This window comes from Nannobrachium achirus (assembly GCF_963921795.1).
Source record: "Nannobrachium achirus genome assembly, chromosome: 7".
Taxonomy (NCBI): Eukaryota; Metazoa; Chordata; class Actinopteri; order Myctophiformes; family Myctophidae; genus Nannobrachium; species Nannobrachium achirus.
The window spans coordinates 4,865,183-4,937,271 of NC_137816.1; the positions used below are offsets into that span (position 1 = coordinate 4,865,183).

A 72,089-nucleotide genomic window follows, 5' to 3' on the forward strand; every position below is an offset into this window, starting at 1 on the left:
ATGAGGCCGATTCTTGCAAAACACATTTTTGGACACTGCTCCCACAGATTTTGGCCTTTAGAAGGCAATCGTAGCCAGGAGGGAATATGGGAAATGGGACAGATCCATGTTGATGACCTGACTGTAGCGATACTGTGTACCACTTTGTGAGATTTTGGGCCAAAATCTGTAGGAGCAGTGTCAAATAATGTGTTTTGCAAAGATCGGCCTCATGGTGGCGCTAAAAGAGGGCCATGTGAGAAGTGGAGGTTGTGATTTGCCATAAAAGGAGTATGGGTTTAAAGTTTGGCATGGATAGGGCCAACGGGCCAACGGTGGCAGAGATATGACTAGGGCAAAAGTGTGACGTGACGTGACGTGACGTGACGTGACGTGACGTGACGTGACGTGACGTGACGTTACATTACGTTACGTTACGTTACGTGACAGACTGACAGCCGGTGGAGCTTTTCATAGTAACTGCGACCTGACGGTCACAATCACGCAATGATTGGCAAATCACAACCTCTGCCCCTGATTTCTCACATGACCCTCTTCTAGCGCCACCATCAGGCAGATTTTTGCAAAAAACATTTTTGGACACTGCTCCTACAGATTGTGCCCTAAAATCACGCAAAGCGGTACACAGTATCTCTAAAGTCATGTCATCAACATGGATCTGTCCCATTTCCCATATTCCCTCCTGATTGGCTATGATTGCCTTCTAAAGTTTGTGTATGCGACCTGATGGTCGCTTATCTCCCAATTAGGGAGTCTTACTGGTTATTATTATTACTAGAGGTTTGCGCCCGCTTCGCCCGTTTTATATCACAAGTGAAACCTGACCAATCAAGGAAATTGGCCCACTTATAGTCTGGTCAAAGTGTCATGTGAAGCTCATCAATCCACCAATCCTCAAGCTTATCGGACATGTGCCCGTTTATGCCCATCTATGCCCATCTGGCATATGCTCTGCTACGGGCATAGACGGCCCTCTCAATTCCACATATTGTGTCAGTCTAACCAGTGTGGTTGCGCAACATGAGTCACACTTGCAAATGAATTCTGTCCTTGGAACCTTCCCCCCAGAATAGGGATGCAGGGGTTCAAGTGGTTAAATGTCAAATATTACGTTATTTTCAGTCCGTTCTGACGGAAACCGGTATTTCTCTGTGACATTGCCTACTGTAAGATTCAAAAAATGAACAGTGTAATTCAGGGATGCCGTGGATGAAAACCTTTCTTTACAGCTGTGCACTGAGTCAAAATAACGTTTAGAAAGCCCTGGTGTAGACTTTGAGAAATGTTAGAGCATATGCCAGGGGTCTTCAACAGGGGGTCCGGGACCCCTAGGGGGTCCTCAGAGTTACTACAGGGGGTCCTCCAAATCTTTGTGTGATTTGGATAATCTTTTTTTCCTCCTTTTTAATATTAACCACTTGAACCCTAGTGTCCATATTGGGAGAACTTTAGCCAAAAATAGCAGATCTACAAGCTGCGAGGCATTGTGAGCTTGTAGATCGCCTATTTTCGGCTTTGAGCTTTGGTGTAGAGGGGGAAAAGATCAGACTAAGTACAGAGTGAAAGGTCAAGTTTTAGAAGTATTGACAGTGGTTAAATATCTGAAAACACAAATTGACATGAATCCAAAATACACTGATGATTGTGCTGTCAAACAATGAAACTATATGGCATCTATTAACAGGTTGTGGGCGTCCCTGCTTCATCTCTCTCTGAACTAACTGTGCATACTGTTTTACAGTTCTGTAGTCAGCATATAATTAACAACTCACCTACAGTGTTGGGGTCAAAAGAGAGCACACTTTGCACACAAGTTTGTATATTGTGTCGGTCACAAGAGCATGGTTTTCATATTGTATATTAGGTTTTGCCTAAATCTTGCGTTTAATCCTTGTCTGTTGTTTTGTTTACTTTCGACCAGTGTCAAGATGGCTTCAATAGAAATCGGATATCCTCTAAAAACTGGCCAGTTTTCAAAGTAAGAGACACTTTTTTATTTACCTCATAGTCTCATAGTGCTGCTCAACACTACTGGACGATTTCCTGTGTGTGTGTGTGTGTGTGTGTGTGTGTGTGTGTGTGTGTGTGTGTGTGTGTGTGTGTGTGTGTGTGTGTGTGTGTGTGTGTGTGTGTGTGTGTGTGTGTGTGTGTGTGTGTGTGTGTGTGTGTGTGTGTGTGTGTGTGTGTGTGCGTGCGTGCGTGCGTGCGTGCGTGCGTGCGTGCGTTCGTGCGTGCGTGCCCAAGCATTTGGGCTTGTCGTTGAGCCTGTTATCGAGCATAGCAGCCCTTTATTTCATGTTTAAATCATCAGGACGAGGCGGTGAAGAACTAATCACCCACGCTGGCACGAACATGTCGGCCTAAAATACCTGCCAACCAGGTCTGTTAGAAAAGTATTGTATTTAGAAGGCCCTAAAATGTGATACAATTGATATTATTTGGTTAAATAAATATGCATTTTCTATTTATAAAGAGCTGAAAATACATGGAGATTCTCTAGTAATTATTACAGTACTATTCATCACTGCCTTAGGGTACCTTGGTCAATGAAGTGACTCTCTCTCTCTCTCTCTCTCTCTCTCTCTCTCTCTCTCTCTCTCTCTCTCTCTCTCTCTCTCTCTCTCTCTCACACACACACACCCATTTCATCAAAATGCGATGACAGATTGACAGCTACTGCTAAATGTGTTTTCTTTAGTAGTGTGATTGTGAGTTTACTTCCTCGTGTCTTCACCGTTCACATGCGACCAAAAGATATCATTTGCCAGGTGGCTGTTAATTAGAGACAGACTTCCTGAATGTAAGAAGTGTGTGTGTGTGTGTGTGTGTGTGTGTGTGTGTGTGTGTGTGTGTCCAAGACAACAGGGTTAGCAGGGATACAACAAAAACATTAATTCATCAACCCACGATGACAGCTTGACGTCATAAGTATCTGTGGTTTCTTCCTCTGTTTTCAAAGTTCACATGCCACCAAAGAACACATGGTGTGACTTATTTATCTGTGCCAGCTTCCTGCTATACTATCCCACCAGTTAACAGCATTTATAATCTATTATTTTAAACAGGTATTGTATTTTTTTTATACAGTTAACAGTTATAATGTATTATTTTATACAGGTAAAGGACAACAGCTACAGCTAAACTGGTCTGTCATTGAGAAACCTTGAAAATCTCTCTCTCTCTCTCTCTCTCTCTCTCTCGCTCTCTCTCTCTCTCTCTCTCTCTCTCTCTCTCTCTCTCTCACACACACACACACACATGCACGCACGCACACTCACACACACGCACGCACACGCACACACGCACACGCACGCGCACACGCACATGCACACACAAACAGTGATTGCTATTGGTCAGTTGGTTTTGACCAGTGCTCCTTACCATGGTTCAACGGGAGACACATTATTTTTGGCGTACTTCCAAGTCGGCCATCCGGTTACATGCTGCCATTCAGACATCCCCCATTCAGACACTAACCCTAACCTCTATGGAAGTGTTGCCACTCAGACACTTAGAAGTCAATGTCTGAATGGAGAGGGCCCCCACCGGCCATCCTACCTTGACCCAGAAAAAGCTTGTTGTCTGATGTGTTTCTATTATCTGTGAAGCAAATTTTTGTTGTTGATTGTGTTGTTATTAAGTACTGTAATGGGCTGGGTATGTATGAAGGTGTATGAAGGGATTCTGGGAATGTACAGTATGTATGTAGGTGACTTCATTAACGTGTGAAGACATTAGGGACATGAGGCCAGCAGCACACAGCACCTCGTGGCGCGCTCTGCTTGTGCACAAGTACTGTAGGCCATGTGTGGCCTGCTTGAGTGTGAGGCCCTAGTTGGCACCTCGACAGAGTACAGTTCTAGTTGTGACCGTCAGGTCGCAGTTACTATCAAAACCTCCACCGGCTGTCTGTCTGTCACTCTGTCACGTCACGTCACACTTTTGCCCTACTCATATATCCGCCACCGTTGCCCCGATCCATGCCAAATTTTGCTCTCTCACTCCTTGGCTGCCAAACCACAACCTCCACCCACCTAATTTCTCATAGCCAATCAGGAGGGAATATGGGAAATGGGACAGATCCATGTTGATGACATGACTGTACTGTGTACCGCTTTGTGAGATTTTGGGCTAAAATCTGTAGGAGCAGTGTCCAAAAATGTGTTTTGCAAAGATCGGCCTCATGGTGGCGCTTAAAGAGGGCTGTGTGAGAAATGAGGGGTGGAGGTTGTGATTTGCCATCCAAGGAGTGTGGGTTTAAAGTTTTGCATGGATAGGGCCAACAGTGGCAGAGATATGAATAGGGCAAAAGTGTGACGTGATGTGATGTGACGTGTCACAACCTCCGCCCCTGATTTCTCACATGACCCTCTTCTAGCGCCACCATCAGGCTGATTTTTTTTAAAACACATTTTTGAACACTGCTCCTACAGATTTTGCCCTAAAATCACGCAAAGCGGTACACAGTATCTCTAAAGTCATGTCATCAACATGGATCAGTCCCATTTCCCATATTCCCTCCTGATTGGCTACGATTGCCTTCTAAAGTTTGTGTATGCGACCTGATGGTCGCTTATCTCCCGATTAGGGAGTCTTACTGGTCGTTATTATTACTGGAGGTTTGCGCCTGCTTCGCCCGTTTTATATTAAGTGAAACCTGACCAATCATTGGAAATTGGCCCACTTATAGTCTGGTCAACGTGTCATGTGAAGGCTATGTATTCCCAATTTCCCAAGTTCTTTTGCTAATATTGTTTTTTGTTACAACAGAGAAAGGAAGTGTGGAGATAAGAGAACATTTCTTGGAATTCACAGAGGTAAATACCTGTACATGTACATTGGGTCCCTTTCTGTGAAAGATTACAATACTGTTGCTTAACCCTTAAGTTCTGTTCAGATTCACTACACCTTCGTTCTGTTCGGGTCATTTTGACCCGGTGGATATTTGGTTTAAAAAAAACAACACTAATATAAATTTTAACTTAACAAATCATCATGATACATTGACTTTGACTCAATACCAAACAATTCATATGATATATTTGGTAAATGTTTGCATTTCTGCTTTGCTATATCACATTAAACACTGAAAGAGCTAGGCGTTTTTACTGATTTAGCTGAAATCCATGTAAAAAAAACTACTTCATTTAATACTGGGCAATATTGCTCATGCTTATAGGAAGGGGGGGAGGGTTCGGAATGGGGCTTCGGAAGGGGGGTGTTATAAGTGGGGGTGCCTGTGTGTCTGTGTTTTGGCATAATACTGTGTATTTCTGTGCTTCCGGGTCAAAATGACCCGAACAGCACTTAAGGTTCAAAAAATATGAGGGGGGTGTAGCATGGGTGTAGTGCAAAAATATTTTTTTTACATGTTCATCTCAGAAGAATCTTTAAGGCCAGTGAGTTTCAGGTGCAAACATTTTTAACTTCTACCTTTTTTTTCCAAATGAAAATGTAAAACGGGTCAAAATGACCCGAACAGCACTTAAGGGTTAAGCAACCTGTGGGTTCAGCACCATGGACAGCACTGTTGCTGTGTGTGTGTGTGTGTGTGTGTGTGTGTGTGTGTGTGTGTGTGTGTGCGCGCGCGCGCGTGCGTGCGTGCGTGCGTGCGTGCGTGCGTGGATAACAGACAGACAGTTTGGGTTCTTAGCCTGCTTGTTTTAGTGGTTATATTACAGTATAGTTCAGCTTGCAATGATAGTAGGAATTACAATCTTCTGCGAGTCTTTTTTAATAAATGCCTAACAGTATGCCCTATGTTGTTATTTAACATTTCTGATGCGTCTCCCCCCCAACGATGCCCTGGGGGGATGTTTCCACATACCAAAATATCTGGCAACTAATAACTTTTGATCATTATTCCTGAAACTAGAGTCACTGATAGAGATGAGGAAGGAGGAAGTCAAATGACCCAGATAGTTTGTCAGGCCTGCCGTAGCCATGCAGCTGCAGGAAGAAGCACAACATTACATTTAAGTACCCTAAGTACAAGCTGGTTGGGTACATAACCAAAGGTCAAGTTCACCAAGCATTGAGCTTTTAATCTATAGATCTGTAAACACACAGACATGAATTAAACATAATATCAAACATAATAATTATGTAACGATATTAAATAATCATGGATCCAGTCACACACAATTTGAGAGGACCTGTGTTTTCATGCTATACTTTTTGGGTCATTAAAGGAGAATTTCAGACTAGATCTTTCATCTTTCTTTCTTTCTTTCTTTCTTTCTTTCTTTCTTTCTTTCTTTCTTTCTTTCTTTCTGTCTTTCTTTCTTTCTTTCTTTCTTTCTTTCTTTTCTTTTTCTTTTTATTACCTTTAGTTGGTGTTCTTCTAGGCTTTTCCCAAAAAGTCGTACGTACGTTCATTCATAGAACACACATAGCAAACAACAGCTGAATAAGTGAAACAAAGTACCATGCCTGAAAGGGATGGGGTTATATAAAATGCCATGCTTACGTGTAATCTTTGATCTACACAGGCAGGCACAGTTTTGACAGACATATTGATTACACATCGAGAAAGAGATCTTTGTCTTCCTCATACCAGGTAAACATTTGATCTTATCTCCCTTGAGCACCGGTTGTTCTCTGCTTTCCAAGTAAATGTCTTGTTCCACTGCCAAATTCAAATATTCAAGATGTTTGCTGTGCGCGTGTGTGAGTGTATAAAACACCATAGTGGATCGTATTCTCTCTCAGTAAACCATGAGTCTCTCTTCAGTAGCAGTGGTGTTGCTGTTGCTCTGCGGAGCCCAGCATGCAGGAGCCTCGCAGTTTCAAGGAACTGTCATCACCTATGACCCAAAGGACACGCACGCAGATGGAACTATGACGGTAGGTACAGGTCAAGATTATTATAGTTAATTCTAACTAAATAATGAAAACGAAAAAAAGGTAACAATGTGACTTACAAAGTACAAAGAATGTAACTATATTGATAAAACAAACTAAAATCATTGAGAACACGTCCTTACTTAAGACTAATTATTTCAAACATAATTTCTTTACCAATGTTAGGTTTTAGTTTTAGTAACTTTACCAAACAGAGACATGATGAAAGTCATGTAATGTATAACCTTTATATCCTTATCTTCTAATTCCAGGTGGTTTTGCGCTATAAGACAGCCTTCGCATCATGCTCAAGTTCAGACATATGGGAGTGTTATCATGGGTCCTGTGGCAGTGATACCCTGCGGGGACCCTACACGGTGCAGGCAACCGCAGACTGGTGTCAACGAGAAGGAATCATGACTCGACGGGTTCCCATCAATGCTACCTTCCAGTTGGTGTGAGTGAAGAGAGATTCACTATTACACAACAAACAAAAACAATGAGACTTTAAATAGTATTTTCATGTTTCCCCCCCTTTTTTCCCCTATATATTCTTTTTATAATCACATGTCCAAAATAGGGATAGTAAATTGATGACTTTAATAAAATAACATTATATACTGTATGTATATATATATATATGTATATGTATATATATATATATATATATATATATATATATATATATATATATATATATATATAATATATATAAATATATATATTTAGATATATATATTCATAATCAATATAGTTTGATTAACTGTTGCACCCTATGTGTTTTTCCTTTACAATGTATTTATTTATTTTTGTTTCTCAATTGCTTCATCTGACATAATGTGCAAACAATTATGACAGAAATACCAAACCACTTAATAATAATAATAATAATCTCATCTCACACAGGTTACGAGGTAGTGCCTGGGAGAGTAACAGAAATAACATTGGGAACTGGCTTGCTTATGTGTGGGTGAACCTCGGGACCAGATCAGACACTGGGAAAGCCAACAGGTCTCCTCAGACCACCATCATACCTTCACTACGGTAACATAACACACTTCTCTTTTGTTCTTATACTCATTACTAACATCATCATCAACATCATAATTCTATAAGTCAGCAAATCTGTCTGTTCTTGGTCAGACTACTGTAGGCTTGACTCAGGCATGCAGAGTAGGGGTGTGTGCACGCACACGCAACACACACGCATTGCACACATGCCAATTTAAATATTTTGTTTATACATAAGGTATAGTTATGTATTTATAATACATTGTACTAGATACTTCTACGAAAAACAAGTGAAAAATAAACTAATTATATAATCTCACTCTGTCTCTTATTTTCGTTCTGTTTCTGTCTCTCAGAGTTCCTTCTAACTGTGGGAGAAGCTTCAACCTGTTAGCATTTGACCCAGATGGAGACCGGGTTAAATGTTATCCTAGTGCTACTCTTCCTTCTGTTCTCAGCATATCATATACCGTGAGTTGATAAATAAGAACATAGATCACATCATACTGATGCAAACATGTATTTTCTACTATAATCATGATTACTGTCATAATTAGTCTGTACTGTTTTTCTCTACACCTCTTAAACATGTGACCCATTATTTCTCCTGGTTTGTTTTTGTACTCTTCCTGTCCTGTGTTCTTTCTCCCTTCTTTCAGAATTGCATTTTGTCATTTGCTGCCACCAGCAGCAGTAATGCGGGTACCTACGTTGTCCAGTTGCGTATGTTTGACTATCCCAACCAGTCCATCACCGTCACAAACACTGGAGGATCTCAGTCCACTCGCACTACCGGCCACTATCTCTCCCATATAACTCTACAGTTTGCTGTCGACGGTACACAGTTAAACCCTTAGTTCATCTAAAAACTGACCCCTAGTGGTCTATTTTCTTAGGGGTTCCTGGCAACTCAACCAGTTAATATGCTAATAAAGTGAATGGATAATCAAAGTAAATCAATAATCTAACATATTAAAACGTAAAGCTGTTAAATTGTTTATATTTCCCCTTTGTGTTCAGTGTATGGATCAGTACCCAGCTGTACAGAGGGACGGTATCTACCCAGGTTCCTGCCTCCCACCCCGGCTAACAGAGCACGGCTCTACACCCATGTTGGACACAGACTGGAAATCACCATCAACACACAGGCAACACAGGCCACGTGAGTAAAAGACAACAAGACTGAGGCCCTCCACTCCAGTACAGTAAAAAGTAGCATTCAGCCTAGAACTACACAGCACAGTGTTTTCCGTAACATAACATTCCTTTAAAGTGATTTTTTTTGCCCTGTGGTGTTAATGTATCAGATGTGTGTTTTGTCCTTGTCCATGTGTAAAGGGGTTCTGCACATCTGCCTTACAGAATGAAGTCATTTAGTTGGTGTTTTGTTGTCCTGTGGTGTCCCTTCTAAAGGTCTGAAAAAGTAAATTAAAACGTTTGAACCATGTTCTCTTCTCTGGTGGTGTTGTAGGGTCTCACAGCTGTTGTTCAGTGGACCCCACAACATGATCCTGACTGTACCAGCACAGGGACAGTTCATCCTGAGATGGACAGCATCACAGTCAGAGGTTGGAGAACATCACCCTGTCTGCTTTGTTGCTCAGACCAACAGGTCAGCTTTATTTAAATGATCTTCCTTTCTGTCTGTCTGTCTGTCTGTCTGTCTGTCTGTCTGTCTGTCTGTCTGTCTGTCCATTTTACTTTTCCTATTGTCTTAGACTTATAGAGTATTATTTTCTGTGTCATTAGATCAGTTACAATATTACAGAGCATGATGATAAAAGCAACGTGTTATTTGTAGTAACACGTAGTAAGCAGAGATCTTACCATATCATTGGCTGGATAAAGAAAAAAAATCACCACTGAGAAAATGTATTGATTGAAGACTTTATTAGAAGTTTGCATAGAAAAAAGTACGGTTACGGTACAGTTTCATGACGGTACAGTTCACTGGTACAAAGTCAACTAAAAGGAGATCCTAGCAAAGCACTTGACTTATTTACACTGGAAACCATTGAAGTATCTCATATAATATTGAATGACAGACGGATAGAACACAGTACTATGCAGTACATATGCTCAGGAGAAAAATAAATGAATACATGAATAAATAAATAGAAAATGTTAACTGAAATGTTTTGTAAACTCTAATCTTCATAGTGTTGTACCAGTAAACAAAGTATTATGTTTACTATAGTTCATGTTTGTTCTGTTTGCTGTTTGGGGGGGGGGGGGGTCAAGCTATTACGTCACTTCTTTTTAATAACTAAAATTTGTTTGTTTTCACAGTGCGGACAAATATCAGTCGGAGCTTCGCTGTGTCATCGTCTCTGTCTCAAATGGTGGGTGAAACGTAACACCTGTTTACTACTGCATCATATTTCAAATTCAGAAATCTGAGGAAGTGGTTTGATGAGTTGTGTCATTTTTGTTATCTCCACCTGCAACACCTACAACCATGGCCCCCACTACCACAGAACGACTGTCTCGTAAGTCTAACAAAATGATGATACTAAATCTAAAACAAATGAACAACCTATGTGGGTTATACTATTATCATCATGATCTTCTGGAAACCTTTCATTTCAGTGAAAGCCAATGTAATTTGCGATGAGACTGCCATGACAGTAGAGGTGAACAAATCCTCATTCCGGGGACTTGAAGGACATCTGCGACTCAATGATCCAAGCAACGTAGCCTGCAGCCTGGAAAGCCAACAAAACAGCACTCACATCATAGCAGTGATCCCCCTCAGTGGCTGTGGGACTGAGATTGAGGTAACAAAGTCATACCTGGATGCTAGTTGGTCACATCTGTTCTACTTTACACCTTTGTGCATTTACTAAAGGTTAGTTTTACACATAGTTATGTAATGGGGCTGTGGTACTAGAGAGTTGTGTTATATGTATTGTTCTGTTGCACTGCCTCTTTAAGGAATGTGATCTGTCTGTCTGTCTGTCTGTCTGTCTGTCTGTCTGTCTGTCTGTCTGTCTTCCTGCATGCCAGCATGCCAACCTGTCAGACATGCACACGCGTGCGCGCGCACACACACACACACACACACACACACACACACACACACACACACACACACACACACACACACACACACACACACACACACACACACACACACACACACACACACACACACACACACACACAGACAAAGAGAGAGAGAGAGAGAGAGAGAGAGAGAGAGAGAGAGAGAGTGAGAGAAAACTAGAGAAACTACAATGCTTATGCAATCAGGCTGCAAACAGACTCCAGTGTTCAACGTTGGTATCACTTTAATCCAAGTTGTTAGTTCATAACTACTGGATCAGACTAAACTCTTATAACTACTGGGTTAGACTGAAGTCTTATCTTCATAACTACTGGGTCAGACTAAACTCTTATAATTACTGGGTTAGACTAAACTCTTATCTTCAGAACTACTGGGTCAGACTAAACTCTTATCTTCACTGGGTCAGAATAAACTCTTACCGTCAGAACTACTGGGTTAGACTAAACTCTTACCTTCAGAACGACTGGGTCAGACTAAACTCCTATCTTCATAACCACTGGGTTAGACTAAACTAAAATCTCCTGCGTACAGGAGGATGACGAGAACCTCATCTTCAAAAATGCCATCACCACCGTTGACAACACCAGTGACGTCATCACCCGCACGCACCTGTTGGAGGTGGAGGTCTACTGCCAGTACCCCAAGACTGGCAACGTGACCCTGAGTTACAGCGTCCACAGAAACAACGTCACGGTCCAGGAGAAGGGCTTCGGTACGTTCACCTACCAGTTTGAGTTCTTTCACAGCCGGAGTTTCACCTCCATGATGGACCCCCGCTCCTATCCACTGGAGTACGACGTAGGGGACAAGATCTACATGGAGATAGAGGCCTCGTCTTCACTCATTAACACCGAACTGTTTGTGGTGTCCTGCAGAGCTGCGCCGTACGACAACCCCAGCTACCAACCAGCCTACTCCATCATAGAACATGGGTGAGTGCAGTTTACAACACAGCACACACGCATGCACACGCTTTAGTCTTTTTTTAAGCCATATTTAAGCTGTTTCAATAGGGGGGAGTGGAGATCATAGCCTGGTTATTTCTGGGTCTGAACAGCCTAGGAACCTCTGATTTAGGTTATTGTTATTATAGTATTAATGATATTTGAGCTTCCAGTTGAGTAAGTTACAAGCCAGGGGGAATACCACGTAACAGAATACAGCAACATTGTCACACAATGAATTCATTACTGCTTTAAATAATTTCTCTCACATAAATGCCTGCTTTTGTGTGTTCTAAACTGCACAAAAAATGTTATGTTTATGTAATTATACAATTATACTATTTGTTTTTTGTGAGAATATACACCACACTCTCTTAGCATCAATAGGTGTTTTGTTCTTGTTTCCAACCAGGTGTACCGTGGACCACACTGTTGAAGTTCTTTCACCACGCCATGAGAGACATTTCCAGTTTTCAATGGAGGCCTTCAAATTCATAGGATCACATGATCAGGTAAACAGGGTTTTTTGTATTTTTTTTTTTTTTAATGTTTCGGGGCTTTTGCCTTTAGTAGACTGACAGGAAATGGGGAGAGATGGGGAGTGACGCGCAGCGACATCTGGTCGGGCTCGGGAATCGAACCAGCGACCCGCTGCAGGCTACACAGAGCCTATGTGGTATGCGGCTGGAATAGTGGACAGGGAACTGTTTAGCTCCAGTGATGGTTCAATTATTTCCACAAAGAAACAAGGTTTTAAACTGTGTTTGTCTCAGGTGTACATCAGCTGTTCTGTTATGCTGTGTGAAGCCGGGAACCCCAACGCCAGATGTTCCAAGGGATGCATCAACTCCACTCAGTCTGGAGCCAACCATCGACGGAAGAGAGAGGCTGTCATTCAAACTGCAAGGCACTACATTTCCCAGGGTCCCCTGCGCTTGAGAAGGTCGTCTGAGATCACAGGTGACTCTGAAACCTTTCTCAAGTCTGTGAAAAAAAGTCAAAACGATGTCTCCCCGGGACTCAAACTAGTGAAGATCTACAAGCTCACAACACGTCGCCATGTAACATGTTGTGAGCTTGTAGATCGGCTATTTTCACTACTTCTTAAAAGTATTTTAAATGGGATTATTTATAAAATAAAAATACAAAACATAATATGACGAATTTTGATTTTTGGGGGGGACTTTTTTGAAAATCTTTTGAAATAAACAAAATGTAGGAACGAAAGGGGTATTTACTCACAACCAATACATATTGGTCTGCGACCCACATGGGTCCTGACCCACTGTTGTTCTATTATGCATGATCTCACAGTGTTGTTGTTGTTGTTGTTGTGGTTTTCCCTCAGCTACCAGCCTGAACCTGAACCTGAACCTGGTCTTCGTGGCTGGATGTCTTCTCACAGTGGTCGCCATGATCTGTGCAGTGGCCATCTACAAGGTCCAGAAGACGACAAGGGTGAAATATGAGCTGCTGCCATCTACTGAAGGTTAAGGCAGCAATGTGTGTGGTGTCTGACAAGCATAACGACTTCAGCTACACCGCCCCCTTCTGGTGGACCTCTAGTGTTGCCTCCGCACTATAGGGCCGCTGGGCAATTAACCCAACATAATATGTTTGGTTAATGTTCAATATATTATGTTGAAACAGATATATTGAACCAATTTATAACCACTTATAACCCATTAATCAAGGTGATGGGAAGATTGCAGATGCAAAAGTTTCTTTTTTTCCCTTTTTTTTTTTTGGTTAGACTGTGTGTTCTTCTGTATACTATAGACCAGTCGTTCCCAAACTGTTTTTATGATGTGGGTGGAACCATGAGATAAAGTGGTACTAAAATTGGCTTGAATGGATTGACTCTACATGGTTCTCATCGTGGTACCATGCTAATCTTCTCTGTATCGTTAACATTTTAGCCCAAAGACAGTGCCCCGTCGCCAACAAAGAGCATTTTGGTATTGCATCTGAAATGGCTTGGAATTAGAGACAGACAGATCATGAAATTTAAATATCCGAGTGGTTGTTTAGACTAAAACCTTATAAAACCGTATTATGGACCAATATTTATACAAAATATATATTTTTGAAAAGCATGGTGGGGGTGGGGGGGGGGATCATCTGAAACATAATTTTATACAATGTGTAGTGGGAGTCCCTGCTTCATCTCTATAGGCTCTATAGGAGATGATGCAAGAAGAAGGAAAAAGAAACCAAAAAAAAAAACAAGAAGGCCCCTGATATAGAGGGTCTTACTCAAGATGTGAACCCTATTTGACTGGGCAATGAACCTGAGTGACATTTGACATAACGCATACATTATATTTGAGCAATGATCTGTAATAATGTAGAAACCTATAACTACTAATATATACTGTCTCTTTTTTCTAACTCTGATGATTTAATAAAAAAAAAGTGCTGAGCCCTCGTGGCAGGGCTCAGGTGAATGTTCAAATAAATTACCAAAGCATGCTTCTCTGTTTGTGACACTTTATTGGTACATTTTGTGTGACTGGGAATTCATGTTATAAGCATAACCATACATTTCAATATGCATGTATACTGCTGAACATAGAGAAAATGCATCCGTAGGAGACATTGCAACGCACTGCGAACTTGTAGATTGGCTATTTTTAAATGGCTGGCATATAGGGTTGAAGTGGTTAATGTATGTGTTGTAATAATTATCAACATCTACAGTAAAGTAGCTTAACTCAAGTTTTAAAATAATTGTAGTGGAGTAAAAGTACAATATTAGCCTCTAAGATGCAATGGAGTTGAAGTAAACATATTGAAAATTGGAAATAGTAAAGTAAATAATAATAATACTAATATTCAAAGAGCTTTATTGGCATGAGAAAACATAATTTAACTCATCCTTGCCATGAGTGTGCAAACACAATCATAATAAATCATAATATGTAAAATTCACAAACAATCAGGCTTCTAATTCAAGTAAGAAAGATCATTCTATCTAGACAGAGCATCCTGAATCACTTTTTGACAACATATAGTGTTGCATGGCTTCTTTTACTCGACAGGTCCTTGCTGGTAGCATGACTTTGTGATGACATGGGAAACCAGCCCTGTCCACTTCTTTAGTACATTGAATGAATGAATGAATGAATGAATAGTTTTATTTCGATAATCAGTGAGACATTACAAGTCATTTTTGTTTTCGTTTCTCTTTTTTTTAACCTTAACATTAAATGCACACTGTGGGGCAGCAGTGTTTTAAAAAACAGTTTGGTATGTTTGGTACCATGTTTGATGTTTACCTGGAATTTGTAGCCCACAGAAGCACCAAATAGTTTCTGATTAGACGTTGCTAAGCCAGGAAAGGCAAGAAGCGCACCACCTTGTAGTGTACATGCACTGCGGCGCAGTAGCTCAGCTAACAACACTGTAGTGTAGAGCTCAAGACCCTGGTGTTAGGTAGGAGAGTGGGGAGGGTTCCAGGAGTCCCGAGCTGGTGTTGGCTAGAGTCTGGACCACACTCTCGCATCGCATCGCAGACGTTGATACCAGGCCTGGAATTTGGACATTTTAGAGGCAAGGCCACTTGGCCTCCTTTGTGCCTCTGGCACAAAGACCAAATACCAGGGCAGGAAGGCCATCAAATAGAACAAGATTTTAGTCCATTGAAAGAATTTGTTGAATTTAAGGTTTAGGGATGATAATCTGCGGTGAAATAGATAAATGATGGTATTTTCAATCTGATCCATGCTCACCATCAAAGATACTGGATTGGTTTAAGATGGGGACTCGGGGGTGTTAAGACTTCAGAATCTCAACAAAAGACACTGGTGTCTACATGACAAGAAAGAGACAGAGGATTAAATGATACAGTCAGCTTTAGGGCATTAAGGCCACTGTGGCCTCAGGTCATTGGTTTGGGGGGCACAAGGCCAAACTAAGGGGCAACGGCGGCCATGGCCTTCATGGCCTCCATGAAATTCCTGCCCTGGTTGATACATTACTGATCGTGCACTTTTTAGTTGCTCTTGGTGGATGAGGGTCAGAGAACTGTAACCTATACTCTTAACATTATAGGTTATAGGCTCTCTCTCTCTCTCTCTCTCTCTCTCTCTCTATCTCTCTCTCTCTCTCTCTCTCCAAATCTAAAGTGACAAAAACAAGGAAACAGCTAGGCCGATTATCCATGTTTTACTTTTAACCTCTTGAACCCCAGGAGTCCGCCTAAAATGTATGCCCAAATTGGAACCGTTGTGGACACAAAACTACAATGATTGTGGCTACTCTTGACCCACCAAATGTCAGCTAACCCCTGAGAATTCACAAATGCAGTGTAAAACATCACATTTCTCTTACCAAATTGTCCTGCTGTGATCACTTACCTGGGAAAAGAATCAAAAGATGATTGAAAAAGACCTCCGCCTATGGAAAATTTGCATTCTGAATAGTGAATGAGCCTCAAGACCTTATTGAAAACATATATAGTGAATTGAGAAATTGTCCACCAAGGTGTCATCAATTGATAGGCAAAAGTGTTATGAATATATTCCAAACTATGTAAACTCTACAGATGTTTTAGTGAGAGTAGTGCTGTAATATTAGTAGTGTAGACGTTGAGTGAGTAATGATAAAAACAAGTAACAATATAGCTGCAAGCAGCGATAAAGTGTCCAAGGCATAAAAAGCAGGAAAGCAAAAAGGCATCAAGGGAAAGCAAAGAAGAATATCAAAGAAAAACTAGAAGCAGTGTTCTTCCGAACAGGACTCCGGCAGGTCAGGTAGGTTTCTTTTGGCCTAGTGGTGACTCTATAATAGGCCAAAGTGAAAAGGGTGAGGGAAAACGTCTACGCAGTCTCAAAGCTACCAGCAACAGACTGCAAAAGAGCTTCTTTCCACGAACAGTCAGGCACATGAACGAACTGTCAAAAACGAGAAAGATCCAGGGAAAAAGAAATCGCTAGCACCCACCCCCCCACCCAGCCCCCAACCCCTTACGTTCCCTCCTTGTGAAGTTGAATTGCACCTACTGTACATACCCCTTACGTTCCCTCCTTGTGAAGTTGAATTGCACCTACTGTACATAAATGCATACTGTGAAGTTGAATATATTAATCTGTTGCACATAGAACACTCTGTGAAGATGTCTACAAAAGTTAAGTAAGTACAGTAAGCAACTACTGGAAAAATATGCTGTTGGCGTATAGAATATGCCAAACTTTTTGCACATGTACATCTGAGGATGCTCTTTTCTTTTCCTGTTGCTCTTTTTGCCTTTAGCACTCCTTTTTAGATTATTATTATTATTATTTTTAGATGTGGTTTGCTGTTATTATATTGTTTTTTTGATATACGACTGCATTGACTGAAGGATGCCAAACAAAAACAAATTTTACACTTATGTACCTGTACAAAAGACGTAACAATGAAGTACAACCTTGAACCTTGAACCTTGTTTGGTTACCTGCTATGAGAGGGATTCTGGTGCCTGTAGTTTCCAGGACCACCTCCAGGGGGCAGTGTTTTGCCGTGGGTTCCCTCAGGATGACACCTCGTCTCCGTCGTAGACAGTCCATCTTGTTGCCACGGTAACTGACGCACAGCTCAGACAGCTCGCTGGGGAGGATGGGAGAGAAGGCCAGGCAATGCTGCTGGAGTCTGGACCCTGTCTGGGGGCAAACGTTACAAGGTACATACCGTACATTTACTACAGTAAATGTATTTCTTTCTTTCTATTGTATGACAAATTTCAATTTGAAATCAAATTATTTCAAGTTTGATAACAAGTTTTACATCCAGACCCAAGGCATGGCCATGGGTTCAACCTTTGCACCCAATTATGCAAACTTATTCATGGGTCACTGGGAATCCAAGTTCATTCAGAACAGGACTGCCTCCTCCCTCCTAAATAAGGTGATTTTTTTGAAAGGATACATTGACGACATATGGTATTTGTTGGTTCAGAAGGCGAACTGGTTGAGTTCAGGCAGTATATTAACAACACACATCCCCCCCCCCCCCAAAAAAAGGTACAATAGTCTTGATCCCAAGCTATTAAAAATATCATTACCAAACATTGGAATATTTTGAAATGTGATCCTCATTTGAAAAATATAGCTATGTCACCACCAAGGTTTTGCTTTACGAGAGGAAGGAACATTAGAGACTCTGTGGTTACATCACTTTATAGATCACCAGGTACCAGCTCCAACTGGCTGAGGGAAGAGTTGTGTGGCATCCACCCATGTGGTAGATGCACTCACTCACTGCTCAAACACCTCAACCACTAAATATATATATATTTTTTTTTTATCACCCACACACAGGACAGGAATACAAAATTAAAAGCTTTATCAACTGTAATAACACCCATGTGTTATAAACCATGATATGTATCGCGGCATGTTCCAAATCAGACAACGAGAGACACCTTCCACTGCTAATCCTATAATTTTGTGGATCCTGCCGCTTCGTGTCTCATCTCTGCCCCCTTGTGGACAGATACATTTATTGCTGATCCTTCTGTCTCTGTCTCACATCAAATACCTGTCATTATCAAATAGAATTCCTTCACATCACTTACATAATGATCGCACTGCTGTTGTCACTAATCACATTATATCTCCTCAGTCTTCTAGCAGTTTTCCTATCCCAAACTCTGACTCTCCACTCACTAAAGTCGGTTTTAAGACTAGAAAAGTTCTTGGAATAATTCATTTTAATATCAGAAGTCTCAAGTTGAACTATATTAAACCTTTGGTGCAACAGAGTCTGTTGGGTCTGTTGAACAAACACATTCTCACCCCTAACTAGTCATTATCTGCAGGTCTGTCAGTAGCCCTAAACGTCTGACTTTGCAGACCATAGACTGTAGTTGCAGACCCAAAACGCCAGATATTGCCTTTTCTGGTCCTTTCCTCCTCCAAACAGGACGCATGCGCAAAGGAACATAATAAGAAACATAATATATAAAAAGTGTTTTGTCTCAGATCCAATTTAAAAATGTAACTTCTGTTAAATGTTGGTCACAGTTAAGACAAATGTGAAAGGATGACTTGGCAAAAAGCATTTATTTATCCACAGCAATGGATTACCCAGCATGCACCGCGCATATGCTGGCCAATAGAGTGGCTGGCTTGATGTTGATATTTTATCAAATGTCCTACAGTTGTGTTTTATGAAACCCTCATCTCTTGACTCTGTGTAAAAATAAGGCGATTTTATGCTTTCCAAGGATGTGCAATGCAAGGACCAACGTTATATTTTGAGTGAATAAAGTAAGCAAAACGATAATATGTTATTTATTATTTTGAAGACTGACGTCACAGGGCCAGCATCACGCAGTGGGAGAGTATTTTTTGCAGGTCTTTCAGTCCGAGTGTATAAAAAAAGCAACTGGGTTAAGGTGGAGAGAGCCAATCACAATCTTCCACGGCCTTAACCCAGTTGCATTTGTCCTACAGTTGACTGAATGACCTGCTGTTTCGTCTTCCGCTCTGTGTGTGGACTGTGGAGGATTGTTTACATCAGGAACAAGAAGCGTGGTGGATTTATGAACGATTCCTGGGTATAAGTCCATTCAGGTAAGATACAATTACGGGGGTTTATGTTGTTACATGTCAGGATGTGTAGTCTGTAATCTGTATGCTTATCTTTGCGACTCACTTAAAGGGACATTCCACCATGATAGATTCATTAAAAACACCCATTATTATTTTTCTGTTGACTCATATTACCCTCCTATGTGAGCAGGCCGTTTTTTTCCTCATTTATTTTTAATAATTATTTGGGAAAAAAGAAAAAAAAAAGAAACAATAATTATTAAACATCTCCCCCAGCCAGGGAGCTGAGAGAGATGAAGCAGGGACCCCTTAACTGAGAGAGATGAAGCAGGGACCCCTTAACTGAGAGAGATGAAGCAGGGACCCCTTAACTGAGAGAGAGATGAAGCAGGGACCCCTTAGCTGAGAGAGATGAAGCAGGGACCCCTTAACTGAGAGAGAGATGAAGCAGGGACCCCTTAGCTGAGAGAGAGATGAAGCAGGGACCCCTTAACTGAGAGAGATGAAGCAGGGACCCCTTAACTGAGAGAGAGATGAAGCAGGGACCCCTTAGCTGAGAGAGAGATGAAGCAGGGACCCCTTAACTGAGAGAGATGAAGCAGGGACCCCTTAACTGAGAGAGAGATGAAGCAGGGACCCCTTAGCTGAGAGAGAGATGAAGCAGGGACCCCTTAGCAGAGAGAGAGATGAAGCAGGGACCCCTTAACTGAGAGAGATGAAGCAGGGACCCCTTAGCTGAGAGAGAGATGAAGCAGGGACCCCTTAACTGAGAGAGATGAAGCATGGACCACTTAGCTGAGAGAGAGATGAAGCAGGGACCCCCTAGCTGAAAGACAGATGAAGCAGGGACCCCTTAGCTGAGAGAGAGATGAAGCAGGGACCCCTTAACTGAGAGAGATGAAGCAGGGACCCCTTAGCTGAGAGAGAGATGAAGCAGGGACCCCCTAGCTGAGAGAGAGATGAAGCAGGGACCCCTTAACTGAGAGAGATGAAGCAGGGACCCCCTAGCTGAAAGACAGATGAAGCAGGGACCCCTTAACTGAGAGAGATGAATCAGGGACCCCTTAGCTGAGAGAGATGAAGCAGGGACCCCTTAGCTGAGAGAGTGAGATGAAGCAGGGACCCCTTAGCTGAGAGAGAGATGAAGCAGGGACCCCTTAGCTGAGAGAGAGATGAAGCAGGGACCCCTTAACTGAGAGAGATGAAGCAGGGACCCCTTAGCTGAGAGAGAGATGAAGCAGGGACCCCTTAGCTGAGAGAGAGATGAAGCAGGGACCCCCTAGCTGAAAGACAGATGAAGCAAGGACCCCTTAGCTGAGACAGATGAAGCAGGGACCCCTTAGCTGACAGAGAGGGACCCTTAGCTGAGAGATTAAGCAGCTTTGTCTCTCTCTCTCTCTCAGCTAAGGGGTCCCCCTATTAAAGCTAAGGGGTCCCTCCTTGAATGCTTTGTTGTCAGTATTAAAGTGATAGGTAAAGCCGCTGTTCTTTACTTCAACAGGGGGTCCGGGGGTCCCCAGAGTTACTACAGGGGGGTCTTCCAAATCTTTGAGTGATAGAAACTTTTGTTTATTAACCACTTGAACCCTAGCGTCCATATTCTGAGAAATCTAGCCAAAAATAGCAGATCTCCTATTTTAGGCAGAGAGATGAATAGGGGAAAAGAGCAGACTAAGTACAGAGTGAAAGGTCAAGTTTATTAATATTGACAGTTCAAGTGGTTAAATATCTGAAAACACAAATTGACATGAAAATACACTGATGATTGTGCTGTCAAACAATGAAACTATATGGAATCTAATCAATCTATGAACAGGTTGTGGGGGTCCCTGCTTCAATCTCTCTCAACTAATGGGTCCTTGGCCTGAAAACGTTGTTTAATCTGTCAATTATTTAAGCAATTAATCAGATTGTGGCATTTGTTTAGCTATTACCTTATACATTCTGATTAAAGAATAGCTACACATTTGTCAGGCTAAATGGTAACCGTGTTCTTTTCAAATAGGTAATTTAAAAATAAATATTCAAGTCATATTTTTAGCAGGGTTCCCACGGTCATGAAATTACTGGAAATATTTTGAAACAGTCCTGGAAGGTCCAGGAGAAATAGCTATGCATTCTTTGAATATTAGAGGCAGAAATTGTGAAAATAGCCGATCTTCATGCTCACAACGTTGCGAGGTGTTGTGAGCATGTAGATCTGCTATTTTCACAATAGAACAGTGTTATACAAAATTTCTCAACTCTTTAGTGCTCGTCAGGGTGCCGGGTCCCCAGTAAAAACATGATTATTTCGGGGGTCACGGCCTGAAAAGGTTGAGAACCACTGGCATACACTACCTGTCTTTGGGCATTGTGCATAGGAGTAAGCAACATGTTATTGAGCTGAATTATTGTTATATAGTCCTGTATATTGGGTTAAATATTCTGGAAAAGTTTGGGAAATTAATTGGAAAACATTTGTGGGAACCCTGAGTAATGTGTGTGTGTGTGTGTGTGTGTGTGTGTGTTTGTGTTTGTACTGTCTTACTACCAGCGGGGCATCCTGGCCTACCAGTTCAAAGAAAGGCCCAAGAACATTCGCTTCATCGACGAGGAAGATGCAGGCTGCCACGGCGCCCCAGCCCCACAGACCAGCTACGTCACCATCATCCCAGCCAACCCCATAAGCACCAGGTAGGCCTGTCACAATTATTACCAGGGTTCCCATGGTCATGAAATTCCTGGAAATATTTTGAGATTAGAATCATATTTTTCCAGTACTGGAAAAGTTTTGGAATTGATCAAGGCTCCTGGAAGGCCCTGGAAAAAATAGCTATGCATTGTCTTTGGTTATTGATTTGGTTAATACCTCTGAAATGACAAATTAAACATGGGCCAAATTGTCAAATATTAGAGGCAATTTAACCCTAACCCTAACCCTAACCCTAATTGTGAAAATAGCCGATCTACATGCTCACAACGTCTCGCAACGCAGTTTTGGAAATTAATTGATAAAAAGCTGTGGGAACCCTGTTTTAGTTCTTTAGCACGGTATTAATAGAAATTCCAGCGATTATGTGCCGATTTGATTACGATTACTAAACTAGTAAGACGCCTCAGGGCGACAATTCTTGGCCATCTGGCCAGTGATGTATATCGGACCAGTTACCCATATACTATATGGAGATCCATGTACTGTATATAGTACGTCCCTTTTATGCCCATACATGGAGATCCCTGTCTGAACCAGCCGCACATAATATGGGCTGTCTTCCTCCACATATGGGCAATTCCATTATGCAGTTCTGTTAGATATGGGCTTAATCAGGAATCTCCATATGGACTTTTACATAGGTGATGTCACCGGATGTATCAAGGGAACCAACCCATATGTAAAAATGTGTACACACACACGTCTACACGGAGATAAGCTGTGACATTTCTCATGGCAACCTTAAGTCGCAATTAGTTGGGGCACTCCAAATTTACACAAACTCTGTTTTTCTCCACAGATGAAGCCCAAACATGCCAGGAAGGTCAACGTTGCGGCTGACTCTGAAGCCTTGTGGATTGCCACAGTGACCTCCGAGAGAGCAGCATGGATCTGTCTACAGCAGGAGCAGCATGTGCGACCACTGGCCACATCATCACCGCCTGTCCCCCGTTGAGACACCTGTCCCCCGTTGAGACACAATGTGCTATTCGCCACATTGGAGCACTTTTGGACTGAACTCTTTACATTTGGATTTGGTGGACAGATTTGTGGAGTATTTATCTGCAACTGCCTGAGGACAATGAAACAAAATGGACTTCCAGGAGCTGCTCACCAGCTTCTACCGGAATGGAGAGCACCTCCCACGGTCACCAGCCCATTCGCCTATAACTTATTCGCCTTAACAGATTTGGTCCTTTCGCCTGGCTCTTTCGCCGTGCATGGAGGAGAGTCTTTTCACGGCCGTTGAAGAGCCATTTCGCCTAAATGTTCAAGGGTCCGTCTTTTTTATCCATTTTGCCTGGCTGCCACGCTGTGGGCAGACAGACAGACAGGTAGACAGACAGACAGACAGACAGAATTTGGCACAGAGCAGAGGAGCACGAACCAGACACAGAACGTTTGTGCTTGCACCCACCAGAACAATTTTGCTGCATATCCTATCCTATATATCTTACAAACCTTCTTCACCATAATAAAGCAGCAGTAGTAGGCTATCTTCCAAATCAAATTGTATGATGTATATATCAGGAGGACATCATGTCATGACTCATGACCTTGCGCAGCAGTGCACGTATCAATTAATTAATTATTTAGACACTGATTCCAAAGCTCTAATCTGTATGTCTGCTCAATTCTGCTGTAAACATAATGTTGGCCTTCGTTCCATTTTGGGGGCTGGGCGGCCAACAAAGTAAATCGTCACTGTCGGGCAGAAACCTTGTATCTCCAAGTTTCAAATGTGTACATTTTTTCGCAAAGCCCTGCTTCATCAAACAAGGCTGTCGCACAAAAGTAGTGAAAACAGCCGATCTACAAGCACACAACGCCTCTTTAATTACTTTATTAAATGATAAATACAAAACAAACGGTTTTCCACCCGACAACGACAAATTATAACTCAAGTAATTGGCCCACTGGCTTGTCACTTGTCATGATCTGAAATGGCAAATCTTTGAGTAGCAGCAGCGCTATGGAGAGAGATCTCTCTCTATAGCGCGCAATTAGGGCCTCTCCAACTATTTTTCCCGGGCTGAATCAGGGGCCCAGCACGTCCCTGGTTCTCAACCTGTGGGTCAGTACTCTGTTAACTGTTACTCTTGTTGCATCGAGGGCAGACGTTTTGAAAATGGTGCATTATCTTGTGGAAGAATACATGGAAAATATATGGAAAGATACAATAACACGATATATTTCCAAGCTGTATCACAATACACAATCTTATCACGATTCTTTCTCATGTTGGTTTTTATGTTTATCTTTCAAGTTACTTAACAGTCAACCTCCTACAAGATAACAAAAAATAAAAGGGAAAAAGGATGAGGTTTGACAACTACTGATTTAGACGAAATTGCTAATTCTCTGTATTAACAATTCAACATGCATTGTATCACGATATATACTGTATATAATATATCTGAAGAGGCGTATCAACGATATGTATCACCAAATCGCCCACCCCTACTGTTAAAGCCAAATTGACATTATTGTTTATTTATATTTGATTGAAATGCATGGTCTGGCCTTGCCAATTGTCTTTGTAAGCTTCAGGTGGTTGTTATGGTAACGCCTGCTGTCAATCAAATTGTTGCCGTCATCTGTCAATCACTGTTGGTTTTCGACCGTGTTTACCGTGTTATGCTGTGCTGGTGCTTTTGTTTTAAGATCTTTTGCATGTTACTGTTTTTGTATCAATAAATGATTTTTCATATCCAACTTAATATCTACTCTCTGGACTTACTAACCACACACTACATGCGTGTATGTTTTATGCTTGTTGCCCGCAGTAGGGCTTATTGGTAAGCCGTGAGTCAGATGATAAACCTTTGTGCTGTATACAGTATGTCTGCTTTACAGTAACAATTAGTGTGCTATTACATAGTAATAATGCAGTGATACAACTAAGCAGTTAAAATTAGCCAAAAATAGCAGATCTACAAGCTCACAACGCCTCGCGCTGCGAGGCCGTGTGAGTTTGTAGATCGGCTATATTCGGCAAAGAGTTTCGTGTCGTGGAGAAAAAGAGCAGACCAAGTACAGAGTGAAAGGTCAAGTTTATTAAGTATTGACGGTTCAAGTGGTTACAGTAAATACTCTGATGATTTTGCTGTCAAACAATGGAACTATGGAATCACTGAAAAGGTTATAGGGGTCCCTGCTTCATTTCTCTCTCAACTAAAGGGTCCTTGGCCTGAACACATTGAAGACCCCTGCTGTAGAGCTCTGTAGACCCTGATATTAGATAGGTGATAGTGGAGGGTTTAGCTAACAACACTGTAGAGCTCTGTAGACCCTGATGTTAGATAGGAGGGTGTGGAGTCTATGGTTATCATTCACTAGGTTATCATTCACCATCGTCGGCAGGTTAATATTCACCAGTGTCAGCAGTTAATCATTCACCAGCGTCGGCAGGTTAGCATTCACCAGCCTCGGACTAATGGGACATCGGACTAATAACATTAAAAAACGCAGCACGCCCCATCTACTGTATCTGTTAATAGACTGAATGTCTGTCTGTCCGCCGTCTGTCTGCACTGATACTAAACAGTGTCACCACCATGGTAATAGCCGCATAGTACTGGAAAAATATGATTCTAATCTCAAAATATTTCCAGGAATTTCATGACCGTGGGAACCCTGGTAATAATTGTGACAGGCCTACCTGGTGCTTATGGGGTTGGCTGGGATGATGGTGACGTAGCTGGTCTGTGGGGCTGGGGCGCCGTGGCAGCCTGCAACTTCCTCGTCGATGAAGCGAATGTTCTTGGGCCTTTCTTTGAACTGGTAGGCCAGGATGCCCCGCTGGTAGTAATACACACACACACACACACACACACACACACACACACACACACACACACACACACACTCTCACACACACACACACACACACACACACACACACACACACACACACACACACACACACACACACACACACACACACACATTACTCAGGGTTCCCACAAATGTTTTCCAATTAATTTCCCAAACTTTTCCAGAATATTTAACCCAATATACAGGACTATATAACAATAATTCAGCTCAATAACATGTTGCTTACTCCTATGCACAATGCCCAAAGACAGGTAGTGTATGCCAGTGGTTCTCAACCTTTTCAGGCCGTGACCCCCGAAATAATCATGTTTTTACTGGGGACCCGGCACCCTGACGAGCACTAAAGAGTTGAGAAATTTTGTATAACACTGTTCTATTGTGAAAATAGCAGATCTACATGCTCACAACGGCTCGCAACGTTGTGAGCATGAAGATCGGCTATTTTCACAATTTCTGCCTCTAATATTCAAAGAATGCATAGCTATTTCTCCTGGACCTTCCAGGACTGTTTCAAAATATTTCCAGTAATTTCATGACCGTGGGAACCCTGCTAAAAATATGACTTGAATATTTATTTTTAAATTACCTATTTGAAAAGAACACGGTTACCATTTAGCCTGACAAATGTGTAGCTATTCTTTAATCAGAATGTATAAGGTAATAGCTAAACAAATGCCACAATCTGATTAATTGCTTAAATAATTGACAGATTAAACAACGTTTTCAGGCCAAGGACCCATTAGTTGAGAGAGATTGAAGCAGGGACCCCCACAACCTGTTCATAGATTGATTAGATTCCATATAGTTTCATTGTTTGACAGCACAATCATCAGTGTATTTTCATGTCAATTTGTGTTTTCAGATATTTAACCACTTGAACTGTCAATATTAATAAACTTGACCTTTCACTCTGTACTTAGTCTGCTCTTTTCCCCTATTCACCAAAGCTCTCTGCCTAAAATAGGAGATCTGCTATTTTTGGCTAGATTTCTCAGAATATGGACGCTAGGGTTCAAGTGGTTAATAAACAAAAGTTTCTATCACTCAAAGATTTGGAAGACCCCCCTGTAGTAACTCTGGGGACCCCCGGACCCCCTGTTGAAGTAAAGAACAGCGGCTTTACCTATCACTTTAATACTGACAACAAAGCATTCAAGGCATGCTAAGGGGGTCCCTGCTTGCTTCATCCCTCTCTCAGCTAAGGGGTCCCTGCTTCAGCAGGGACCCCTTAGCTTTAATAGGGGGACCCCTTAGCTGAGAGAGAGAGAGAGAGAGACAAAGCTGCTTAATCTCTCAGCTAAGGGTCCCTCTCTGTCAGCTAAGGGGTCCCTGCTTCATCTGTCTCAGCTAAGGGGTCCTTGCTTCATCTGTCTTTCAGCTAGGGGGTCCCTGCTTCATCTCTCTCTCAGCTAAGGGGTCCCTGCTTCATCTCTCTCTCAGCTAAGGGGTCCTTGCTTCATCTGTCTTTCAGCTAGGGGGTCCCTGCTTCATCTCTCTCTCAGCTAAGGGGTCCCTGCTTCATCTCTCTCTCAGCTAAGGGGTCCCTGCTTCATCTCTCTCAGTTAAGGGGTCCCTGCTTCATCTCTCTCTCAGCTAAGGGGTCCCTGCTTCATCTCTCTCTCAGCTAAGGGGTCCCTGCTTCATCTCACTCTCTCAGCTAAGGGGTCCCTGCTTCATCTCTCTCAGCTAAGGGGTCCCTGATTCATCTCTCTCAGTTAAGGGGTCCCTGCTTCATCTCTCTCAGTTAAGGGGTCCCTGCTTCATCTCTCTCTCTCAGCTAGGGGGTCCCTGCTTCATCTCTCTCTCAGCTAAGGGGTCCCTGCTTCATCTCTCTCAGTTAAGGGGTCCCTGCTTCATCTCTCTCTCAGCTAAGGGGTCCCTGCTTCATCTCTCTCTCAGCTAAGGGGTCCCTGCTTCATCTCTCTCTCAGTTAAGGGGTCCCTGCTTCATCTCTCTCAGTTAAGGGGTCCCTGCTTCATCTCTCTCTCAGCTAAGGGGTCCCTGCTTCATCTCTCTCTCAGTTAAGGGGTCCCTGCTTCATCTCTCTCAGTTAAGGGGTCCCTGCTTCATCTCTCTCTCAGCTAAGGGGTCCCTGCTTCATCTCTCTCTCAGTTAAGGGGTCCCTGCTTCATCTCTCTCAGCTAAGGGGTCCCTGCTTCATCTCTCTCTCAGTTAAGGGGTCCCTGCTTCATCTCTCTCAGTTAAGGGGTCCCTGCTTCATCTCTCTCAGCTCCCTGGCTGGGGGAGATGTTTAATAATTATTGTTTCTTTTTTTTTTCTATTTTCCCAAATAATTATTAAAAATAAATGAGGAAAAAAACGGCCTGCTCACATAGGAGGGTAATATGAGTCAACAGAAAAATAATAATGGGTGTTTTTAATGAATCTATCATGGTGGAATGTCCCTTTAAGTGAGTCGCAAAGATAAGCATACAGATTACAGACTACACATCCTGACATGTAACAACATAAACCCCCGTAATTGTATCTTACCTGAATGGACTTATACCCAGGAATCGTTCATAAATCCACCACGCTTCTTGTTCCTGATGTAAACAATCCTCCACAGTCCACACACAGAGCGGAAGACGAAACAGCAGGTCATTCAGTCAACTGTAGGACAAATGCAACTGGGTTAAGGCCGTGGAAGATTGTGATTGGCTCTCTCCACCTTAACCCAGTTGCTTTTTTTATACACTCGGACTGAAAGACCTGCAAAAAATACTCTCCCACTGCGTGACGCTGGCCCTGTGACGTCAGTCTTCAAAATAATAAATAACATATTATCGTTTTGCTTACTTTATTCACTCAAAATATAACGTTGGTCCTTGCATTGCACATCTTTGGAAAGCATAAAATCGCCTTATTTTTACACAGAGTCAAGAGATGAGGGTTTCATAAAACAACTGTAGGACATTTGATAAAATATCAACATCAAGCCAGCCACTCTATTGGCCAGCATATGCGCGGTGCATGCTGGGTAATCCATTGCTGTGGATAAATAAATGCTTTTTGCCAAGTCATCCTTTCACATTTGTCTTAACTGTGACCAACATTTAACAGAAGTTACATTTTTAAATTGGATCTGAGACAAAACACTTTTTATATATTATGTTTAATTACGAGAGTCATTTGGTCTCGTCTCGTTCCTTTGCGCATGCGTCCTGTTTGGAGGAGGAAAGGACCAGAAAAGGCAATATCTGGCGTTTTGGGTCTGCTACTACAGTCTATGGTCTGCAAAGTCAGACGTTTAGGGCTACTGACAGACCTGCAGATAATGACTAGTTAGGGGTGAGAATGTGTTTGTTCAACAGACCCAACAGACTCTGTTGCACCAAAAGTTTAATATAGTTCAACTTGAGACTTCTGATATTAAAATGAATTATTCCAAGAACTTTTCTAGTCTTAAAACCGACTTTAGTGAGTGGAGAGTCAGAGTTTGGGATAGGAAAACTGCTAGAAGACTGAGGAGATATAATGTGATTAGTGACAACAGCAGTGCGATCATTATTATGTAAGTGATGTGAAGGAATTCTATTTGATAATGACAGGTATTTGATGTGAGACAGAGACAGAAGGATCAGCAATAAATGTATCTGTCCACAAGGGGGCAGAGATGAGACACGAAGCGGCAGGATCCACAAAATTATAGGATTAGCAGTGGAAGGTGTCTCTCGTTGTCTGATTTGGAACATGCCGCGATACATATCATGGTTTATAACACATGGGTGTTATTACAGTTGATAAAGCTTTTAATTTTGTATTCCTGTCCTGTGTGTGGGTGATAAAAAAAAAAAAAAAAAAAAAAACTTTAGTGGTTGAGGTGTTTGAGCAGTGAGTGAGTGCATCTACCACATGGGTGGATGCCACACAACTCTTCCCTCAGCCAGTTGGAGCTGGTACCTGGTGATCTATAAAGTGATGTAACCACGGAGTCTCTAATGTTCATTCCTCTCGTAAAGCAAAACCTTGGTGGTGACATAGTTATATTTTTCAAATGAGGATCACATTTCAAAATATTTCAATGTTTTTCAATGTTTGGTAATGATATTTTTTATAGCTTGGGATCAAGTATTGTACTTTTTTTTTTTTTTTTTGCATTGAGAGTTTCAGAGTTGGATGTGTGTTGTTAATATACTGCCTGAACTCAACCAGTTCGCCTTCTGAACCAACAAATACCATATGTCGTCATTGTATTGTTTCCAAAAAATCACCTTATTTAGGAGGGAGGAGGCAGTCCTGTTCTGAATGAACTTGGATTCCCAGTGACCCATGAATAAGTTTGCATAATTGGGTGCAAAGGTTGAACCCATGGCCATGCCTTGGGTCTGGATGTAAAACTTGTTATCAAACTTGAAATAATTTGATTTCAAAATGAAATTTGTCATACAATAGAAACAAAGAAATACATTTACTGTAGTAAATGTACGGTATGTACCTTGTAACGTTTGCCCCCAGCCAGGGTCCAGCAGCATTGCCTGGCCTTCTCTCCCATCCTCCCCAGCGAGCTGTCTGAGCTGTGCATCCACGGCGTCAGTTACCGTGGCAACAAGATGGACTGTCTAGGACGGAGAGACGAGGTCTGTGTCATCCTGAGGGAACCCACGGCAAAACACTGCCCCCTGGAGGTGGTCCTGGAAACTACAGGCAAAAGAATCCCTCTCATAGCAGGTAACCAAACTACAGAATGGAATCCCTCTCATAGCAGGTAACTAAACTACAGATATAGCGATTTAACACTGAACAAACACTATATATCAATGATTACTATCACAATATAGAGATTTAACACTGTTACTGAACAAACACTCTATAGCAATGATTACTGTCACAATATAGAGCTGTTTAACCCTGTTACTGAACAAACACTCTATAGCAATTATTACTATCACAATATAGAGCTATTTAACACTGTTACTGAACAAACACTCTATAGCAATGATTACTGTCACAATATAGAGCTGTTTAACCCTGTTACTGAACAAACACTCTATTGCAATTATTACTATCACAATATAGAGCTATTTAACACTTTTACTGAACACTATGATTACTGTCACAATATAGAGATATTTAACACTGTTACTGAACAAACGCTATAGCAATGATTACTGTCACAATAAAGAGATGTTTAACACTGTTACTGCACAAACACCAGTAAGACTCCCTAATTGGGAGATAAGCGACCGCCAGGTCGCATACACAAACTTTAGAAGGCAATGGTAGCCAATCAGGAGGGAATATGGGAAATGGGACAGATCCATGTTGATGACATGACTTTAGATATACTGTGTACCACTTTGCGTGATTTTAGGGCAAACTCCGTAGGACTTGCAAAGACTTAAGTACAAATTTTGAGAATTTGTACTTTTATTTATATTTTTTCAACCCTGAACTTTTACTTTTACTCCTTTACATTTAAAAGGAAAAAATCGTACTTTTACTCCACTACATTAAAATTGGACACCTCGTTACTCGCAGTCGCTACAAATTGAAAATCTTAATATCATAGCAGTCTGTCTCATACTGTATCATCTCTTCTCCCTGTGAGCCGGCGCTGCGGCGTCTTGTAAGCTACATGGAAACTGGTGACCCATCTTGTGCGGTGACTCCAGGGGTCGCTCTCCGAACACGGTGATCATTGTTTGTTTTGACACAAATACTGTCACAAATAAAAGTAAGGTCACCATCTTGTGTATAACACGGGGGAAGAAGGAGCGCACTGCGCGCACATCTTCCTTCCAAACGACCACAACATAGAAATGTCAAACTTGGCTTTTCTTTCAAGGATTAGGATTTTTTTTCTCGCTCTCTTTTCGCTCTCTTGCTGTTCCCTCTGAGGAGTGAGGACAGGCGTGCATGCATGTGTCAAACTCTTCACATTGTTTTTGGGACGGCAGTAAGATGCCATCGTGTGTGGTGCAGAACTCATGGTTAAAAAGAACAGATCTGCAAGCTATAGCATCCTGTTAGTTAGATCTGTTCATTTTAAGCATGCGCCAACGCATATAAAGTATGGCTCACACGCATATGCTGGATGTTACCTCATTACTTGTGGGATCCAGGTTGAATCCAGTCAATTTGAAGAAATAATAATCCAGCGTTTACTTGAGGTGAGGACAATAAAAGAAAGCACAGGCCTACGTTTTCATTCACAATTAACTTCTTGTCTGAAGATCCATTCTATAGCCTATTGTGTAATATTATAGCCTAGTTTAAACTATAGGGAGCTGCTTGACTCTTTTCAGACCAGCGCAGACTGGAGTGAGAGCTTGAAATGACCTGTCACCTACATAATATGCGCAGTGAACTGGAATTATATAATTAATTATTCGGAAGCAGGTGTGTAAAGATTCTAATCTATAAACATCTCAAATAGCTTTGGGGAACTTGGTGCCCCAGTGCTATTTGAACCTTTGCATCGTAGGATCAAAATGTTTTGTTCTTACTGTAGGTGTGTGCTTGTGTCCCTGGTATCCAGGGGTGAGGGGTCACTGAATGTTCCAACCTATTAATAATAAAACACTTTGAGAATTGTCAATTTCTGGTCTTCATTTTTTGTAGGCATTTTGAAAATATTTTTTGTACTTTTACTTGTACTTGTACTTGTACTTTTTACTTTTATACTTAAGTACATTTTAACACTATGTACTTTTGATACTTAAGTACATTTAATGAGAGCTTACTTTCATACTTTTACTCAAGTAATAATATTATCGGTGACTTTTACTTTTACTTGATTAACTTTCAAGTGGAATATCGGTACTTTTACTTAAGTATGGGTTTCCAGTACTTTATACAACGAAGCAGTGTCCAAAAATGTGTTTTGCAGGAATCGAGGGGTGGAGGTTGTGGTTTGGCAGCCAAGGAGTGTGTCTGCGAAGGTTGGCATGAATAAGGGCAACGGTGGCGGAGATATGAGTAGGGGAAAAGTGTGGCGTGACGTGTGACGGACAGACAGCCGGTGGAGGTTTTAGATTCTACCTTTTCCTGTTGGCCCTTCTGACACCAGGGAACAGCAAACTGATCATCCATCCATTCGATTAATTAACCACTTATTAATTGCGACCGTCAGGGAGCAGTTTACTATGAAAACCTCCACCGGCCGTCCGTCGGTCGGTCGGTCGGTCGGTCGGTCGGTCGGTCGGTCGGTCACACGTCACACCTTTGCCCTGCTCATATCTCCGCATCAGTATATAGGGCTTGTTTGTTTATTGTATGACATCACGCCACATCATCAGCTGTGGACTCTGTGATGTCATCGTATCGCATCAGTATATAGGGCTTGTTTGTTTATTGTATGACATCACGCCACATCATCAGCTGTGGACTCTGTGATGTCATCGTATCTCCATATATGGCCATCTCCGTATATGGAGATATAAGTCGTCCATGCCCAAGTATGGGCTGGTGAGGTCAGACTTTGTGTGATGCGTAGGTTATCTCCATATATGGAGATTCAACATTCCAGGCAATGCTCTCTTCCCTGGTGAGAATTGCCCCTTTATATAGGGCTTGTTTGTGTATTGTATGACATCACGCCACATCATCAGCTGTGGACTCTGTGATGTCATCGTATCTCCATATATGGCCATCTCCGTATATGGAGATATAAGTCGTCCATGCCCAAGTATGGGCTGGTGAGGTCAGACTTTGTGTGATGCGTAGGTTATCTCCATATATGGAGATTCAACATTCCAGGTGTAACTATGGCTACCCGTATGACGTGAGAGGTGGAGGTTGTGATATTTGTGGATTAGGGAGTCTTACTGGTTAAACTCATCTATTATTCATTGCATTCCTCATTTTATTCAGTTCAAACTTTACTACACTCAGAATATGGTGCGTCGCTTCAGTACTCTACTCCACCTGAGGACGATTCTACGAGTGTCTTCTAAACAGGTTTTCTGAAAAATGTATGTTTCTAGGATGAGTGCTTCTCAAACCATTTCATGTGAAGGACCCCTAAAATTACATGTATTTGACCACAAACACCCATCTCTAAATATTTTGTTCCAGGGACCCCGAGATAGAAAGATTTGAGTTACAAATGTTAAATAAAGAAATGTATATTCAAAGATTCGCACTCCCTGCGCTCCCTTTTCCTGCGCTCCCTTTCCAATGCACAAGGCTGAAGTTTGTCCCTCGGTTGCACCAGTAGTAGAGCATAGAAATACAGAAACTATTGCGACCGTAAGGTCGCAGTTTAGTATCAAAACCTCCACCAGCCGTCGGTCGGTCGGTCGGTCGGTCGGTCGGTCGGTCGGTCGGTCACACGTCACACGTCACACCTTTGCCCTGCTCATATCTCCGCATCAGTATGACATCACACTGCTGACATCAGTATGACATCACACCGTACACAAATGACCCTTATATAAGACCGGCAATATCTACCGACAGCTGCTATAAGCCAACCCTGGCGATAAGGTCTGAGTCGAAGAAATGCTTCTTTCCTGGCAAGAATTGCCCCTTTATACTGTAGGGCTCGTTTGTGTATTGTATGACATCACGCCACATCATCGGCTGAGGACTGTGTGATGTCATCATATCTCCATATATGGAGACATAAGTTGCTCATGCCCAAATATGGGCTGGTGAGGTCAGACTTAGTGTGATGCGTAGGTTATCTCCATATATGGAGATTCAACTTCAATGAGTATATAAGACCGGCATTATCTACCGACAGCTGCTATAAGCCAACCCTGGCGATAAGGTCTAAGTCGAAGAAATGCTTCTTTCCTGGCAAGAATTGCCCCTTTATACTGTAGGGCTCGTTTGTGTATTGTATGACATCACGCCACATCATCGGCTGAGGACTGTGTGATGTCATCATATCTCCATATATGGAGACATAAGTTGCTCATGCCCAAATATGGGCTGGTGAGGTCAGACTTAGTGTGATGCGTAGGTTATCTCCATATATGGAGATTCAACTTCAATGAGTAACCATGGCAAACTGTCAACTGCCCGTATGTCTTGATAATTGGTAAAACAAACTTTTGGCCTATTTGTGGAGATAAGCGACCAACGGTCGCTTATCTCCCGATTAGGGAGTCTTACTGGTTGCGGCCGTAGGTCGCAGTTTAGTTGCGACCGTCAGGGAGCAGTTTACTATGAAAACCTCCACCGGCCGTCCGTCGGTCGGTCACACGTCACACGTCACACCTTTGCCCTGCTCATATCTCCGCATCAGTATATAGGGCTTGTTTGTTTATTGTATGACATCACGCCACATCATCAGCTGTGGACTCTGTGATGTCATCGTATCGCATCAGTATATAGGGCTTGTTTGTTTATTGTATGACATCACGCCACATCATCAGCTGTGGACTCTGTGATGTCATCGTATCTCCATATATGGCCATCTCCGTATATGGAGATATAAGTCGTCCATGCCCAAGTATGGGCTGGTGAGGTCAGACTTTGTGTGATGCGTAGGTTATCTCCATATATGGAGATTCAACATTCCAGGCAATGCTCTCTTCCCTGGTGAGAATTGCCCCTTTATATAGGGCTTGTTTGTGTATTGTATGACATCACGCCACATCATCAGCTGTGGACTCTGTGATGTCATCGTATCTCCATATATGGCCATCTCCGTATATGGAGATATAAGTCGTCCATGCCCAAGTATGGGCTGGTGAGGTCAGACTTTGTGTGATGCGTAGGTTATCTCCATATATGGAGATTCAACATTCCAGGTGTAACTATGGCTACCCGTATGACGTGAGAGGTGGAGGTTGTGATATTTGTATCCCGATCAGGGAGTCTTACTGGTTGCGACCGTCAGGGAGCAGTTTACTATGAAAACCTCCACCGGCCGTCCGTCCGTCGGTCGGTCACACGTCACACGTCACACCTTTGCCCTGCTCATATCTCCGCATCAGTATATAGGGCTTGTTTGTTTATTGTATGACATCACGCCACATCATCAGCTGTGGACTCTGTGATGTCATCGTATCGCATCAGTATATAGGGCTTGTTTGTTTATTGTATGACATCACGCCACATCATCAGCTGTGGACTCTGTGATGTCATCGTATCTCCATATATGGCCATCTCCGTATATGGAGATATAAGTCGTCCATGCCCAAGTATGGGCTGGTGAGGTCAGACTTTGTGTGATGCGTAGGTTATCTCCATATATGGAGATTCAACATTCCAGGCAATGCTCTCTTCCCTGGTGAGAATTGCCCCTTTATATAGGGCTTGTTTGTGTATTGTATGACATCACGCCACATCATCAGCTGTGGACTCTGTGATGTCATCGTATCTCCATATATGGCCATCTCCGTATATGGAGATATAAGTCGTCCATGCCCAAGTATGGGCTGGTGAGGTCAGACTTTGTGTGATGCGTAGGTTATCTCCATATATGGAGATTCAACATTCCAGGTGTAACTATGGCTACCCGTATGACGTGAGAGGTGGAGGTTGTGATATTTGTGGAGATAAGCGACCAACGGTCGCTTATCTCCCGATTAGGGAGTCTTACTGGTTGCGACCGTCAGGGAGCAGTTTACTATGAAAACCTCCACCGGCCGTCCGTCCGTCGGTCGGTCACACGTCACACGTCACACCTTTGCCCTGCTCATATCTCCGCATCAGTATATAGGGCTTGTTTGTTTATTGTATGACATCACGCCACATCATCAGCTGTGGACTCTGTGATGTCATCGTATCGCATCAGTATATAGGGCTTGTTTGTTTATTGTATGACATCACGCCACATCATCAGCTGTGGACTCTGTGATGTCATCGTATCTCCATATATGGCCATCTCCGTATATGGAGATATAAGTCGTCCATGCCCAAGTATGGGCTGGTGAGGTCAGACTTTGTGTGATGCGTAGGTTATCTCCATATATGGAGATTCAACATTCCAGGCAATGCTCTCTTCCCTGGTGAGAATTGCCCCTTTATATAGGGCTTGTTTGTGTATTGTATGACATCACGCCACATCATCAGCTGTGGACTCTGTGATGTCATCGTATCTCCATATATGGCCATCTCCGTATATGGAGATATAAGTCATCCATGCCCAAGTATGGGCTGGTGAGGTCAGACTTTGTGTGATGCGTAGGTTATCTCCATATATGGAGATTCAACATTCCAGGTGTAACTATGGCTACCCGTATGACGTGAGAGGTGGAGGTTGTGATATTTGTGGAGATAAGCGACCAACGGTCGCTTATCTCCCGATTAGGGAGTCTTACTGGTTGCGACCGTCAGGGAGCAGTTTACTATGAAAACCTCCACCGGCCGTCCGTCCGTCGGTCGGTCACACGTCACACGTCACACCTTTGCCCTGCTCATATCTCCGCATCAGTATATAGGGCTTGTTTGTTTATTGTATGACATCACGCCACATCATCAGCTGTGGACTCTGTGATGTCATCGTATCGCATCAGTATATAGGGCTTGTTTGTTTATTGTATGACATCACGCCACATCATCAGCTGTGGACTCTGTGATGTCATCGTATCTCCATATATGGCCATCTCCGTATATGGAGATATAAGTCGTCCATGCCCAAGTATGGGCTGGTGAGGTCAGACTTTGTGTTGATGCGTAGGTTATCTCCATATATGGAGATTCAACATTCCAGGTGTAACTATGGCTACCCGTATGACGTGAGAGGTGGAGGTTGTGATATTTGTGGCGATTAGGGAGTCTTACTGGTAGTAAACTGCTCCCTGACGGTCGCAATGAAAACCTCCACCGGCCGTCCGTCGGTCGGTCACACGTCACACGTCACACCTTTGCCCTGCTCATATCTCCGCATCAGTATGACATCACACCACATGTGTACACAAACCTTTGTGTACGTTGCTGTGGCAACAGTCTGTTGTTGCTGGTTTGTTAGTGTACGTTAGCAACCACCTTAGCAACCATGGTTTTACCCCAGCAACCAACTGTTTACCCTAGCAACCAACTGTTTACCATAGCAACCATGTTTTTTTACCCTAGCAACCAACTGTTTACCATAGCAACCAGATACGCAGAGCAGGGATCTCCATATATGGGCATAAACAGGTGACATCACACTGATGTCAGATACTCAGAGCAGGGATTTCTCCATAATATATGGGCATAAAAGGGATTCTGTTAGGGATCTCCATATATGGGCATAAAAGGGATTCTGTTAGGGATCTCCATATATGGGCATACAAGGGATTCTGTTAGGGATCTCCATATATGGGCATAAAAGGGATTCTGTTAGGGATCTCCATATATGGGCATAAAAGGGATTCTGTTAGGGATCTCCATATATGGGCATAAAAGGGATTCTGTTAGGGATCTCCATATATGGGCATAAAAGGGATTCTGTTAGGGATCTCCGTATATGGGCATAAAAGGGATTCTGTTAGGGATCTCCATATATGGGCATAAAAGGGATTCTGTTAGCTGTTAGTGATCTCCATATATGGGCATAAAAGGGATGCTGTTAGGGATCTCCATATGGGCATAAAAGGGATTCCGTTAGGGATCTCCATATATGGGCATGAAAGGGATTCTGTTAGGGATCTCCATATATGGGCATAAAAGGGATTGTATCCCAGATGATGCCCTGTTAGGAGATCCACACTAATAGAATCCATATATGGTCCTACCGACAGCTGCTATAAGCCAACCCTGGCGATAAGGTCTGAGTCGAAGAAATGCTTCTTTCCTGGCAAGAATTGCCCCTTTATACTGTAGGGCTCGTTTGTGTATTGTATGACATCACGCCACATCATCGGCTGAGGACTGTGTGATGTCATCATATCTCCATATATGGAGACATACAGTAAGTTGCTCATGCCCAAATATGGGCTGGTGAGGTCAGACTTAGTGTGATGCGTAGGTTATCTCCATATATGGAGATTCAACTTCAATGAGTAACCGTGGCAAACTGTCAACTGCCCGTATGTCTTGATAATTGGTAAAACAAATTTTTTGGCCTATTTGTGGAGATAAGCGACCAACGGTCGCTTATCTCCCGATTAGGGAGTCTTACTGGTATCAAAACCTCCACCGGCCGTCCGTCGGTCGGTCGGTCGGTCGGTCGGTCACACGTCACACGTCACACGTCACACCTTTGCCCTGCTCATATCTCCGCATCAGTATGACATCACACCACATGTGTACACAAACCTTTGTGTACGTTGCTGTGGCAACAGTCTGTTGTTGCTGGTCTGTTAGTGTACGTTAGCAACCACCTTAGCAACCATGGTTTTACCCTAGCAACCAACTGTTTACCCTAGCAACCAACTGTTTACCATATCAACCATGTTTTTTTACCCTAGCAACCAACTGTTTACCATAGCAACCATTTTTTTACCCTAGCAACCAACTGTTTACCATAGCAACCATGTTTTTTTTTACCTTAGCAACCAACTGTTTACCATAGCAACCATGTTTTTTATATGGAGATAACCGACGAATCTCACTAAGTCTGACCTCACAAGCCCCATATTTGGACACGAACAACATATAACTCCATATATAGAGACATAGCTGCCAACTGTTTACCATAGCAACCATTTTTTTACCCTAGCAACCAACTGTTTACCATAGCAACCATGTTTTTTTTTACCTTAGCAACCAACTGTTTACCATAGCAACCATGTTTTTTACCCTACATCCCTCCATATATGGAGATAACCGACGAATCTCACTAAGTCTGACCTCACAAGCCCCATATTTGGACACGAACAACATATAACTCCATATATAGAGACAAAGCTGCTGACATCAGTATGACATCACACTGCTGACATCAGTATGACATCACACCGTACACAAATGACCCTTATATAAGACCGGCATTATCTACCGATAGATTGTGGAGATAAGCGACCAACGGTCTTACTGGTTGTTTATGTGTGCTCAAGATTTGAGACTAGCGTTACGGGAGCTTCTGCTACGGTACACACCCGCGCCACCCCGCATCTGTCCAGACAGACTCTGCCGCAGAAAGAACAAACCGGCGGGAAAAGAGTTAAAATGTAAAGTGACACAGATGTTTTCCAGGTCTTAATTAACAACTTATTATTCATTGCATTCCTCATTTTATTCAGTTCATACTTTACTACACTATGGTACATCACTGTTGGGGTGAAACTGCATTGTATTTCCATTCATGTTTGTGTTGTATCAATGCCCTCATTCAGTGGTACTCAAACCTTTTCTATATCAAGGACCCCCAAATTGACATGTGGACCCCCTCGGAGGATATTTCCTCCAACAACCAGCTAACTGTGGATGGATGCCCACTTATAATCTCCACTTATGTGGTGCATTTATTTGATTTGTTCTGCCAACTTTTAAAGATGGGTAGTGATCGGGCTCGAATCCTGAGCCATTACAAACTGGATAACACATTTGTTGCAACCTGGTATCAATAAGCATTTGGGCTTGTCGTCGAGCCTGTTATCGAGCATAGCAGCCCTTTATTTCATGTTTAAATCATCAAGACGAGGCGGTGAAGAACTAATCACCCACGCTGGCACAAACATGTCGGCCTAAAAGTGTATTGATACCTGCCAACAAGGTCTGTTAGAAAAGTACTGTATTTAGAAGGCCCTAAAATGTGATACAAGTGATATTATTTGGTTAAATAAAATATGCATTTTCTATTTATAAAGAGCTGAAAATACATGGAGATTCTCTAGTAATTATTACCGTTCACATGCGACCAAAATATATCATTTGCAAGGTGGCAGTACATGACATTTCTCACCTACCGCTGTGTCACGTGGCTGTAAGTGACATTCCTCATTTGGCTGTGCATCAATCAGATTAGTTATTTAATTAAAAGAAGCCCAGCTGTCATGGTAGATTTATGACGGCTAGAGTTAGAGACAGACTTCCTGAATGTAAGAAGTGTGTGTGTGTGTGTGTGTGTGTGTGTGTGTGTGTGTGTGTGTGTGTGTGTGTGTGTGTGTGTGTGTGTGTGTGTGTGTGTGTGTGTGTGTGTGTCTGTGTGTGTGTGTGTCTCCAAGCCAACAGGAACAAGCAGGATACAACAACAACATTAATTCATCAACCCACGATGACAGCTTGACTTCATAATTATCTGTGGTTTCTTCCTCTGTTTTCAAAGTTCACATGCCACCAAAGAACACATGGTGTGACTTATTTATCTGTGCCAGCTTCCTGCTATACTATCCCACCAGTTAACAGCATTTATAATCTATTATTTTAAACAGGTAAGAGTTCTAATGTATTATCTTTGTACAGTTAACCGTTATAATGTATTATTTTATACAGGTAAAGGACAACAGCTAAGGCAAAACTGGTCTGTCATTGTGGATACTTGAAAATCTCTCTCTCTCTCTCTCTCTCTCTCTCTCTCTCTCTCTCTCTCTCTCTCTCTCTCTCTCTCTCACACACACACACACACACACACACACACACACACACACACACACACACACACACACACACACACACACACACACACACACACACACACACACACACAGTGATTGCTTTTGGTCAGTTGGTTTTGACCAGTGATCCTAACCCTAACCTCTATGGAAGTGTTGCCACTCAGACAATTAGAAGTCAATGTCTGAATGGCAGCATGTCTGAATGGAGAGCGGACCCCCGGCCATCCTACCTTGACCCATAAAAAGCTTGTTGTCTGATGTGTTTCTATTATCTGTGAAGCAAATTTTGGTTGTTGTTTGTGTTGTTATTACGTACTGTAATGGGCTGGGTATGTATGGTATGGTATGTGTTTATTGCTTAGTCCCCAAAGGGAAACACGTTTTGCCACCAGAGCGAATACAAATACACAAAATCAAAGACAACATATAACAAACATACAAATACACAACAAATAACAATAACAGACTTTACAAATTACATGACACCCTCCCAAAACCAAGCTAGCGATGTACGTTAACGTTAAGGAATCTAACAGCAGCAGGAACAAAGGATTTCTTCATTCGCTCAGTAGATATTGTAGGCATCAAAAACCTGTTGCTAAACTTGCTACGCAGGTCATTAAATACCTTATAGAGAGGATGGCATTCGAAGGAAAGAATAGTGTTCAATTTGGTCCTCATTCGCTTGGCTATAGTGATATCCAAAGTATCCTGAGGGAGGCCAATCACTGAGCCAGCCTTTTTAATCAATTTATTGATTCGTTTTTTATCATCGGCCGTGATGCTGCCCCCCCAGCAGAGCACAGCATAAAAGAGGACACTAGCAAGGATACCTTGGTAGAATACATGAAGGAGTGGCCTACTGATCTCAAAAGATCTGAGCTTTCTCAAGTGGAAAAGTCGAGACTGAGCTTTCTTGAACACAGAATCTGTGTTCATCTTCCAGTCCAGCTTCCTGTCCAGGTGGACACCAAGATACTTATAGGACTGAACTATTTCTACCTCCTGCCCTTTGATGATGACAGGTGAGATAGGCACCTTCTTTTTACAAAAGTTAACAACAAGCTCTTTGGTCTTTTCTACATTAAGCAGTAAAAAGTTATCATCGCACCAGCGAACAAATAGATCGATTTCCTTTTTATAGGCCCGATCGTCATCCTTGTTGATGAGACCAATTAGAACAGTGTCATCAGAGAATTTCTGCATGTGACACTTTGCCTCACTATGCCTACAATCTGCAGTATATGAGGACAAATAAAAAAGGAGCTAAAACGGTTCCCTGAGGGGCTCCAGTTTTTGTCCAGATAACATCTGATACAGCATCATCTATAGCTTAACAAACTGAGGTCGAGGCACTAGATACTTCATGCACCAGGTAATGGTTGAATTATGCAGTTTATACTGCCTCAATTTATTAGCTAGGATATGTGGCTGTATAGTGTTGAAGGCACTAGAAAAATCAAAAAACATGACCCTAACAGAACTGGCAGTTGATTGAAGGTGAGTGTACATGTGATGTATAACAATCAGACTATCATCAACACCTACCCGCTAACTGTATGCAAATTGCAAGGGGTCTAAATAAGGAGCCACCTGCTCTCTAAGGTGGCCCAACACAACGCTTTCAAAACACTTCATGATGTGGCATGTTATAGCAATAGGTCTCATGTTAGTGAGGCTATTACGTACATTGTTCTTTTTAGGAATAGGAACAAGACATGATGTTAACCACATAGCAGGAAGAGCAGGTAAAGACAGTGACAGAGAGAACAGAGAATGAAAGACCTGGCACAACTGATCAGCACAGACCTTAAAGGTACGAGGGTCGATACCATCAGGCCCAGGGCCCTTGTTCACCTTAATGCTCTTAAACACATTGCGAACTTCATCAGTAGTTATAATAATAGGGGGACAGCTGTCCTCAGTACTTGGCTGAGCTAGAGAGGAGAGGATACTCGCCTGCTCAGCAGAGAAATCAAATGTATGAAGGCGACTGGGTTTTTTGAAGACCATAGCCCTGAAACAGCTGGGATTCTGGGAATGTACAGTATGTATGTGGGTGACTTCATTAACGGGTGAAGACATTAGGGACATGAGGCCAGCAGCACACAGCACCTCGTGGCGCGCTCTGCTTGCCTGAGGCGTGAGGAGCTAGTTGGCACCTCGACAGAGTGCAGTTCTAGTTGCGACCGTCAGGTTGCAGATACTATCAAAACCTCCACCGGCTGTCTGTCTGTCAGTCTGTCACGTCACACGTGACACTTTTGCCCTACTCATATCTCCACCACCGTTGCCCTGATCCAAGTCAAATTTTGCACACACACTCCTTGGCTGCCAAACCACAACCTCCGCCCACCTCATTTCTCATGTGCCCCCTCCTAGCGCCACCATGAGGCCGATTCTTGCAAAACACATTTTTGAACACTGCTCCCACAGAGTTTGGCCTTTAGAAGGCAATCGTAGCCAGGAGGGAATATGGGAAATGGGACAGATCCATGTTGATGACCTGACTGTAGCGATACTGTGTACCACTTTGTGAGATTTTGGGCCAAAATCTGTAGGAGCAGTGTCCAAAAATGTGTTTTGCAAAGATCGGCCTCATGGTGGCGCTAAAAGAGGGCCATGTGAGAAGTGGAGGTTGTGATTTGCCATACAAGGAGTATGGGTTTAAAGTTTGGCATGGATAGGGCCAACGGTGGCAGAGATATGACTAGGGCAAAAGTGTGACGTGACGTGACGTGACGTGACGTGACGCGACGCGATACGCTACGCTACGTTACGTTACGTTACGTTACGTTACGTTACGTTACGTTACGTTACGTTACGTGACAGACTGACAGCCGGTGGAGCTTTTCATAGTAACTGCGACCTGACAGTGCTCCTACAGATTTTGCCCTAAAATCACGCAAAGCGGTACACAGTATCTCATCAACTCATGTCATCAACATGGATCTGTCCCATTTCCCATATTCCCTCCTGATTGGCTATGATTGCCTTCTAAAGTTTGTGTATGCGACCTGATGGTCGCTTATCTCCCAATTTCTGATGGTCGCTTATCTCCCAATTAGGGAGTCTTACTGGTTATTATTGCGACCGTTAGGTCGCAGATTAGTATCAAAACCTCCACCGGCCGTCCGTCCGTCCGTCCGTCGGTCACACGTCACACGTCACACCTTTGCCCTGCTCATATCTCCGCATCAGTATGACATCACACTGCTTGGTGTGTGCCGTCAGGGTCATTTGTGTACGGTGTGATGTCATACTGATGTCAGCAGTGTGATGTCAGCAGCTATGTCTCTATATATGGAGTTATATGTTGTTCGTGTCCAAATATGGGGCTTGTGAGGTCAGACTTAGTGAGATTCGTCGGTTATCTCCATATATGGAGGGAGAACCAGCTTATGAGCCGATGAGTTGTGTCAGAGTCGAGATCCTGCTTGCATCTAATCTGTCGGTAGATAATGCCGGTCTTATATAAGGGTCATTTGTGTACGGTGTGATGTCATACTGATGTCAGCAGTGTGATGTCATACTGATGTCAGCAGCTATGTCTCTATATATGGAGTTATATGTTGTTCGTGTCCAAATATGGGGCTTGTGAGGTCAGACTTAGTGAGATTCGTCGGTTATCTCCATATATGGAGGGATGTGTTGGTTATCTCCATATCTGGAGATTCAACCTTCAACGATTTTGACATCTTGTTACTAATCTGTCGGTAGATAATGCCGGTCTTATATAAGGGTCATTTGTGTACGGTGTGATGTCATACTGATGTCAGCAGTGTGACAGGAGATAAGCGACCAACGGTCGCTTATCTCCCGATTAGGGAGTCTTACTGGTTATATTACTAGAGGTTTGCGCCCGCTTCGCCCGTTTTATATCACAAGTGAAACCTGACCAATCAAGGAAATTGGCCCACTTATAGTCTGGTCAAAGTGTCATGTGAAGCTCATCAATCCACCAATCCTCAAGCTTATCGGACATGTGCCCGTTTATGCCCATCTATGCCCATCTGGCATATGCTCTGCTACGGGCATAGACGGCCCTCTCAATTCCACATATTGTGTCAGTCCAACCAGTGTGGTTGCGCAACATGAGTCACACTTGCAAATGAATTCTGTCCTTGGAACCTTCCCCCCAGAATAGGGATGCAGGGGTTCAAGTGGTTAAATGTCAAATATTACGTTATTTTCAGTCCGTTCTGACGGAAACCGGTATTTCTCTGTGACATTGCCTACTGTAAGATTCAAAAAATGAACAGTGTAATTCAGGGATGCCGTGGATGAAAACCTTTCTTTACAGCTGTGCACTGAGTCAAAAACGTTTAGAAAGCCCTGGTGTAGACTTTGAGAAATGTTAGAGCATATGCCAGGGGTCTTCAACAGGGGGTCCTCAGAGTTACTACAGGGGGTCCTCCAAATCTTTGTGTGATTTGGATGATCTTTTTTTCCTACTTTTTAATATTAATCACTTGAACCCTAGTGTCCATATTGGGAGAACTTTAGCCAAAAATAGCAGATCTACAAGCTCACAACGCCTCGCGCTGCGAGGCGTTGTGAGCTTGTAGATCGCCTATTTTCGGCTTTGAGCTTTGGTGTAGAGGGGGAAAAGATCAGACTAAGTACAGAGTGAAAGGTCAAGTTTTAGAAGTATTGACAGTGGTTAAATATCTGAAAACACAAATTGACATGAATCCAAAATACACTGATGATTGTGCTGTCAAACAATGAAACTATATGGCATCTATTAACAGGTTGTGAGGGTCCCTACTTCATCTCTCTCTGAACTAACTGTGCATACTGTATTACAGTTCTGTAGTCAGCATATAATTAACAACTCACCTACAGTGTCGGGGTCAAAAGAGAGCACACTTTCAAAGTTTGTATATTGTGACGGTCACAAGATCATGGTTTTCATATTGTATATTAGGTTTTGCCTAAATCTTGCGTTTAATCCTTGTCTGTTGTTTTGTTTACTTTCGACCAGTGTCAAGATGGCTTCAATAGAAATCGGATATCCTCTAAAAACTGGCCAGTTTTCAAAGTAAGAGACACTTTTTTTATTTACCTCATAGTCTCATAGTGCTGCTCAACACTACTGAACGATTTCCTGTGTGTGTGTGTGTGTGTGTGTGTGTGTGTGTGTGTGTGTGTGTGTGTGTGTGTGTGTGTGTGTGTGTGTGTGTGTGTGTGTGTGTGCGTGCAGTGGTTTTCTGCACGGTGGAGTGAAGTCTTAAGGTGCACGCACATGCACATGCGTACCCGCGTGCATCAAACTCACAGTCTATCAATAACAACCCATTCACAGTTCTGGTAAGCGGTTGGCGCCAAGCGTCAGAATGAACAGGAATGAGCGACCTGGCTGGATGGGGGACTGCTCCATGGTTCCAACTCCCGTTGGTCCCAACAGGTTAAAATTCACCAAGCCCAAGCATTTGGGCTTGTCGTTGAGCCTGTTATCGAGCATAGCAGCCCTTTATTTCATGTTTAAATCATCAAGACGAGGCGGTGAAGAACTAATCACCCACTCTGGCACAAACATGTTGGCCTAAAAGTGTATTGATACCTGCCAACAAGGTCTGTTAGAAAAGTACTGTATTTAGAAGGCCCTGAAATGTGATGCAAGTGATATTATTTTTTGGTTAAATAAATATGCATTTTCTATTTATAAAGAGCTGAAAATACATGGAGATTCTCTAGTAATTATTACAGTACTATTCATCACTGCCTTAGGGTACCTCGGTCAATGAAGTCTCTCTCTCTCTCTCTCTCTCTCTCTCTCTCTCTCTCTCTCTCTCTCTCTTTCTCAGTCTTCATGTTCGCTGAGCACGTCTCCTGTGGTAAACAACTTTTATCATTTAAACATTACGTCAAAATGCGATGACAGATTGACAGCTACTGCTAAATGTGTTTTCTTTAGTAGTCTGATTTTGAGTTTACTTCCTCGTGTCTTCACCGTTCACATGCGACCAAACGATATCATTTGCCAGGTGGCAGTGCGTGACAATTCTCACCTACCGCTGTGTCACGTGGCTGTAAGTGACATTCCTCATTTGGCTGTGCATCAAATTCCTGAAACTAGAGTCACTGATAGAGATGAGGAAGGAGGAGGTCAAATGACCCAGTTAGTTTGTCAGGCCTGCCGTAGCCAGCTCCAGGAAGAAGCTCAACATTACAAGTACCCGAAGTACAAGCTGGTTGGGTACATAACCAAAGGTCAAGTTCACCAAGTATTTAGCTTTTAATCTATAGATCTGTAAACACACAGACATGAATTAAACATAATATCAAACATAATAATTATGTAACGATATTAAATAATCATGGATCCAGTCACACACAATTTGAGAGGACCTGTGTTTTCATGCTATACTTTTTGGGTCATTAAAGGAGAATTTCAGACTAGATCTTTCTTCTTTCTTTCTTTCTTTCTTTCTTTCCTTCTTTCTTTTATTTTTATTACCTTTAGTTGGTGTTCTTCTAGGCTTTTCCCAAAAAGTTGTACGTACATTCATTCACAGAACACACATAGCAAACAACAGCTGAATAAGTGAAACAAAGTACCATGCCTGAAAGGGATGAGGTTATATAAATGCCATGCTTATGTGTAATCTTTGATCTATACACAGTTTGACAGTTTGACAGACAGACAGACCAGGTAAACATCTTATCTCCCTTGATCACCGGAGCAACGTCTTGTTCCACTGCCAAATTCAAATATTCAAGATGTTTGCTGTGCGTGTGTGTGAGTGTATAAAACACCATAGTGGATCGTATTCTCTCTCAGTAAACCATGAGTGTCTCTTCAGTAGCAGTGGTGTTGCTGTTGCTCTGCGGAGCCCAGCATGCAGGAGCCTCGCAGTTTCAAGGAACTGTCATCACCTATGACCCAAAGGACACGCACGCAGATGGAACTATGACGGTAGGTACAGGTCAAGATTATTATAGTTAATTCTAACTAAATAATGAAAACGGAAAAAAGGTAACAATGTGACTTACAAAGTACAAAGAATGTAACTATATTGATAAAACGAACTAAAATCATTGAGAACACGTCCTTGCTTTAAGACTAATTATTTCAAACATAATTTCTTGGCCAATGTTAGGTTTTAGTTTTAGTAACTTTACCAAACAGAGACATGATGAAAGTCATGTAATGTATAACCTTTATATCCTTATCTTCTAATTCCAGGTGGTTTTGCGCTATAAGACAGCCTTCGCATCATGCTCAAGTTCAGACACATGGGAGTGTGATTCTGGGCCCTGTGGCAGTGATACCCTGCAGGGACCCTACACGGTGCAGGCAACCGCAGACTGGTGTCAACGAGAAGTAATCATGACTCGACGGGTTCCCATCAATGCTGAATTCTATTTGGTGTGAGTGAAGAGAGATTCACTATTACACAACAAACAAAAACAATGAGACTTTAAATAGTATTTTCATGTTTCCCCCCCCTTTTTTTCCCTATATATTCTTTTTATAGTCACATGTCCAAAATAGGGATAGTAAATTGATTACTTTAATTAAATAACATTATATACTGTATGTATGTATATATATATATATATATATATATATATATATATATATATATATATATATATATATATATATATATATATATATATTCATAATCAATATAGTTTGATTAACTGTTGCACCCTATGTGTTTTTCCTTTACAATTTATTTATTTATTTTTGTTTCTCAATTGCTTCATCTGACATAATGTGCGAACAATTATGACAGAAATACCAAACCACTTTATTATTAATAATAATAATCTCATCTCACACAGGTTACGAGGTAGTGCCTGGGAGAGTAACAGAAATAGCATTGGGAACTGGAATGCTCTTGCGTGGGTGAACCTCAGGACCAGATCAGACACTGGGAAAGCCAACAGGTCTCCTCAGACCACCATCATACCTTCACTACGGTAACATAACACACTTCTATTTTGTTCTTATACTCATTACTAACATCATCATCAACATCATAGTTCTATAAGTCAGCAAATCTGTCTGTTCTTGGTCAGACTACTGTAGGCTTGACTCAGGCATGCAGAGTAGGGGTGTGTGCACGCACACGCGACACACAGGCATTGCACACATGCCAATTTAAATATTTTGTTTATACATAAGGTATAGTTATGTATTTATAATACATTGTACTAGATACTTCTACGAAAAACAATTGGAAAATAAACTAATTATATAATCTCACTCTGTCTCTTATTTTCGTTCTGTTTCTGTCTCTCAGAGTTCCTTCTAACTGTGGGAGAAGCTTCAACCTGTTAGCATTTGACCCAGATGGAGACCGGGTTCAATGTCATCGTAGGCGTACTCTTCCTTCTGTTCTCAGCATATCAAGAGTGAGTTGATAAATAAGAACACAGATCACATCATACTGACGCAAACATGTATTTTCTACTACCAGTAAGACTCCCTAATCGGGAGATAAGCGACCGTAGGTGGCTTATCTCCACAAATAGGGCAAAAATGTGTTTTTCCAAAATCTTCCTGATCCATGTTGATGACATGAGTGTAGACATGCTGTGTAGTGATATTCGTGATTTTAGGGCAAAAACTGTAGGAGCAGTGTCCAAAAATGTGTTTTAAAAATCGGCCTGAAGGTGGCGCTAGAATAGGGCCATGTGAGAAATGAGGGGTGGGGTCTCCGCGTTGCCTTGGCGGACGAATAGGTACCGGCCCCGGCTCTCCCGGACGCTCCTAGCCCGAGTTACGGCATTTTATGTGCGCTGCAGTGGCAGGGGGTCCTCCACTGGGGGCGCCACCACTTTTGCATCCATTCTGGAGCACCAGGAGTCGGTGGTCCCCGGGAATTCCCCGCGAGCAGCCCCGTTGGGGTGGTCATTTGGTCATTTTTGCACATTTGGTAATTTTTTACATCTGGGGGTCCCCCAGGAGTGTGTGTGTAAAATCTGGCATGGATCGGGTCAACGGGTGCGGAGATATAAGCAGGGAAAAAGTGTGACGTGTGAGGTGTGAGCACATTTGGTCATTTTTTACATCTGGGGGTCCCCCATCCCTGGGGCTCCGGGGGTCCTTGGAGGTTGTAGTTTGGCAGTCAAGGAGTGTGTGTGCAAAATTTGGCATGGATGGGGGCAACGGTTGTGGAGATATGAGCAGAGCAAAAGTGTGACGGACTCACTGACTCACTCACAGACAGCCGGTGGAGGTTTTGGTAGTAAATGCGACCTACGGTCGCAATAATCATGATTACTGTCATAATTAGTCTGTACTGTTTTTCTCTACACCTCTTAAAAATGTGACCCATTATTTCTCCTGGTTTGTTTTTGTACTCTTCCTGTCCTGTGTTCCTTCTCCCCTCTTTCAGAATTGCATGTTGTCATTTGCTGCCACCAGCAGCAGTAATGCGGGTACCTATGTTGTCGAGTTGCATGTGGTGGACCATCCCCTCCAGTCCATCACCGTCACAAACATTGGAGGATCTCAGACCACTTACCCTCCCCGCAACTCTCTCTCCTATATACCTCTACAGTTTGCTGTCGACGGTACACAGTTAAACCCTTAGTTCATCTTTCATTTCATTTCATTTCATTTATTTTTGTTTCGCACATGTAGTGTACATTTCCATCATATCATACTTAGTTCAGAGAATCAATATATCTTTTTATATCTAAAAACTGACCCCTAGTGGTCTATTTTCTTAGGTGTTCCTGGCAACTCAACCAGTTAATGTGCTAATAAAGTGAATGGATAATCAAAGTAAACCAATAATCTAACATATTAAAACGTAAAGCTGTTAAATTGTTTATATTTCCCCTTTGTGTTCAGTGTATGGATCAGTACCCAGCTGTACAGAGGGACGGTATCTACCCAGGTTCCTGCCTCCCACCCCGGCTAACAGAGCACGGCTCTACACCCATGTTGGACACAGACTGGAAATCACCATCAACACACAGGCAACACAGGCCACGTGAGTAAAAGACAACAAGACTGAGGCCCTCCACTCCAGTACAGTAAAAAGTAGCATTCAGCCTAGAACTACACAGCACAGTGTTTTCCGTAACATAACATTCCTTTAAAGTGATTTTTTTTGCCCTGTGGTGTTAATGTATCAGATGTGTGTTTTGTCCTTGTCCATGTGTAAAGGGGTTCTGCACATCTGCCTTACAGAATGAAGTCATTTAGTTGGTGTTTTGTTGTCCTGTGGTGTCCCTTCTAAAGGTCTGAAAAAGTAAATTAAAACGTTTGAACCATGTTCTCTTCTCTGGTGGTGTTGTAGGGTCTCACAGCTGTTGTTCAGTGGACCCCACAACATGATCCTGACTGTACCAGCACAGGGACAGTTCATCCTGAGATGGACAGCATCACAGTCAGAGGTTGGAGAACATCACCCTGTCTGCTTTGTTGCTCAGACCAACAGGTCAGCTTTATTTAAATGATCTTCCTTTCTTTCTGTCTGTCTGTCTGTCTGTCTGTCTGTCTGTCTGTCTGTCTGTCTGTCTGTCTGTCTGTCTGTCTGCCCATTTTACTTTTCCTATTGTCTTAGACTTATAGAGTATTATTTTACTGTGTCATTAGATAAGTTAAAATATTATTATTATTTTTTTTTTTTACAAGAGCATGATGATAAAAGCAATGTGTTATTTGTAGTAAGTAGTTCTCCCTGTTTGTGTTAGTGCTATTGAGATCTACAAAATCTGTATAGCAGAGATCCTACCATATCATTGGTTGGATAAAGAAAAAAAATCACCACTGAGAAAATGTATTGATTGAAGACTTTATTAGAAGTTTGCATAGAAAGAAGTACGGTTACGGTACAGTTTCATGACGGTACAGTTCACTGGTACCAAGTCAACTAAAAGGAGATCCTAGGAAAGCACTTGACTTATTTACACTGGAAACCATTGAAGTTATCTCATATAACATTGAATGACAGACGGATAGAACACAGTACTATGCAGTACATATGCTCAGGAGAAAAATAAAAAAATAAATAAATACATAAATAAATAAATAGAAAATGTTTACTGAAATGTTTTGTAAACTCTAATCTTCATAGTGTTGTACCAGTAAACAAAGTATTACGTTTATTATAGTTCATGTTTGTTCTGTTTGCTACCTAATTCTTTTGGTGGGGGGGGGGTCAAGTTATTGCGTCACTTCTTTTTAATAACTAAAATGTGTTTGTTTTCACAGTGCGGACAAATATCAGTCGGAGCTTCGCTGTGTCATCGTCTCTGTCTCAAATGGTGGGTGAAACGTAACACCTGTTTACTACTGCATCATATTTCAAATTCAGAAATCTGAGGAAGTGGTTTGATGAGTTACATGTGTCATTGTTGTTATCTCCACCTGCAGCGCCTACAACCATGGCCCCCACTACCACAGAACCACTGTCTCGTAAGTCTAACAACATTATGATACTAAATCTAAAGCAAATGAACAACCTATGTGGGTTATACTATTATCATCATGATCTTCTGGAAACCTTTCATTTCAGTGAAAGCCAATGTGATTTGCGATGAGACCGCCATGACAGTAGAGGTGAACAAATCCTCATTCCGGGGACTTGAAGGACTTCTGCGACTCAATGATCCAAGCAACGTAGCCTGCAGTCTGGAAAGCCAACAAAACAGCACTCACATCATAGCAGTGATCCCCCTCAGTGGCTGTGGTACTGAGATTGAGGTAACGAAGTCATACCTGGATGCTAGTTGGTCACATCTGTTCTACTTTACACCTTTGTGCATTTACTAAAGGTTAGTTTTACACATAGTTATGTAATGGGGCTGTGGTACTAGAGAGTTGTGTTATATGTATTGTTCTGTTGCACTGCCTCTTTAAGGAATGTGATCTGTTTGTCTGTCTGTCTGTCTGTCTGTCTGTCTGTCTGTCTGTCTGTCTGTCTGTCTGTCTGTCTGTCTTCCTGCATGCCAGCATGCCAACCTGTCAGACACGCACTTACACTTACACGCACGCGCGCGCGCGCACACACACACACACACACACACACACACACACACACACACACACACACACACACACACACACACACACACACACACACACACACACACACACAGACAGACAGACAGACAGACAGACAGACAGACAGACAGACAGACAGACACACAGACACACAGACACACAGAAAAACAGAGAGAGAGAGAGAGAGAGAGAGAGAGAGAGAGAGAGAGAGAGAAATGGACAACTACAAATAACAATGCAACAATGCTTATGCAATCAGGCTGCAAACAGACTCCAGTGTTCAACGTTGGTATCACTTTAATCCAAGTTGTTAGTTCATAACTACTGGATCAGACTAAACTCTTATCTTCACTGGGTTAGACTAAACTCTTACCTTCAGAACGACTGGGTCAGACTAAACTCTTATCTTCACTGGGTTAGACTAAACTCTTACCTTCAGAACTACTGGGTCAGACTAAACTCTTACCTTCAGAACGACTGGGTCAGACTAAACTCCTATCTTTACTGGGTTAGACTAAACTCTTACCTTCAGAACGACTGGGTCAGACTAAACTCCTATCTTCATAACCACTGGGTCAGACTAAACTCCTATCTTCATAACTACTGGGTTAGACTAAACTCTTATCTTCACTGGGTTAGACTAAACTCTTACCTTCAGAACGACTGGGTCAGACTAAACTCCTATCTTCATAACCACTGGGTTAGACTAAACTAAAATCTCCTGCCTACAGGAGGATGACGAGAACCTCATCTTCAAAAATGCCATCACCACCGTTGACAACACCAGTGACGTCATCACCCGCACGCACCTGTTGGAGGTGGAGGTCTACTGCCAGTACCCCAAGACTGGCAACGTGACCCTGAGTTACAGCGTCCACAGAAACAACGTCACGGTCCAGGAGAAGGGCTTCGGTACGTTCACCTACCAGTTTGAGTTCTTTCACAGCCGGCGTTTCACCTCCATGATGGACCCCCGCTCCTATCCACTGGAGTACGACGTAGGGGACAAGATCTACATGGAGATAGAGGCCTCGTCTTCACTCAACAACACCGAACTGTTTGTGGTGTCCTGCAGAGCTGCGCCGTACGACAACCCCAGCTACCAACCAGCCTACTCCATCATAGAACATGGGTGAGTGCAGTTTACAACACAGCACACACGCATGCACACGCTTTAGTCTTTTTTTAAGCCATATTTAGGCCGTTTCCCAATAGGGGGGAGTGGAGATCATAGCCTGGTTATTTCTGGGTCCTTGGCATTGAACAGCCTAGGAACCTCTGATTTAGGTTATTGTTATTATAGTATTAATGATATTTGAGGTCCAGTTGAGTAAGTTACAAGCCAGGGGGAATACCACGTAACAGAATACAGCAACATTGTCACACAATGAATTCATTACTGCTTTAAATAATTTCTCTCACATAAATGCCTGCTTTTGTGTGTTCTAAACTGCACAAAAATGTTATGTTTATGTAATTAATAATTATACAATTATACTATTTGTTTTTCGTGAGAATATACACCACACTCTCTTAGCATCAATATAGCCTTACATCAAGTCGACCTGCAGTGGCTTCCGCATTCTGGCTTTGGGATGGCTGCATGGAGCGTCTTACCGCTTAGACAGACAGGTCGGGGGCATGGTTGGCAAAACTGCAATTGCGACACTACACATGCACAAAAATGCGAAATATAGCACATCACAGAAGTTCTGCAAGATGTATGCGACTTGTCCGGAAGCCTTGTTTAATGTATTAGTCCGTATTTTTAAATAAAATGAGTTTTTACCAAGTGTACAGCTTTTCCTCATTTGCTACAATGTTAGCTGCAACAGCGCCCGTTGGTGGCTGGAAGCATTATTGTGCATTCTTACACATACGTCATGTCCTTGTATGAGCGAATGGGGGAATGGATGAACGTCACGTGATAAGTGCAGCCATCTTTAATCAAACCAGAGATGCTCGATTTGGAAAAGACACACACTTGGTAAAAACTCATTTTATTTAAAAATACGGACTAATACATTAAACAAGGCTTCCAGACAAGTCGCATAAACCTTGTAGAACTTGTCCGGAAGCTATGTTACGCATTTGTGCATGTGTAGAGCCGCAATAGCAGCTTTGCAGACCATACCCCCGACCTGTCTGTCTAAGCGGTAAGACGCTCTGCCGTCGCCCCAACGTCACAATGCGAAAGTCTCTGCAGAATGCGTCTTAATGTAAGGCTAGCATCAATAGGTGTTTTGTTCTTGTTTCCAACCAGGTGTACCGTGGACCACACTGTTGAAGTTCTTTCACCACGCCATGAGAGACATTTCCAGTTTTCAATGGAGGCCTTCAAATTCATAGGATCACATGATCAGGTAAACAGGGTTTTTTGTATTTTTTTTTTTTTTTTTATGTTTTGGGGCTTTTGCCTTTAGTAGACTGATAGGAAATGGGGGAGAGATGGGGAGTGGCGCGCAGCGACATCTGGTCGGGCTCAGGAATGGAACCAGCGACCCGCTGCAGGCTACACAGAGCCTATGTGGTATGCGGCTGGAACAGTGGACAGGGAACTGTTTAGCTCCAGTGATGGTACAATTATTTCCACAAAGAAACAAGGTTTTAAACTGTGTTTGTCTCAGGTGTACATCAGCTGTTCTGTTATGCTGTGTGAAGCCGGGAACCCCAACGCCAGATGTTCCAAGGGATGCATCAACTCCACTCAGTCTGGAGCCAACCATCGGCGGAAGAGAGAGGCTGTCATTCAAACTGCAAGGCACTACATTTCCCAGGGTCCCCTGCGCTTGAGAAGGTCGTCTGAGATCACAGGTGACTCTGAAACCTTTCTCAAGTCTGTGAAAAAAAGTCAAAACGATGTCTCCCCGGGACTCAAACTAGTGAAGATCTACAAGCTCACAACACGTCGCCATGTAACATGTTGTGAGCTTGTAGATCGGCTATTTTCACTACTTCTTAAAAGTATTTTAAATGGGATTATTTATAAAATAAAAATACAAAACATAATATGACGAATTTTGATTTTTGGGGGGGACTTTTTTGAAAATCTTTTGAAATAAACAAAATGTAGGAACGAAAGGGGTATTTACTCACAACCAATACATATTGGTCTGCGACCCACATGGGTCCTGACCCACTGTTGTTCTATTACGCATGATCTCACAGTGTTGTTGTTGTTGTTGTTGTTGTTGTTGTGGTTTTCCCTCAGCTACCAGCCTGAACCTGAACCTGAACCTGGTCTTCATCGCGGGATGTCTTCTCACAGTGGTCGCCATGATCTGTGCAGTGGCCATCTACAAGGTCCAGAAGACGACAAGGGTGAAATATGAGCTGCTGCCATCTACTGAAGGTTAAGGCAGCAATGTGTGTGGTGTCTGACAAGCATAACGACTTCAGCTACACCGCCCCCTTCTGGTGGACCCCTAGTGTTGCCTCCGCACTATAGGGCCGCTGGGCAATTAACCCAACATAATATGTTTGGTTAATGTTCAATATATTATGTTGAAACAGATATATTGAACCAATTTATAACCACTTATAACCCATTAATCAAGGTGATGGGAAGATTGCAGATGCAAAAGTTTCTTTTTTTTTCTTTTTTTTTTGGTTAGACTGTGTGTTCTTCTGTATACTATAGACCAGTCGTTCCCAAACTGTTTTTATGATGTGGGTGGAACCATGAGATAAAGTGGTACTAAAATTGGCTTGAATGGATTGACTCTACATGGTTCTCATCGTGGTACCGCGCTAATCTTCTCTGTATCATTAACATTTTAGCCCAAAGACAGTGCCCCGTCGCCAACAAAGAGCATTTTGGTATTGCATCTGAAATGGCTTGGAATTAGAGACAGACAGATCATGAAATTTAAATATCCGAGTGGTTGTTTAGACTAAAACCTTATAAAACCGTATTATGGACCAATATGTATACAAAATATATATTTTTGAAAAGCATGGTGGGGGGGAATCATCTGAAACATAATTTTATACAATGTGTAGTGGGAGTCCCTGCTTCATCTCTATAGGAGATGATGCAAGAAGAAGGAAAAAGAAACCAAAAAAAAAACAAGAAGGCCCCTGATATAGAGGGTCTTACTCAAGATGTGAACCCTATTTGACTGGGCAATGAACCTGAGTGACATTTGACATAACGCATACATTATATTTGAGCAATGATCTGTAATAATGTAGAAACCTATAACTACTAATATATACTGTCTCTTTTTTACTAACTCTGATGATTTAATAAAAAAAGTGCTGAGCCCTCGTGGCAGGGCTCAGGTGAATGTTCAAATAAATTACCAAAGCATGCTTCTCTGTTTGTGACACTTTATTGGTACATTTTACTTATGTGTGACTGGGAATTCATGTTATAAGCATAACAATACATTTCAATATGCATGTATACTGCTGAACATAGAGAAAATGCATCCGTAGGAGACATTGCAACGCATTGCGAACTTGTAGATTGGCTATTTTTAAATGGCTGGCATATAGGGTTGAAGTGGTTAATGTATGTTTTGTAATAATTATCAACATCTACAGTAAAGTAGCCTAACTCAAGTTTTAAAATAATCGTAGTGGAGTAAAAGTACAATATTAGCCTCTAAGATGCAATGGAGTTGAAGTAAACATATTGAAAATTGGAAATAGTAAAGTAAATAATAATAATACTAATATTCAAAGAGCTTTATTGGCATGAGAAAACATAATTTAACTCATCCTTGCCATGAGTGTGCAGACACAATCATAATATGTAAAATTCACAAACAATCAGGCTTCCAATTCAAGTAAGAAAGATCATTCTATCTAGACAGAGCATCCTGAATCACGTTTTGACAACATATAGTGTTGCATGGCTTCTTTTACTCGACAGGTCCTTGCTGGTAGCATGACTTTGTGATGACATGGGAAACCAGCCCTGTCCACTACTTTAGTACATTGAATGAATGAATGAATGAATGAATGAATAGTTTTATTTCGATAATCAGTGAGACATTACAAGTCATTTTTGTTTTCGTTTCTTTTTTTTTTTACCTTAACATTAAATGCACACTGTGGGGCAGCAGTGTTTTAAAAAAACAGTTTGGTATGTTTGGTACCATGTTTGATGTTTACCTGGAATTTGTAGCCCACAGAAGCACCAAATAGTTTCTGATTAGACGTTGCTAAGCCAGGAAAGGCAAGAAGCGCACCACCTTGTAGTGTACATGCACTGCGGCGCAGTAGCTCAGCTAACAACACTGTAGTGTAGAGCTCAAGACCCTGGTGTTAGGTAGGAGAGTGTGGAGGGTTCCAGGAGTCCCGAGCTGGTGTTGGCTAGAGTCTAGACCACACTCTCGCATCGCAGACGTTGATACCAGGCCTGGAATTTGGACATTTTAGAGGCAAGGCCAACAAAAGACACTGGTGTCTACATGACAAGAAAGAGACACTGATGTCTACTGTATATATTGACAAGAAAGAGACAGAGGATTAAATGATACAGTCAGCTTTAGGGCATTAAGGCCACTGAGGCCTCAGGTCATTGGTTTGGGGGGCACAAGGCCAAACTAAGGGGCAACGGCGGCCATGGCCTTCATGGCCTCCATGAAATTCCTGCCCTGGTTGATACATTACTGATCGTGCACTTTTTAGTTGCTCTTGGTGGATGAGGGTCAGAGAACTGTAACCTATAATCATAACTCTCTCTCTCTCTCTCTCTCTCTCTCTCTCTCTCTCTCTCTCTCTCTCTCTCTCCAAATCTAAAGTGACAAAAACAAGGAAACAGCTAGGCCGATTATCCACTTTTAACCTCTTGAACCCCAGGAGTCCGCCTAAAATGTATGCCCAAATTGGAACCGTTGTGGACACAAAACTACAATGATTGTGGCTACTCTTGACCCACCAAATGTCAGCTAACCCCTGAAACCCCTGTTTGGTGCAACAGAGTCTGTTGGGTCTGTTGAACTTGCAGACCCAACAGACTCTGTTGCACCAAAAGTTTAATATAGTTCAACTTGAGACTTCTGATATTAAAATGAATTATTCCAAGAACTTTTCTAGTCTTAAAACCGACTTTAGTGAGTGGAGAGTCAGAGTTTGGGATAGGAAAACTGCTAGAAGACTGAGGAGATATAATGTGATTAGTGACAACAGCAGTGCGATCATTATTATGTAAGTGATGTGAAGGAATTCTATTTGATAATGACAGGTATTTGATGTGAGACAGAGACAGAAGGATCAGCAATAAATGTATCTGTCCACAAGGGGGCAGAGATGAGACACGAAGCGGCAGGATCCACAAAATTATAGGATTAGCAGTGGAAGGTGTCTCTCGTTGTCTGATTTGGAACATGCCGCGATACATATCATGGTTTATAACACATGGGTGTTATTACAGTTGATAAAGCTTTTAATTTTGTATTCCTGTCCTGTGTGTGGGTGATAAAAAAAAAAAAAAAAAAAAAAAAAAAACTTTAGTGGTTGAGGTGTTTGAGCAGTGAGTGAGTGCATCTACCACATGGGTGGATGCCACACAACTCTTCCCTCAGCCAGTTGGAGCTGGTACCTGGTGATCTATAAAGTGATTTAACCACAGAGTCTCTAATGTTCATTCCTCTCGTAAAGCAAAACCTTGGTGGTGACATAGCTATATTTTTCAAATGAGGATCACATTTCAAAATATTTTTATATATATTATATATATTTTAATAGTTTTTCAATGTTTGGTAATGATATTTTTTATAGCTTGGGATCAAGTATTGTACTTTTTTTTTTTTTTTTGCATTGAGAGTTTCAGAGTGGGATGTGTGTTGTTAATATACTGCCTGAACTCAACCAGTTCACCTTCTGAACCAACAAATACCATATGTCGTCAATGTATCGTTTCCAAAAAAATCACCTTATTTAGGAGGGAGGAGGCAGTTCTGTTCTGAATGAACTTGGATTCCCAGTGACCCATGAATAAGTTTGCATAATTGGGTGCAAAGGTTGAACCCATGGCCATGCCTTGGGTCTGGATGTAAAACTTGTTATCAAACTTGAAATGATTTGATTTCAAAATGAAATGTGCTGTGCATCCACGGCGTCAGTTTGGCAACAAGATGGACCGGAGAGACGAGGTCTGTGCATGGGTCTGTGTCATCCTGAGGGAACCCACGGCAAAACACTGCCCCCTGGAGGTGGTCCTGGAAACTACAGGCACCAGAATCCCTCTCATAGCAGGTAACCAAACTACAGAATCCCTTTCATAGCAGGTAACTAAACTACAGTTATAGCTATTTAACACTGAAGAAACACTATATAGCAATGATTACTATCACAATATAGAGCTATTTAACACTGTTACTGAACAAACACTCTATAGCAATGATTACTGTCACAATATAGAGCTGTTTAACCCTGTTACTGAACAAACACTCTATTGCAATTATTACTATCACAATATAGAGCTATTTAACACTGTTACTGAACACTATGATTACTGTCACAATATAGAGATATTTAACACTGTTACTGAACAAACACTATAGCAATGATTACTGTCACAATATAGAGATGTTTAACACTGTTACTGCACAAACACCAGTAAGACTCCCTATTTGGGAGATAAGCGACCGCCAGGTCGCATACACAAACTTTGGCAATGTTAGCCAATCAGGAGGGAATATGGGAAATGGGACAGATCCATGTTGATGACATGACTTTAGATATACTGTGTACCACTTTGCCTGATTTTAGGGCAAACTCTGTAGGAGCGTCCAAAAATGTGTCTTGCAGGAATCGAGGGGTGGAGGTTGTGGTTTGGCAGCCAAGGAGTGTGTCTGCGAAGGTTGGCATGAATAAGGGCAACGGTGGCGGAGATATGAGTAGGGGAAAAGTGTGACGTGACGTGTGACGGACAGACAGCCGGTGGAGGTTTTAGATTCTACCTTTTCCTGTTGGCCCTTCTGACACCAGGGAACAGCAAACTGATCATCCATCCATTCGATTAATTAACCACTTATTAATTAAACTCATCTATTATTCATTGCATTCCTCAATTTATTCAGTTCTTACTTTACTACACTCAGAATATGGTGCGTCGCTTCAGTACTCTACTCCACCTGAGGACGATTCTACGAGTGTCTTCTAAACCAGTTTTCTGAAAAATGTATGTTTCTAGGATGAGTGCTTCTCAAACCATTTCATGTCAAGGACCCCTAAAATTACATGTATTTGACCACAAACACCCATCTCTAAATATTTTGTTCCAGGGACCCCGAGATAGAAAGATTTGAGTTACAAATGTTAAATAAAGAAATATATATTCAAAGATTCGCACTCCCTGTGCTCCCTTTTCCTGCGCTCCCTTTCCAATGCACCAGGCTGAAGTTTGTCCCTCGGTTGCACCAGTAGTAGAGCATAGAAATACAGAAACTAGATCCAGGCATAGAAAACGGCCAAAAAAGTGATCCCACCTCCATTATTGTTTATGTGTGCTCAAGATTTGAGACTAGCGTTACGGGAGCTTCTGCTACGGTACACACCCGCGCCACCCCTCATCTGTCCAGACAGACTCTGCCGCAGAAAGAACAAACCGGCGGGAAAATAGTTAAAATGTAAAGTGACACAGATGTTTTCCAGGTCTTAATTAACAACTTATTATTCATTGCATTCCTCAATTTATTCAGTTCATACTTTACTACACTATGGTACATCACTGTTGGGGTGAAACTGCATTGTATTTCCATTCATGTTTGTGTTGTATCAATGCCCTCATTCAGTGGTACTCAAACCTTTTCTATATCAAGGACCCCCAAATTGACATGTGGACCCCCCTCGGAGGATATTTCCTCCAACAACCAGCTAACTGTGGATGGATGCCCACTTATAATCTCCACTCATGTGGTGCATTTATTTGATTTGTTCTGCCAACTTTTAAAGATGGGTAGTGATGGGGCTCAAATCCCGAGCCATTACAAACTGGATAACACATTTGTTGCAACCTGGTATCAATAAGCATTTGGGCTTGTCGTCGAGCCTGTTATCGAGCATAGCAGCCCTTTATTTCATGTTTAAATCATCAAGACGAGGCAGTGAAGAACTAATCACCCACGCTGGCACAAACATGTCGGCCTAAAAGTGTATTGATACCTGCCAACAAGGTCTGTTAGAAAAGTACTGTATTTAGAAGGCCCTAAAATGTGATACAAGTGATACTATTTGGTTAAATAAAATATGCATTTTCTATTTATAAAGAGCTGAAAATACATGGAGATTCTCTAGTAATTATTACCGTTCACATGCGACCAAACGATATCATTTGCCAGGTGGCAGTACGTGACATTTCTCACCTACCGCTGTGTCATGTGGCTGTTAAGTGACATTCCTCATTTGGCTGTGCATCAATCAGATTAGTTTTTTAATTTAAAAGAACCCCAGCTGTCAGGGTAGATTTATGACGACTAGAGTTAGAGACAGACTTCCTGAAAGTAAGAAGTGTGTGTGTGTGTGTGTGTGTGTGTGTGTGTGTGTGTGTGTGTGTGTGTGTGTGTGTGTCTGTGTGTGTGTGTGTGTGTGTGTGTGTGTGTGTGTGTGTGTGTGTGTGTGTGTGTGTGTGTGTGTGTGTGTGTGTGTGTCTGTGTGTGTGTGTGTGTGTGTGTGTGTGTGTGTGTGTGTGTGTGTGTGTGTGTGTCCAAGCCAACAGGAACAAGCAGAATACAACAACAACATTAATTCATGAACCCACAATGACAGCTTGACTTCATAATTATCTGTGGTTTCTTCCTCTGTTTTCAAAGTTCACCTGCCACCAAAGAACACATGGTGTGACTTATTTATCTGTGCCAGCTTCCTTCTATACTATCCCACCAGTTAACATCACTTATAATCTATTATTTTAAACAGGTAAGAGTTCTAATGTATTATCTTTGTACAGTTAGCCGTTATAATGTATTATTTTATACAGGTAAAGGAAAACAGCTAAGGCAAAACTGGTCTGTCATTGTGGATTCTTGAAAATCTCTCTCTCTCTCTCTCTATCTCTCTCTCTCTTTCTCTCTCTCTCTCTCACACACACACACACACACACACACACACACACACACACACACACACACACACACACACACACACACACACACACACACACACACACACACACAGACAGACAGTGATTGCTATTGGTCAGTTGGTTTTGACCAGTGATCCTAACCCTAACCCAGGGGTTGACACTAAGGTCTCAGAGGCACTTGCCCATCGGGCAAGTACAGGTCATGGTCTACTTGCCCGAAGGTAATGCCCACTTGCCCGAAAAGTAAATTGTCCGTTATAAAATGATAGGTACGATTTTAATTACCGCTCAATTTGACACTTATTTCTTTACTTTCTGGGGCTGTGCGATAAAATGTCATACCTCAATACCTCCAAATCCAAATACCAAATACTTAAGCTATGATTGAACCAGCACATTATAGGTAAATAGTGCTCTTATTTTACATTCCACAGACCAGAAGACACAGCACACTGGCCACGTTCAGGTGTTTAGACAGATATCTCATGTTGTGTTTATAGACATTTGTATCCCCTCTCAAATGAGCACTTGCCCTGTCGGGCAACCTGAAAGCCAACTTCACCTGCCCTGACGTTTTATTTACCATCCTCTCTATAAGGTATTTAAGGACCTGCGTAGCAAGTTTAGCAACAGGTTTTTGATGCCTATAATATCTACTGAGCGAATGAAGAAATCCTTTGTTCCTGCTGCTGTTAGATTCCTTAACGTTAACGTACATCGCTAGCTTGTCATTGATTTTGTGTATTTGTATTCGCTCTGGTGGCAAAACATGTTTCCCTTTGGGGACTAAGCAATAAACCCATACCATACCATACCATACCCCCGGCCGTCCTACCTTGACCCAGAAAAAGCTTGTTGTCTGATGTGTTTCTATTATCTGTGAAGCAAATTTTGGTTGTTGTTTGTGTTGTTATTACGTACTGTAATGGGCTGGGTATGTATGAAGGCGACTGGGTTTTTTGAAGAATAGCCCTGAAACAGCTGGGATTCTGGGAATGTACAGTATGTATGTGGGTGACTTCATTAACGGGTGAAGACATTAGGGACATGAGGCCAGCAGCACACAGCACCTCGTGGCGTGCTCTGCTTGCCTGAGGCGTGAGGCCCTAGTTGGCACCTCGACAGAGTGCAGTTCTAGTTGCGACCGTCAGGTTGCAGTTACTATCAAAACCTCCACCGGCTGTCTGTCTGTCTGTCAGTCTGTCACGTCACACGTCACACTTTTGCCCTACTCATATCTCCACCACCGTTGCCCTGATCCAAGTCATTTTGCACACACACTCCTTGGCTGCCAAACCACAACCTCCGCCCACCTCATTTCTCATGTGCCCCCTTCTAGCGCCACCATGAGGCCGATTCTTGCAAAACACATTTTTGACCTTTAGAAGGCAATCGTAGGCAGGCAATCGAAGGCAATCGTAGCCAGGAGGGAATATGGGAAATGGGACAGATCCATGTTGATGACCTGACTGTAGCGATACTGTGTACCACTTTGTGAGATTTTGGGCCAAAATCTGTAGGAGCAGTGTCCAAAAATGTATTTTGCAAAGATCGGCCTCATGGTGGCGCTAAAAGAGGGCCATGTGAGAAGTGGAGGTTGTGATTTGCCATACAAGGAGTATGGGTTTAAAGTTTGGCATGGATAGGGCCAACGGTGGCAGAGATATGACTAGGGCAAAAGTGTGACGTGACGTGACGTGACGTGACGTGACGTGACGGACGCTACGCTATGCTACGCTACGCTACGCTACGTTACGTTACGTTACGTTACGTTACGTTACGTTACGTTACGTTACGTGACAGACTGACAGCCGGTGGAGCTTTTCATAGTAACTGCGACCTGACGGTCGCAATCACGCAATGATTGGCAAATCACAACCTCTGCCCCTGATTTCTCACATGACCCTCTTCTAGCGCCACCATCAGGCAGATTTTTGCAAAAAACATTTTTGGACACTGCTCCTACAGATTTTGCCCTAAAATCACGCAAAGCGGTACACAGTATCTCTAAAGTCATGTCATCAACATGGATCTGTCCCATTTCCCATATTCCCTCCTGATTGGCTATGATTGCCTTCTAAAGTTTGTGTATGCGACCTGATGGTCGCTTATCTCCCAATTAGGGAGTCTTACTGGTTATTATTATTACTAGAGGTTTGCGCCCGCTTCGCCCGTTTTATATCACAAGTGAAACCTGACCAATCAAGGAAATTGGCCCACTTATAGTCTGGTCAAAGTGTCATGTGAAGCTCATCAATCCACCAATCCTCAAGCTTATCGGACATGTGCCCGTTTATGCCCATCTATGCCCATCTGGCATATGCTCTGCCACGGGCATAGACGGCCCTCTCAATTCCACATATTGTGTCAGTCTAACCAGTGTGGTTGCGCAACATGAGTCACACTTGCAAATGAATTCTGTCCTTGGAACCTTCCCCCCAGAATAGGGATGCAGGGGTTCAAGTGGTTAAATGTCAAATATTACGTTATTTTCAGTCCGTTCTGACGGAAACCGGTATTTCTCTGTGACATTGCCTACTGTAAGATTCAAAAAATGAACAGTGTAATTCAGGGATGCCGTGGATGAAAACCTTTCTTTACAGCTGTGCACTGTGTTGATTTGTTGATATATAAGACATTTAAAACAAATTTGAAACAAAAAAGTCAAACACGTTAAGAAAGCCCTGGTGTAGACTTTGAGAAATGTTAGAGCATATTCCAGGGGTCTTCAACAGGGGGTCCGGGACCCCTAGGGGGTCCTCAGAGTTACTACAGGGGGTCCTACAAATTTTTGTGTGATTTGGATGATCTTTTTTCTCCTTTTTAATATTAACCACATGAACCCTAGTGTCCATATTGGGAGACCTTTAGCCAAAAATAGCCTATTTTCGGCTTTGAGCTTTGGTGTAGAGGGGGAAAAGATCAGACTAAGTACAGAGTGAAAGGTCAAGTTTTAGAAGTATTGACAGTGGTTAAATATCTGAAAACACAAATTGACATGAATCCAAAATACACTGATGATTGTGCTGTCAAACGATGAAACTATATGGCATCTATTAACAGGTTGTGGGGGCCCCTGCTTCATCTCTCTCTGAACTAAGGGGTCCTTGGCCTGAAAACGTTGAAGACCCCTGGCATATGCCATTCATGCAGAAGGTTGGGATAGCGGTCAGCAAGGGCTTGCGGTCGCAGCGGGTTCCTAACGCCAAATCAAATGGCTTCAGGTCTCTGAGCCAAGTCTCCTGAGGAGGCGTGTCCCAGACCTCTCCTGGACAGGTGTCACCGGACGTAAAAAACAACAACAGACAGAGCCATATGAATGTTTTTGGAGCATTAAAAATCAAGAAACCCGTTAAGACAAATACATGTGACGGCAGACTGCTTATTTTAATTGACAACAATGCAGTGGAGATTGTGCATACTGTATTACAGTTCTGTAGTCAGCATATAATTAACAACTCACCTACAGTGTTGGGGTCAAAAGAGAGCACACTTTCAAAGTTTGTATATTGTGTCGGTGACAAGAGCATGGTTTTCATATTGTATATTACGTTTTGCCTAAATCTTGCCTTTAATCCTTGTCTGTTGTTTTGTTTACTTTCGACCAGTGTCAAGATGGCTTCAATAGAAATCGGATATCCTCTAAAAACTGGCCAGTTTTCAAAGTAAGAGACACTTTTTTTATTTACCTCATGCTGCTCAACACTACTGGACGATTTCCTGTGTGTGTGTGTGTGTGTGTGTGTGTGTGTGTGTGTGTGTGTGTGTGTGTGTGTGTGTGTGTGTGTGTGTGTGTGTGTGTGTGTGTGCGCGCGCACGCACGTGCAGTGGTTTTCTGCACGGTGGAGTGAAGTCTTAAGGTGCACGCACATGCACATGCGTACCCGCGTGCATCAAACTCACAGTCAATCAATGACAACCCATTCACAGTTCTGGTAAGCGGTTGGCGCCAAGCGTCAGAATGAACAGGAATGAGCGACCTGGCTGGATGGGGGACTGCTCCATGGTTCCAACTCCCGTTGGTCCCAACAGGTTCAAATTCACCAAGCCCAAGCATTTGGGCTTGTCGTTGAGCCTGTTATCGAGCATAGCCGCCCTTTATTTCATGTTTAAATAATCAAGACGAGTCGGTGAAGAACTAATCACCCACGCTGGCACAAACATGTCGGCCTAAAAGTGTATTGATACCTGACAACCAGGTCTGTTAGAAAAGTACTGTATTTAGAAGGCCCTGAAATGTGATGCAAGTGATATTATTTTTTGGTTAAAATAAATATGCATTTTCTATTTATAAAGAACTGAAAATACATGGAGATTCTCTAGTAATTATTACAGTACTATTTATCACTGCCTTAGGGTACCTCGGTCAATGAAGTCTCTCTCTCTCTCTTCCTCTCTCTCTCTCTCTCTCTCTTTCTCAGTCTTCATGTTCGCTGAGCACGTCTCCTGTGGTAAACAACTTTTATCATTTAAACATTTCGTCAAAATGCGATGACAGATTGACAGCTACTGCTAAATGTGTTTTCTTTAGTAGTCTGATTTTGAATTTACTTCCTTGTGTCTTCACCGTTCACATGCGACCAAACGATATCATTTGCCAGGTGGTAGTACATGACATTTCTCACCTACCGCTGTGTCACGTGGCTGTAAGTGACATTCCTCATTTGGCTGTGCATCAAATTCCTGAAACTAGAGTCACTGATAGAGATGAGGAAGGAGGAGGGCAAATGACCCAGATAGTTTGTCAGGCCTGCCGTAGCCAGCTCCAGGAAGAAGCACAACATTAAATTTAAGTACCCTAAGTACAAGCTGGTTGGGTACATAAACAAAGGTCAAGTTCACCAAGTATTTAGCTTTTAATCTATAGATCTGTAAACACACAGACATGAATTAAACATGATATCAAACATAATAATTATGTAACAATATTAAATAATCATGGATCCAGTCACACACAATTTGAGAGGACCTGTGTTTTCATGCTATACTTTTTGGGTCATTAAAGTAGAATTTCAGACTAGATCTTTCTTTCTTTCTTTCTTTCTTTCTTTCTTTCTTTCTTTCTTTCTTTCCTTCTTTTATTTTTATTACCTTTAGTTGGTGTTCTTCTAGGCTTTTCCCAAAACGTTGTACATACATTCATTCACAGAACACACATAGCAAACAACAGCTGAATAAGTGAAACAAAGTACCATGACTGAAAGGGATGAGGTTATATAAAATGCCATGCTTACATGTAATCTTTGATCTATACACAGTTTGACAGTTTGACAGACAGACAAACCAGGTAAACATCTTATCTCCCTTGAGCACCAGAGCAACGTCTTGTTCCACTGCCAAATTCAAATATTCAAGATGTTTGCTGTGCGTGTGTGTGAGTGTATAAAACGCCATAGTGGATCGTATTCTCTCTCAGTAAACCATGAGTGTCTCTTCAGTAGCAGTGGTGTTGCTGTTGCTCTGCGGAGCCCAGCATGCAGGAGCCTCGCAGTTTCAAGGAACTGTCATCACCTATGACCCAAAGGACACGCACGCAGATGGAACTATGACGGTAGGTACAGGTCAAGATTATTATAATTAATTCTAACTAAATAATTAAAACGAAAAAAAAAGGTAACAATGTGACTTACAAAGTACAAAGAATTGTAACTATATTGATAAAACAAACTAAAATCATTGAGAATGTTAAATAAATTAATATTAAAGTTAAATAAGTATGGAATATGGATAAATCCATAACCAAAATAAGAGAGACGAGCCAAAGGACGTATATCTTAGATTGCTGTATTTAAAGAGAGTCAGACAAGGAAGACAGACAGTGAGCATACCATAGTGGTAGCTTTCTAAATCTCTCTCTCTTCCAAGATGGAAGTTAACATGTATAAAGAGTACAGTTATGACAGTAAGAATCGTGGGACTCATTCATTCGTTCCCAGATCATAACAAGGAAGACAGTGACACGTAGTGTTGGTAATTTTCCACTAGTGACATACAGTATAAACCAAAACATGATTATATCATGGCAACCAAAGTTACTATGACCTGTAATCTATTAGCCTGAGCTTACAGTATCCGACCAAAATGGTCTCCTATACTGTAAGTTCAGTTCATAATATATCCTTATATGGTCATATGACCCTCGTACACAAACCATACAATTATGTATCATAATTTATATCCTAACAGAGAACACGTCCTTACTTTAAGACTAATTATTTCAAACATAATTTCTTTGCCAATGTTAGGTTTTAGTTTTAGTAACTTTACCAAACAGAGACATGATGAAAGTCATGTAATGTATAACCTTTATATCCTTATCTTCTAATTCCAGGTGGTTTTGCGCTATAAGACAGCCTTCGCATCATGCTCAAGTTCAGACACATGGGAGTGTGATTCTGGGCCCTGTGGCAGTGATACCCTGCGGGGACCCTACACGGTGCAGGCAACCGCAGACTGGTGTCAACGAGAAGGAATCATGACTCGACGGGTTCCCATCAATGCTGAATTCTATTTGGTGTGAGTGAAGAGAGATTCACTATTACACAACAAACAAAAACAATGAGAGTATTTTCATGTTCCCCCCCCTTTTTTTCCCCTATATATTCTTTTTATAGTCATGTCCAAAATAGGGATAGTAAATTGATTACTTTAATTAAATAACATTATATACTGTATGTATGTGTATATATATATATATATATATATATATATTCATAATCAATATAGTTTGATTAACTGTTGCACCCTATGTGTTTTTCCTTTACAATTTATTTATTTATTTTTGTTTCTCAATTGCTTCATCTGACATAATGTGCGAACAATTATGACAGAAATACCAAACCACTTTATTATTAATAATAATAATCTCATCTCACACAGGTTACGAGGTAGTGCCTGGGAGAGTAACAGAAATAGCATTGGGAACTGGAATGCTCTTGCGTGGGTGGACCTCAGGACCAGATCAGACACTGGGAAAGCCAACAGGTCTCCTCAGACCACCATCATACCTTCACTACGGTAACATAACACACTTCTATTTTGTTCTTATACTCATTACTAACATCATCATCAACATCATAGTTCTATAAGTCAGCAAATCTGTCTGTTCTTGGTCAGACTACTGTAGGCTTGACTCAGGCATGCAGAGTAGGTGTGTGTGCACGCACACGCAACACACAGGCATTGCACACATGCCAATTTAAATATTTTGTTTATACATAAGGTATAGTTATTTATTTATAATACATTGTACTAGATACTTCTACGAAAAACTATTGGAAAATAAACTAATTATATAATCTCACTCTGTCTCTTATTTTCGTTCTGTTTCTGTCTCTCAGAGTTCCTTCTAACTGTGGGAGAAGCTTCAACCTGTTAGCATTTGACCCAGATGGAGACCGGGTTCAATGTCATCGTAGGCGTACTCTTCCTTCTGTTCTCAGCATATCAAGAGTGAGTTGATAAATAAGAACACAGATCACATCATACTGACGCAAACATGTATTTTCTACTACCAGTAAGACTCCCTAATCGGGAGATAAGCGACCGTAGGTGGCTTATCTCCACAAATAGGGCAAAAGTTTGTTTTTCCAAAATCTTCCTGATCCATGTTGATGACATGAGTGTAGACATGCTGTGTAGTGATATTCGTGATTTTAGGGCAAAAACTGTAGGAGCAGTGTCCAAAAATGTGTTTTAAAAATCGGCCTGAAGGTGGCGCTAGAATAGGGCCATGTGAGAAATGAGGGGTGGGGTCTCCGCGTTGCCTTGGCGGACGAATAGGTACCGGCCCCGGCTCTCCCGGACGCTCCTAGCCCGAGTTACGGCATTTTATGTGCGCTGCAGTGGCAGGGGGTCCTCCACTGGGGGCGCCACCACTTTTGCATCCGTTCTGGAGCACCAGGAGTCGGTGGTCCCCGGGAATTCCCCGCGAGCAGCCCCGTTGGGGTGGTCATTTGGTCATTTTTGCACATTTGGTAATTTTTTACATCTGGGGGTCACCCAGGGACCTGGGGGTCCCTGGGGCTCCGGGGGTCCTTGGAGGTTGTAGTTTGGCAGGCAAGGAGTGTGTGTGTAAAATCTGGCATGGATCGGGTCAACGGGTGCGGAGATATAAGCAGGGAAAAAGTGTGACGTGTGAGGTGTGAGCACATTTGGTATTTTTTTTACATCTGGGGGTCCCCCATCCCTGGGGCTCCGGGGGTCCTTGGAGGTTGTAGTTTGGCAGTCAAGGAGTGTGTGTGCAAAATTTGGCATGGATGGGGGCAACGGTTGTGGAGATATGAGCAGGGCAATAGTGTGACGGACTCACTGACTCACTCACAGACAGCCGGTGGAGGTTTTGGTAGTAAATGCGACCTATGGTCGCAATAATCATGATTACTGTCATAATTAGTCTGTACTGTTTTTCTCTACACCTCTTAAAAATGTGACCCATTATTTCTCCTGGTTTGTTTTTGTACTCTTCCTGTCCTGTGTTCCTTCTCCCTTCTTTCAGAATTGCATGTTGTCATTTGCTGCCACCAGCAGCAGTAATGCGGGTACCTATGTTGTCGAGTTGCATGTGGTGGACCATCCCCTCCAGTCCATCACCGTCACAAACATTGGAGGATCTCAGACCACTTACCCTCCCCGCAACTCTCTCTCCTATATACCTCTACAGTTTGCTGTCGACGGTACACAGTTAAACCCTTAGTTCATCTAAAAACTGACCCCTAGTGGTCTATTTTCTTAGGTATTCCTGGCAACTCAACCAGTTAAT

The 72,089-nt window shown here is 42.2% G+C and overlaps 1 protein-coding gene across 1 annotated transcript; it reads left to right on the forward strand.

The window, feature by feature from the left end:
- Positions 1-10,475: 10,475 nt before the first annotated feature.
- On the forward strand, positions 10,476-54,425 carry LOC308288069 (ZP domain-containing protein-like; the record flags this gene model as incomplete). The annotated part of the gene is made up of 2 exons (XM_080729412.1): positions 10,476-10,631; positions 54,021-54,425. The coding sequence occupies 2 exons, from the start codon at positions 10,476-10,478 to the stop codon at positions 54,423-54,425; spliced, it is 561 nt and encodes a 186-aa protein (XP_080585538.1).
- Between the last annotated feature and the right edge of the window lie 17,664 nt (positions 54,426-72,089).